Here is a 72089-nt window from a genome sequence, read left to right on the forward strand (position 1 = left end):
GCTTTACAAAAGAGGTGGCGGGGACAGGTATTTGGCACGACTTACTCGGCATTCGCCAGAGGGGTATTAATTTGGATACAGGCGGGCACGCCATTTCCAGTCACGAGTCAGCGGGTGGATCCCGAGGGTAGATATGTAGCGGTGGAGGGACGTCTCTGTGGTAGGGAGGTGGTGTTATGTAACATATATGCCCCCAACTCCGACCAAGCTCACTTTTTTGAGGGTTTATCGCGCTCGCTGGCCTCTTTTTTAGCGGGCCCTGTTTTACTGGCAGGGGATTTTAACTCTATCACTGATGTGCTGTTGGATAGGTCACACCCACCACTGGTCGACTCCCCGGTGCGCCGACTGGCGACCCACAGGAGGGAATGGCAGGACAGGTGGGGTTTGATGGATGTGTGGAGGGCGCAACATCCTGAAATCAGGGATTATTCGTATTTTTCCACGTTGCACGACCTCCATGTTAGGCTAGACTCGGTGCTGTGTAGTGGCTCCCTGGCGAGTGTGGTGATTCATTCTGAATATCTATCTAGGACCATTTCGGATCATAATCCCCTATTGGTTTCAATGCAGTGGCAACAGGTGAGATCGGCAGTCCCATCATGGCGACTGCGCCCGGATACGCTGGAAGACCTGGTGTTTAGTGACACGATTCGTCAGGGCATTGACTGCTATTTTTCAGACAATGGAGGTTCAGCCACAACGAGATCGATTGAATGGGATGCGATGAAAGTGGTGATTAGAGGGGTGTGCATGGGTAGGTTCTCAAATGTGAGGAGGACTGTTTTAAATGACCTTGCGAAAGCGGAAGCGGCGTTGAGAGGGTTGGAACAGCGAAGACCCGAGCGATCGGAGTTACAGGAGCGACTGATGCAGGCTAAAGAGGTGGTGGCGACTGAGACGGAAAGACTGCGGTGCTATGATTACAAGTTGTATGCTGTCAAGGTGCATGAGGAGCGAGATAAAGTGGGCACGCTCCTTGCCAAGCTGGCTGACCCGGAACCTAGGGGGTGCCCGGTCATGAGTATCAGACGCGAGGATGGAGAAGTAGTTTATTCCCAATCTGCAGTATTAGAGCGCTTCAGGGCTTACTACGCGGGACTCTATGAATGCCACCTGGAGGCGGAGGCCTCGGAGATAGGTGACTACCTGGATCCGATCCCTCTACCGGTAGTGGATACTGAGGAGGCGAAGGAACTGGGAGGCCCCATAACTTTGGCAGAGATAAGAGGAGCGATTAAACACATGGCTCGGAACAAAACTCCGGGGGTAGATGGGTTACCGATTGAGTTCTACGCCAAATTCGTGGATATATTGGCACCTAGACTGTTGACGGTATACGCGGAGGCAAAACAGGTGGGGTGGTTGCCTGAGTCTTTGAGGGAGGCACTGGTGGTGCCGCTGTTGAAACCGGGCAGGGATGGGTTAGACGTGACCTCTTATCGCCCGTTGTCTATGTTAACGGTGGACTACAAGATCTTGAGTCGCATCCTGGCTACCAGGCTCCTGCCGCAGATGACTGCCCTGGTGCATAGGGATCAAGCGGGGTTCATCCCGACCAGGAGTACCTCGATGAATATTCGTCGTCTGGTCCGAGTCATTGCTGGTGCTGATACATCGGCCCTGGCTCCTGTGGTGCTGGCAGTAGATATCGAAAAGGCGTTTGATAGCCTCGAATGGGACTACCTGGATGGAGTACTGTTGAAATTTGGTGTCGGGGAGGGGTTTCGGAGTTGGACGAGGGTGCTCTATTCGTCAGCGAAGGCGCGAGTACGGCTGGGGCCTCTTGTGTCTCCGGCCTATCCGGTCTGTAGAGGAACGCGGCAGGGGTGCTCGCTGTCTCCTTTGCTATTTGCCTTGGCGATGGAGCCGCTGGCGGCTCAAGCACGATCGGGCGCCGTGTATGACGGGATAGCGCAGGGGCCTGAGTTGCACCACATATCACTGTATGCCGATGATCTGTTGCTATACCTGGCTGACCCTGGGCGAGCTCTGGAAGAGGCGGTGGACATGCTGAGTCAATTCGGGAGGCTGTCAGGCCTCAGAGTGAATTGGTCCAAGACCTGTGTGTTCCCGTTACGGAAGACTACGCTTTGCCCACGGCTTACAAGACAGGTGGTCTGGGAACCCTCCTGTTTCATCTACCTGGGGGTGCGCATTTACCATGAAGCGGCTGACCTCCTAGAGGGGAACGTGGAGCGCTGTATTCGTGCGCTAAAGGGTTGCATGGACTTCTGGGCTTCCCTCCCTCTATCCGTGCTGGGTCGGGTGGCTCTCTTAAAGATGGTAGCACTCCCGCGGCTACTCTATTATTTTCGAACTTTGCCGGTGTGGATCCCACAGCGGATTTTTAGCGGGCTGAAGACTTTGGTGACCGGCTTCCTTTGGGGCCACGGACGGCGCAGGGTGGCGTTGTCTACTCTGACACGGCCTAAGGCCGAGGGGGGGATGGCCCTCCCCGACTTTGAGTTATATTATCTGGCAGCGCAACTCCAGGTTTTAACACAGAATGTAGCCAGGGAATTCAGGGGTCCTGATCGCGACCGGGGGATTGGCATCCAGAGACATGTCTTGTCTTATATTGTAATGCAACAGAAACTGGATGCGACGGGTCTTACGATTGAGGAGAGGACGCTCCAACTGTGTTGGAATAGGAGCCTGAAGAGGGCAAGGAAGAACCGGCCATATGCACCGGAGCTACCGCTAGGAATGTTGACTGCGCTACCACACGGCGGCGACTGGTCCCAATTGTTGGCGTGGGAGGAGCTGGGCCTGCAGATGGTGGGTGATCTTTATATGGATGGGACGTTAGTCCCGTTCCAGACGTTACAGGAGCAATTCGGGTTACCTGACGGTACATTCCTATTGCACACGGCAGTGGTGACTGCGATGCAGCGATATTGGGGGGGAGGGCTGACAGAGCCGGAGGTGACCATGGCATGCCAATATGTGGTAATGGCCGCGGGCACCGTCAAAGCTGTGACCTGCCTACATACAAGAATGTTGAATGAGGGACTGGCTCCCTTGTCGGCGTTAAAGTCACGCTGGGAGGTCAGCATAGGTAAGCCCATACCTGACGCCATCTGGGGACAAGTATTGCATCGGACCTGGAAGGGAACGAGGAACGCGCGGTTTCAGCAGGTGCATTTTTTCGTTGTCCATAGGGCGTACTTGACTCCGGACAGGTTGAGACGGCACTTCCAGGTGCTTGACGCCATGTGCCCGAGATGCTTGGCGCCGGAGGCAGATATAGATCACCTGCTGTGGGACTGCCCGAAGTTGGGGGAGTACTGGCTGGAAGTGGGGCAACTCCTGAATGCTGTCACGGACAGGGAGGTAGATTTTGATATGGCAGCGTGCCTGCTCCTCTGGTTCCCGCACACTAGGAAGACTAAAATAACGAGCAAATTTATTGACTTAGGGATCATGCTGGCACAACGTGAAATAACCAAGGAAGGCCCGTCATTGAGGAGATGGAGGAATGAGCTTTTGAAGTGGGCAGGCTGCGAGAGCGTGCTCAGGATGCGTCAGGCAACTAGGTCTGGCAATGAAAAATGTCTGGAGATAGCGAGGTCCTGGGAGTTAGTAGTACAAGCGTTGCGAGACTACATGACTGACGGTGTGGAAGAAGAATAGAGGTAGGATGGAATTCCATGTGGATCGAATGTTTATGAGTGGATCCTGATGGGTGGTGTGCATCGGTGCTGGAAGGTTTGTGTGTACCCGCATTAGCAGCAGTTGTGGGGGGGGGGGGAATGTTTGAGGGGTAGGTGGTTCAGCACCGCGTAGCAATTTATTAGACCTAGCAGGCCCGGGGTAGAGATGGACAGGACCTGCTGGGAGCGTACGGGCGTGCAGCCTGGGGTTTGACGGTGCAGGGAGGGGACTGGGTGTTGTGGGGTAAAAGCAGATTATACATGACGTTACCGACCTGTCGCCCGGACAGGGCATACACTGGGGCGTCTACCGGGGAAGGAAAATTTGAAGTGCCGCCCAGCCTCCGGGATGTGGGCTAACTGGCTGTGTACTGTACTCCTGCCATGTTACCGATGGGGATGCCACAAGTGTGTTGGTTGGTCTATTGCGTGATTTTGTTTAACTTCTGCAATAAAAATATATTTAAAAAAAAAAATATTAAAATAAATTGGTAATTACTTTAAAATAATTTGTTATAGATATTAATTTATATTTTTTTAAATAATGTATGAAGTATTTACTTTCCCTACTGTTGCACACTCTTGAGTGGGAATAGTAAATTTTACCCCTACGCTATCCAACGCTTTCCCTACTGTTGCACTTTTTGGAGTGGGAATAGTAATTTTTACCAATACGCTATCCAATGTTTTCCCTACTGTTGCACCCACTGGAGTGGGAATAGTAATTTTTACCTCTACGCTATCCAACGCTTTCCCTACTGTCGCTCCCACTGGAGTGGGAATAGTAATTTTTACCCCTACGCTATCCAACGCTTTCCCTACTGTTGCACTCATTGGAGTTGGAATAGTAATTTTTACCCCTACGCTATCCAACGCTTTCCCTACTGTTGCACTCTTTGGAGTGGGAATTGTAATTTTTACCCCTACGCTATCCAACGCTTTCCCTACTGTTGCCCTCACTGGAGTGGGAATAGTAATGTTTACCCCTACGCTATCCAACGCTTTCCCTACTGTTGCACTCTTTGGAGTGGGAATAGTAATTTTTACACTTACGCTATCCAATGTTTTCCCTACTGTTGCAATATTTGGAGTGGGAATAGTAATTTTAACCCCTACGCTATCCAACGCTCTCCCTACTGTTGCACTCTTTGGAGTGGGAATAGTAATTTTTACCCCTATGCTATCCAACTTTTTCCCTACTGTTGCACTCTTTGGAGTGGGAATAGTAATTTTTACCCCTACGCTATCCAACGCTTTCCCTACTGTTCCACTCACTGGAGTGGGAATAGTAATTTTACCCCCTACGCTATCCAACGCTTTCCCTACTGTTGCACTGTTTGGAGTGGGAATAGTAATTTTTACACTTACGCTGTCCTACGGTAATAATAATGATTATTATTTAATTATATTATGTTACTCTATATATATGTTTTAATAAATATGATTGTATTTTTTTTTTTTATAACTTTCATTAATTATTTAAATATTATAAGGTAATTTAAGTATTTTTAAGTATATTTTAGTAATTAATTTTTAATATTAATTTAACACTCTTTTTAATAAGGTCGATATTTTAATTAACTATATTTTTGTAAACGATATTTTGTACTCGATATTTTTATACTTACCTGTTTGTAGATATAAACTCGATATTTTGTCTGTCTATATTTTGTCAACGATATTTTTTCAACTCGATATTATGTCAGTGATCCGGCATACACTGCAGCTTCCACATTGGAAATGGCCTACGATGCTGAGAAGACCCCATGCCATTGTGATCGATTGTGTTTTCTCTTGGTTGGTGTTTTTAGGGCGTGTGTTCACCAGGGAGTCTCTAAGGCTGTGTGATTTCTTGAATGAGAACAGTGGTTTTTCCCAATGGAGATTTCCTGTGTTGAGGATAGACCAGTGTTTATTGATTGATCTTGTCATAATATTGGATGCTGTGTTGTAGGTTGTCACACAGGTAAGGGGTATTTCCTTCTCCTCACGTATCCTGTCTTCAAGGAGTGCTTCCCTGGGTTGGTTTCGCGCTCTCTTTTGGTATTTGTTGAGGATTCGTTTGGAGTATCCCCTGTTGATTAGTTTGTCAGTGAGAGTACCTGCTTGAGTGTGGTAGTCAGTGACTTTTCTGCAATTGCGGCGTAGCCTCAAATACTGGCCATAAGGTAGATTTTCCTTCAGTGGTCTAGGGTGGAAGCTTTCAAACCTAAGCAAGTTGTTTTTGGCACTGGGCTTGTGATAGGTCTTCATTTCTAGCTGGCTGTTCTATTTTGTGATGGTAATGTCCAGAAAATCATTCTCTCTTGATCCACGGTGTTTGTGAACCTCAGATTCTGATCACAGGTATTGATCCATCTGTTGAACTCTATCAGTGTATCGAGCGGTCCTTGCCAAATGGCAAGGACATCCTAAATGTACCTTTTCCATAAAACTATGTAGTTGGAAAAGGGATTTTGATCATTGAGTATGAATTTCTTTTCGAAACCGTACACGTAGAATCCTGTCACGATGGGGGCAAAAATACTCACCATAGATGTTCCCCTGATTTGGAGGTATAGTGATCCCTCAAATTCAAAATAGTTCTTTTTCAGTGCTAGTCTTGTGCAGTCTAGGATGAAGGTTTTGGGTGTATTGTAACACCATGGGATTTCGTTGAGGGTTTCAGCCAGGACTGTTAAAGTGTCGTCTTGGGGGACTCAGCATGGTCTACAAGATTCTTGATTTCTGATCTGAGTGAGCGAATTTTTTCAGGAAGCTTAGACTTAAAGCCTTTTTTGAAAAACAAGGGGAGCCATCAGCTTTAGAAAACAAGAACGAAACAGGACTGTGTGTAAAATCTACATTCTCACCTCCACCACACGCTATCCCTGTTGCAATAGCTACTTTTGAGCAAGCTGTCTTTAATGATATCGAGAACCTGACTGTGGAGAATCCTTTCCAGAATATGAGTAAAGAAGAAAACAACACTTTGGTGGCACTCAAATCCTGTGATATCATCATTATAAAGCCAGCTGATAAGGGTGGGGGAGTGGTCGTCCTAGACAAAGAGGACTATCGTGCAGAATGCCAAAGACTACTAACTGATATCAGAAACTACAAACCCCTACAATCTGATCCCACAAATGAACTCAGATCAGAAATCAAGAATCTTGTAGACCATGCTGAGTCGGTGGGTCACATCTCAAGACAAGAAGCCGACTTTCTCACGAACAGCGAGGGCAGGATTCCTTATTTTTATACATTACCCAAAATACACAAGGGCAAGCTTCCTCCACCGGGGAGGCCTATTGTATCCGGTATTGACTCTCTGCTCGAACCCTTGTCTCGCTTTTGCGACTTTTTCTTCAAGGCATTGGTACAAAAAACACTATCTACTTGCAGGATACTAAAAGTCTCCTCAGACTACTTACAGACATCACTGTGGATGAGAACACCTTTTTGGTTAGCTTCGATATAGAAAGCCAGTACACCAGCATCCCCCAAGACGACACTTTAACAGTCCTGTCCGAAACCCTCAACGAAATCCCATGGTGTTACAATACACCCAAAACCTTCATCCTAGAGTGCGCAAGACTGGCACTGAAAAAGAACTATTTTGAATTTGAGGGATCACTATTCCTCCAAATCGGGGGAACATCTATGGGGAGTATTTTTGCCCCCAGCGTGGCAGGACTTTACGTGTACGATTTCGAAAAGAAATTCATACTCAATGATCAAAATCCCTTTTCCAACTACATAGTTTTTTGGAAAAGGTACATTGATGATGTCCTTGCCATTTGGCAAGGACCGCTCGATATACTGATAGAGTTCACCAGATGGATCATAACCTGTGACCAGAATCTGAGGTTAACAAACACCGTGGATCAAGAGAGAATGATTTTCCTGGACATTACCATCACAAAAGAGAACGGCCAGCTAGAAACAAAGACCTATCAGAAGCCCAGTGCCAAAAACAACTTGCTTAGGTTTGAAAGCTTCCACCCTAGACCACTGAGGGAAAATCTACCTTATGGCCAGTATTTGAGGCTACGCCGCAATTGCAGCAAAGTCACTGACTACCACACTCAAGCAGGTACTCTCACTGACAAACTAATCAACAGGGGATACCCCAAACGAATCCTCAACAAATGCCAAAAGAGAGCGTGAAACCAACCCAGGGAAGCACTCCTTGAAGACAAGATACGTGAGGACAAGGAAATACCCCTTACCTGTGTGACAACCTACAACACAGCATCCAATAAAATGACAAGATCAATCAATAAACACTGATCTATCCTCAACACAGGAAATCTCCATTGGGAAAAACCACTGTTCTCATTCAAGAAATCACGCAGCCTTAGAGACTCCCTGGTGAACACACGCCCTAAAAACACCAACCAAGAGAAAACACAATTGATCACAATGGCATGGGGTCTTCCCAGCATCGTAGGCCATTTCCAATGTGGAAGCTGCAGTGTATGCCATCTTACCAGCAACACCAAAACATTGGCATTAGAACCAGGAAAGGTGTGGAACCAACTTGTCCACACTAATTGAAACAGTACAAATGTTATATATCTTATCAAATGTCCATGCGACCTTTCCTACGTGGGAATGACTAGCAGAAAAATCAAGCAAAGGATCTGCGAACATCGCAACACCATCAGGTGCAGAAAGAACGTGACCAAACTGACCGAACATTTCCTTGTGAGAAACCACAACACCAGCGATCTAAGATGGACTGTCATAGAACAGATCAAAAATGGCCCTAAGATGCAACAACGCCTTTTCGAATAAGAGCAACGTTGGATTTATAGGCTTGCCACCAATAAAACAGGACTGAATGACAACATACCCTGGAACTCAGTACTACAAAGATGAGACCACATCTCTTGCACAGAATACCATGAGTCAACTACCCTATTTTCTTTATCCTCTCCTCCCTCTGTGATATGTCCAGGCCATCTAGGACTCCTCATTAGATTGACAGGTTGTCCTACCACATTCACTATGGTACTTCCTATATTCCTCTCCTTTAATACAGAGAGTGCCCTTAAATGGCTTCACGCACCTTTTATAGCCACAATACTCATAGTGCGCTTACACAGTCTTCCATAGCGCCTATGATTATAGGGTCTCCCAGGCCTATGTAGTCTGTTTTTCCTTTCATTTCTTAACAGCCACCAGGGTGGTAAATTACACCTGCTTTTTACAATACAGACAGTGCCCTTAAATGGCTTCATGCACCCTTTATAGCCACAATACTCATAGTGCGCTTACACAGTCTTCCATTACACCTATGGTTATAGGGACAGCCTGTTCTTTACCCCTGCCAGACCCATGTAGTCTGTTTTTCCTTTATTTTTCAACAACAACCAGGGCGGTTAATTACACCTGTTTCTTTCCCCCTCTCCCTTACCCCACCCCTCAACACCCCCGCACCCCTGCCCGGTCCTTAATATCACCCATTATTTAATTCTTCGGTACCATCTGCACTGTTATCTCATTACGGGTGCCGCTCGTAGTGCACCAACAGCTCCTCAACACGTCTTTGGTTTCCATAGCACCACGACGTCACAATGTCACGTGACGGTGTGACCACACCCCCACCCGGAAGAGGCCGCCATTTAACACGGGTGCTTCCTCCCGAGTACAGCGGCGGGGAGCGGTGGACGGACATTAGGCACAAGAGCCGAGCAAACAAACCTGGCACAATGAGTACCCAGTAGAGACCCCCAGAGGGGGACTGTTCGTCTCCCGGCCCGACCACCTTGTTATCATTCCTTGAATAGGAGCTTACTTTAACGCTCCTCTTTTTCTTCGTTGCACCTTAATGCAGAGAGTGCTCTAGGATCTTCACCCTGACTCCCATGAGGCTGAATACACTCTAATTACGAGTAAGCATATTTGGCCACTTATCCTCACGCCACAACCTTCCTCGGCGTCCCTTCCCTCTCTCCCCCCTCCTGTTGTGCTAACAATGCCTTGTTTCAACAACGCCTATTCAGCAAGCTTGCATGCAAGATTATCGCGCTCACAAAGAAGCGGTTGAGCGCGTGTAACCACTTTTCTCAACTATGTGTAAAAGTGCTGTTTAAAAATGTATACTCACCAGCGCACATACTATTGATATCGTGTGAGTATGAGTGTCTCTGCAGAGTCACGGCTAATGAGCCCATCTAACAGAATCCATCTTTTGGAGTCTAAGACTCCTGTATATTATAATACTACAGGACTGTATATGCATACTTAGAGCACCTTGCAGGTCACGCCAGCACCATAGTCACCACATGAAAGTATGCATACCATCAGCGCGAATCTCACGCATGAAGGGGAGAGCATGAATTATACCACGGAGAGACCACATTACAGGCACGTATTTTATATGTTTGTGATATTACTTTTTTCTCCACAGGTTCCCATTTTTTCCTTCTCTTTATTTTTGATGTAAGGACAACCAACTGTAAGTACACAGTTAGTCACTGGGGCCGAGGGTTGGATACACTTTAGCGAGTGTATACCGCCCAGGTCTCCTTTCACTTGGTCCTGATGAAAACCTGGCATTTTCCACTACAGGTTGAAACATGTAGACCACTCACATAGATACTATCGGTTAACCTAACCAACGGAAGTATCGCAAGATTGTTTTTAATACTGTCCAGTAGCTACAGAATAAAGTTTTTTCTTTGAAGTCATACTTGGGCAATTTTTAATTCACTTTTTCACACCAATTTCACTCAAAAAACCCGCTCCAAGGTAATTCAGGTGTCGCAGCACACCCGGATGGCACTCGGCCGTCTGGGTGGGACCCCGATGATGAAGCATGTCACCAACCAGTTTGGTGAGTGAGGGGTCTTCTAACAAAAGAACAATTTTCTTCTGGACTTTTCCCTATTTCCGTTTCTCCCAATAGGACCTCCTTAGGTCCATTGGTGATACTCCTCTTTTTTGTTTGTATAGATTAAGGTGAAGGGGACCAGGAGTACCCCCTTCCACACATGTGGAAAAACTCTTGTTTTTTTCATATCGTGGCAGCGCACAGCTGAGAGAGTCTATTTTTGCAGCACTGATCATTGTTTTAGGTATCTGAAGCACCATGGGAGAGAACCAAGGACTTTCCTACTCAAGCGAGGAGGTGGATGCCATCATGGGCAACCTCTCTTGGTTTGCAGATGCAAGTATTGCACAAACCATCTCTCAAACTACCGACGGGGAGAAACTCTCTGAAATGAAAAGGAACCGGATAAGAACCATCTTGCATGGAACAATCCTAAAGGAGTATCTAATCAACAACATGGCGCCCAAAGGCCTTCTGGTCACCAATGCCCCACGCATCTTCCTGGACGACTCGTGTGAGAAGTTGGCCTGGTATATGATGTTCACTATTCTAGTGAGCACCTTGCACCAGTCCAAACAAACCTTATGGTGATAGTTGTAAAGTCAACCTTATAGACCAGCTATCCTAGTGGTAGCATGGACAAAAGCAGTCTTAGGCTTAACTCAAGAGGGCATGTGAAGCCAGCTGTTTTACCATAGGCAATCCTGGAATACCAAATGAAAGGACACCACACAGGTTATATATTGAAAATATATATGTATTTATTTCTAAATAAATCCCCTTAACTCTTTATGAGTACAGGAGCAAAAGCGTATAACAAATTACTTAATATAACATACAATAAGTTGCACAATATGGATAGGCCCTGGTGGCCCGCTAAACCATATACTAAAATAGTGGTATAAGAACCACGTCACGAACAATGGTAAGGCCTAGGGCCTTGGGAATCGCTGGGGCTACACTGGACTAACAGCAGTTAGGACGTAGGAGGCCCACAGGATGCGGGTGCAGTGTCTAAATGCACACGCGTGCACACATAAAAGTCAATGAGTGCGTAAAAGTTAGAAAGTTAACAGTTTGGGAGTCTTCCGACTGGACTATAACTTAATCACTAGAAACTAGGACACTAGAGGTGTAAACCTACACAGGAGCACCGCAGTACTCGCGTTACCTCACCCACAGGAAGCGGGTGCATAGGTGTCAAAGTGTGTCGGGTTTCGTCGTGAAGATCTATGGAGCCTTGGGGAAAAGATGCTGTAGGCGACCAGGAGAGAAGAGTTTGGTTGGATCCAAGGGTGGATCGAAGATGTAGAGTACCTGAAAGCAGAGAGGACAGAGTCTGGGTCACTAGCCAGTGACCAGGAAGGAACCAGGAAGGAACCAGGCGATGTCGGGAAGCAATCAGGTGATGTCGAGAAGCTTGTCTCTGCAGCCACGTGGACCAGGAGGTGTCGACAACAACCAGGAGCTGGATACAGACTGTCCCACAAAGGTTCTCGCTGTCGGCGGTGTCGGTTCTTGAATCGGAGTCAACAGGCCTTGGCAAATGCAACCCACGCAGGAATCGAAGATGGCTTCTTACTCAGACCAGCAAGGTCTGAGGGGCCGCTCCTTTTCAGGGGAGCGAGGACCAGTCTGGAGCAACCAGACCAGCAGTGTAGTTCAAAGGTTTTGTCGTCACAGAGGCCACTAGCCAATGGGCAAGTGACCGGACAGACGCGTCAAGCAGGAAAATGCAAAAGGGCCCCATGCAGCACTCGGTGATTGTGGAGAGGTGATCTATGGTGCAAAGAATGCTCGGGGCTGGGGCTTCTCAATCCCCAATGCAGAGCTTCGAGGGTGCCTCGGATGCTGCACGGAAAGCACTTTGCTGGCTTTCCAAGATGGCCGGTCCCACGTCTCTCGTAGCCTCCACGGGTCTCAGCTTTGCTGTGGCTGTGAATCAGGCTGTTGAATGTCTGGAAATCTGGTTCTTGTCAGGCTCTGTTGTTTGAGCTCCGGCGGGAGTGATAACAAAGCAAACCATTGAGCTCTTGATGGTGCCTGCTTGCACAGGGTGGTCACTCCTTGACCACAAGGGAGATTCTTCAGTCTTCTACGTCGAGTAGGATGTCGAAGGGTCCAGAGTTTTGTTTCAAAGTTTCAGTCAGGATTATCTAAAGTCTTGGGACACAGCTCCTACCTTTATTCCAAATCAAGGGGCTAGATTACCTGCTAGGTCCCTCCTATGGGTGGGACCCAGGAAGGGGGTGATTACACCCCTTTCCCTTTGTCCAGTTTCGCGCCAGAGCTGGGGCTGGAGTGCCCCAGCACCGGTTTGAACCGGGCTATGCATGGGAGACCTTGTGTGCCCCAGGCAGTGTCTAGTTTCATTCAGCCCTCCCTGCCCCAATCCACTATCTCCTGTCTGGGGTGGTGCTAGCACCTCCCTGTGACAGGAAACCTATTGTCCAGGCTTCCCCTGCCGGAGTTTCATCCAGCAGCAGGAGGCCAGACTTGTGTCTGTGGCAGCAGCATCCATTTTGTGATGCTGAGGCTCTGGTTAACTTTAACCGGGATTAAGGAAAGTAACATGTCTTCTCCCTCTAGAAGGGTGGAATGCTACCCCCGTCGCCAGGACTGGCGAGGGGGTAGTATTCCAAAGCGTATGACACCTTACACAACATGTTTTGATAAAGCCAAACCAAAGATAGCATTTAACCGTGAGGTTCATAAAGCACTTAAGAGTATATGGTATGGCAATATCCTAAGACAGCTATAAGGACATGGTTCCGAAAGCTGCAGACAGGCTCAGCTCATACTAGAGCACCATTTCACATAAAACTAAGCACTCTGCCTTCAGGATTGTTAAGGCCTGCCTTAGGAGTGACTTATAGGTGCATATGTGTCCAGATTATAAGGTTAGACATAGGTATACTATAGCTAAGCAAGGGGTGATTACACGACCTTGCCCCAGCTGAGTGATCAGCCAGTTGTGTCAGTTTGGATGGCCAGCCAGGGGTGGCAAAAGATATGCTGCAGCCCCTGGTAGGCCGTGGGTGCACCTCTGCCCTGGATACCTATAGTACTCTGTGCAGGGGCTCATAAGGTGACCCAATCCCAATTGGTGATGTACCTAAAGTACATGGTTGTGAATTTAGAGAGAGTACAGCAGGGCTGTGGGTCTGATTAGCAGACCCACGGCCAAATTAAGTCGAAAACCAGTGAAGCAAAAAGTAAAAAAATGGGGTGACCATAGGATAGCAGACCCTACTCTCCTACAACCCGGTATTCAGAAAAGATTGGGCCCTCATTGCATGGCACTGCACACACGGATTGTACTAATCCTTAAGACTGCACTACAGCTATTGGAGGCAGCGACCCTTGACCCTTGACCCTGTGACCAGGCAGGTCGCTCCCTCTGCTACCGCGCAGACCCCCTGTGTGCCTCTGCTGCTGCCCCGTGTCGTCTGCTGCCTTCCTGCAGACTGGTCAACTGTGTGCTGACCTCTTCCCTGGTGACTGTTTTCTCCGTGTTTTGCCTCCGTGTTTTGCCTCCCAATCTACTGTTACTGTGCCCCTTGTTGTTACTGTGCCCCTTGGTTCATTTCTGTGCCTGTCTCTCCCCTCGCCCCCTCTTGCCTTCTGTGCCACTTGTTTCCCGCCGCTCGCATCCCACGCGGCCCTGCCCCATCGCTACCCATTGGCCGCCCGCTCCCGCCTCCCAGCTGCTCCTCCCTCCCTATACCCCTCATATGGAAGCCGAGCGGTGGTGAGAGGAGCGACCCTTGACCTTGTGACCAGGCAGGTTGCTCCCACTGCCACCGCGCAGACCCCCTGTGTGCCTCTGCTGCTGCCCCGTGTCGTCTGCTGCCTCCCTGCAGACTGGTCAACTACGTGCTGACCGCTTCCCTGGTGACTGTTTTCTCCGTGTTTTGCCTCCATGTTTTGCCTCCCAATCTACTGTTACTGTGCTCCTTGTTGTTACTGTGACCCTTGGTTCATTTCTGTGCCCGCTGTGCCTGTCTCCCCCCCGCCCCCTCTTGCCTTCTGTGCCACTTGTTTCTCGCCGCTCGCATCCCACGTGGCCCCGCATCCCACGCGGCCCCACCCCATCGCTACCCATTGGCCGCCCCGCTCCCGCCTCCCAGCTGCTCCTCCCTCCCTCTCCCCCTCATATGGAAGCCGCGCGGTGGTGAGAGGAGTGAACCTTGACCCTGTGACCAGGCAGGTCCCTCCCTCTGCCACCGCGCAGACCCCCTGTGTGCCTCTGCTGCTGCCCCGTGTCGTCTGCTGCCTCCCTGCAGACTGGTCAACTACGTGCTGACCGCTTCCCTGGTGACTGTTTTCTCTGTGTTTTGCCTCCGTGTTTTGCCTCCCAATCTACTGTTACCGTGCCCTTTGTTGTTACTGTGACTCTTGGTTCATTTCTGTGCCCGCTGTGCCCGTCTCTCCCCCCTGCCTCCTCTTGCCTTCTGTGCCACTTGTTTCCCGCCGCTCGCATCCCACGCGGCCCCACCCCATCGCTACCCATTGGCCGCCCCGCTCCCGCCTCCCAGCTGCTCCTCCCTCCCTCTCCCCCTTATATGGAGGCCGCGTAGCGGGCACGCCGCTGGCGAGTCGAAGGCGCGCCAAAGGCAAACCCGTCTACGCCCGTCCGCACCTGGACCGCGCCCAGTGCAAGGACCCCTGGCCCTCGACGTTGCCAGCCCACCCGTCTGAGTTACGACGCAGCCACTCTCCACGCACTCAACACCGGCTGGACCCCCGCTTGCCACCGAGCCACCCCGAAACGCACCCACGGACCCTTCACCTGCCAAGCCTGCAAATTCACCTGTCCCCGGACCTGCACCACACCCGCCAGACCAAACACCAGCAACAACCACGTCAAGCGTATCCTGCTCAACACCCGCTCCGTCCACAAACACGCCATCGAACTCTGGAACCTCCTCGACACAACAGCACCGGACGTCGCCTTCCTCACAGAAACCTGGATGAACGCCTCCTCAGCCCCCGACATCGCCATAGCCATCCCAGACGGCTACAAGATCACCCGGAGGGACCGCATCAACCAAACCGGGGGAGGCATCGCCATCGTCCACAGAAACACCATCCGCATCACGACCAACTCCGACAACACCCTCAGCGCCGCCGAGCACCTTCACTTCCAGATACATACCGACCCCAAGACCACCCTCAGAGGTACTCTCATCTACAGACCCCCAGGACCACACACACAATTCAGCGAAGCCATTGCCGACTTCATCAGCCCGCTTGCCCTCACATCCTCAGACTACATCCTTCTAGGGGAACTCAACTTCCACCTGGAAAACAACAATGACAACAACACCACCACCCTGCTGGACAACCTCGCCAACCTCGGACTCAAGCAACTGGTAAACACCCCCACTCACTACGCCGGACACACGCTTTACCCCGTCTTCTCCTCCAGCAACCACATCTCCTTCAGCCACTCCACCGGACTACACTGGACAGACCACAGCTGCGTCCACTTCAACTTCATGAAAATCACGACCCACCACCACCCGCAACAGGCTCCCCGAAGATGCTGGAGCAAGATCACCACCGACCAGCTCACCACTTCCCTGAGCCAAAACCCTCCCACCAACACTACAGACTCCAACGAAGCAGCCCGCAACCTCACACAGTGGATCACCAACTGCGCCGATGCCCTCGCACCACTGAAGAAACCTCCCAGCAGACCCGGCAGCAAGAAAGCCTGGTGCTTCACCAATGACCTCACAGACTCCTAGAAATCCTGCCGTACCCTCGAGAAAGCATGGCGCTACGACCAGTCACCAGAGAACATGACAGCCCTCAAGAACGCCATCCGCAAACACCACCAGCTGATCCGCACCACCAAAAGAACAGCATTCAAAACATGACTAGACAACAACACCCACAACAGCAAGGAACTCTTCAGCATCGTTAAAGAGCTCTCCAACCCCAGCGCCAGCAACAACGACATCACGCCCTCACAAGACCTTTGTGACGCACTCGCCTCGTTCTTCCACCACAAGATCGCCAACATACACAACAGCTTCGGTGCCCAGACCACGCACCCACCACCGAACCTGCACCCCCCACCACCACCCTCTGCGCCTGGACCCCTTCAGCACTGAAGACACCACCCACGTGATAAACACCATCCACTCCAGCTCCCCATCCGACCCCTGTCCACATCACATCTTTAACAAAGCCGCCTCCATCATCGCACCCCAACTCCGGAACATCATTAGCAACTCCTTTGCATCCGCCACCTTCCCGGAGAGCTGGAAGCATGTGGAGATCAACGCCCTCCTGAAGAAACCCACCGCGGACCCCACGGACCTCAAGAACCTCTGCCCCATCTCGCTCCTCCCTTTCCCCGCTAAAGTCATCGAGAAGACCGTCAACAAACAGCTAACCACCTTCCTCGAGACAAACGGCTCCCTCGACCCATCGCAGTCCGGATTCCGAGCAAACCACAGCACCGAGACCGCCCTCATCGCAGCCACCGATGACATCAGGTCCCTGCTCGACAACGGAGAAACTGCTGCCCTCATCCTCCTCGACCTATCGGCCGCATTTGACACAGTCTGCCTCCGCACCCTAACAAACTGCCTCCACCACGCCGGGATCCAAGGAAACGCCCTTGAATGGATCACCTCCTTCCTCTCCGACAGAACTCAGAGAGTCCACCTCCCTCCCTTCCGCTCAGAGGCCACCAAGATCATCTGCGGCGTACCCCAAGGCTCCTCACTCAGCCCCACCCTCTTCAACGACTACATGAGCCCCCTCGCAGCCATCGCACGCCAACACAACCTAAACATCATTTTCTGCGCTGACGACACCCAGCTGATCCTCTCCCTCACCAACGACCCCGCCACCGCCAGAGCCAGTCTCCAGGAGGGAATGAAAGACGTAGTGGAATGGATGAAGTTCAGCCGTCTGAAACTCAACTCAGACAAGACGGAAGTCCTCATCCTCGGACCATCCCTCTCAGCCTGGGACGACTCCTGGTGGCCCCCTGCACTGGGCACCACCCCCAAGCCCACGGACCACGCACCTAACCTGGGCTTCATCCTGGACTCCTCCCTCACGATGACCAAGCAAGTCAACGCCATCTCGTCATCGTGTTTCAACACCCTGCGCATGCTCCGAAAGATCTTCTGGTGGATCCCCACCGAAACCAGAAAGACGGTCACCCAGGCCCTCGTCACCAGCTGACTGGACTACGGGAACACCCTCTACGCTGGTACCACAGCCAAACTACAGAAAAGACTCCAGCGCATACAGAACGCTTCTGCACGACTCATCCTGGACATCCCCCGACACAGCCACATCTCTGCCCACCTGCGAGACCTGCACTGGCTCCCTGTCAGCAAAAGGATCACGTTCAGTCTCCTCGCCCACGCTCACAAGGCCCTCCACGACACGGGCCCCAAATACCTCAACAACCGCATCACGTTCTACACACCCACCCGACAGCTCCGATCCGCCAGCCTCGCCCTCGCCACTGTCCCACAGATTCACAGAACCACCACCGGAGGAAGATCTTTCTCCTACCTGGCGGCCAAGACGTGGAACTCCCTCCCCACCCACCTTCGACTGACCCAGGACCATCTCTCCTTCAGGAGGCAACTCAAGACCTGGCTCTTTGAGCAGTAGCAGTACACCCCCCCTCCCAGCGCCTTGGGACCCTTGCGGGTGAGTAGAGCGCTTTATAAATATGTTGATTGATTGATTGAATAATGGTTGATATCCAACAGACTGAAAATCATATAAAAACCACACTAACAGGATTCAAAAAGAAGTTAGAGGAACTGAATAAAGAAATTAATGAATACAGGGATAACCTTACCCAACAAAAGATCCAAAAATTCCCCAAAGATCTGAAGCGTTTTTCTTTTGTGAAAGCATACCCCTAGTCCGATCCTGATTACACTCCCCCCAATAAACCAGACAATGACACAGATGTATCAAGTAATACCTCTAATGGGAGCAGTGGCTCAAGCACAGGTAGTGGACGTCAGAGACAGAAGGAAAGGAACAGGGCACAGAACAACTGGTCAATGTACAATCCACACCCACCACCAGGCTTTCAAGCACCTAACAACCCTCAACAACATTATGTCATGTATGGATGGCAGCCACCATTTTCACAGTCCCTTTTTCCACCTAACTCCTTCAGGCCCCCTTTTTTAGGCCGGGGCAGAAGAGTAAGAGGAAGAAAAACAGCAAATCAGGTACATTGGGAGGAGGAAGACCCCGTAGGCAGTTACACCCGGAGCAAAGCACAAGCAGGAACGAACAACAGCAGAACTTAGTCACCAACTTGTCCAAGAGGCCGCTCTTAACAATAGAAGAAAGAGTTCTCAACAAAGGTCTTGGTTTTGTGCCAACAGCTCCCCTGGATAAATTCCAACTCCACTGGGAACTGGCGAATTCTTTCAGGAAGCTTAGACTTAAAGCCTTTTTTGAAAAACAAGGGGAACCATCAGCTATAGAAAACCAGAACGAAACAGGACTGCGTGTAAAATCTACATTCTCACCTCCACCACACGCTATCCCTGTTGAAATAGCTACTTTTGAGCAAGCTGTCTTTAATGATATCGAGAACCTGACTGTGGAGACTCCTTTCCAGAATGTTATGTTATGTTATGTTATGTGCTTTTTATATAGCGCACGGCTACTCGATATGAGTGTCCCGGCGCTTTCCACCTGCAGCTCAGAGTAAAAATAACACAACACAGCAAAAATAAGAAAAAAACAAAGATGGAGAGCAATAAAAAGAATAAGCAGTAACAACAAACTACAAATTAAAAAGCCAGGTCTTCAGGCTTTTCCTGAACTGGAGCAGACTGGCAGTGCTACGAAGCGAAAGAGGGAGCGAATTCCACAGCTGGGGAGCTCTGCAGCTAAAAGAACGCCCTCCCACATGGGCCTTCCTCACCCGCGGTACCACCGCTTTATAGAGGGATTCCAAACGCAGGGAGCGGACCGGTCAATAGAAGGCCAGTCTCCGCCGCAGATATCCAGCCCCTGATCCAAACAGGGCTTTATGCATCAAAGTCAGGGATTTAAACTGGATCCGCTTCCGGATCGGCAGCCAGTGTAGTGCCTGTAGCAGCCCGGAAGCTCGAGCTCGTCTGCGCAGGCCAAAAATAGCCCGTGAGTGAATATGAGTGAAGAAGAAAACAACGCTTTGGTGGCACTCAAATCCTGTGATACCATCATTATAAAGCCAGCTGATAAGGGTGGGGGAGTGGTCGTCCAGGACAAAGAGGACTATCGTGCAGAATGCCAAAGACTACTAACTGATATCAGAAACTACAAACCCCTACAATCTGATCCCACGAATGAACTCAGATCAGAAATCAAGAATCTTGTAGACAATGCTAAGTCTGCGGGTCACATCTCAAGACAAGAAGCAGACTTTCTCATGAACAGCGAGGGCAGGATTCCGTATTTTTATACATTACCCAAAATGCACAAGGGCAAGCTTCCTCCACCGGGGAGGCCTATTGTATCTGGTATCGATTCTCTCTGCTCGAACCCTTGTCTCACTTTTGCGAATTTTTCTTCAAGGCATTGGTACAAAAAACCACTACCTACTTGCAAGATACTAAAAGTCTCCTCAGACTACTTACAGACATCACCGTGGATGACAACACCTTTTTGGTTAGCTTCGATATAGAAAGCCTGTACACCAGCATCCCCCAAGACGACACTTTAACAGTCCTAGCTGAAACCCTCAACGAAATCCCATGGTGTTACAATACACCCAAAACCTTCATCCTAGAGTGCGCAAGACTGGCACTGAAAGAGAACTATTTTGAATTAGAGGGATTACTATACCTCCAAATCGGGGGAACATCTATGGGGAGTATTTTTGCCCCCAGCGTGGCAGGACTCTACGTGTACGATTTCGAAAAGAAATTCATACTCAATGATCAAAATCCCTTTTCCAACTACATAGTTTTTTGGAAAAGGTACATTGATGATGTCCTTGCCATTTGGCAAGGACCGCTCGATACACTGATAGAGTTCACCAGATGGATCAATACCTGTGACTAGGGAGGAGGAGCTTGGCGGGCATCCGAGATGGCCGCGTGAGCACAGCGCTCCCCGGACCCCCGCCGCTCCCCGGCTTGATATCCTGATTTAATCCTGAATTTTTGCGAGGATTCATATAGAGGACGTTGGGCTGATCTACCTGGACTTTTCGTAAACGGATTTGGACATCGGGTGCCTGAATTATGTTCGCTTGAACTTTTGGGCTCCGCCCTCGAAGTGCGCCCGGGACTGGGTGAGGTTTGGTGGCCGTCTTGGAGTTGAACAACAACGGCAGGGGGATTGGTCTTGTGAGTCCCCCTCTTAAGTTTCGGTTTCGTTTCTGCCTCAGACTGGGACATTGGTGAGAGGGCTGGGCCAGAGCTGCGGCCGTGATACACGTAGGTTGTCTGGCCCTTGGCTGCACTGTTTCTGGAGTGGGCTGCCTCTATCCTGGTGCTACACCTCTTGTAGTCCTTTGGTCCAGGGGCCTCCATTTCTGGTGCCCGGTCTGTCGACCCTGGTGACATTGCTCGTGACGCATCTTCAAAATGGCGGGCAGAGGGGACCGAGAGACGCGCAAGACGAAGACACCTCTGCGCGGGGGTCCGGTTCAATCTAATGTCATGGATCGTTATACCCACTCTAAGGGGTCCCCCGGAGCGGCCCTGCCCGGTCCCACTGTGTCTGACCAAGTACTGGATGCGTCGCCGGAGCCCTCCTTGCAGGACATCATGGGCGCCATTTCGGGCATGAGGGAATCCATAGGCCACCAGTATGAAACTTTGGCCCACAAACTTGACACTGTGGCGATTGAGGTGAATTTGATTCGAGCCGATCTCTCCAAGACGAACGAAAAGGTGAAGTCGTTGGATATCAAATCTTCCAGCCTCACGACGGACGTCTCTGATATTCAGACGGAGATTGGCAATATCCGCAGGGTGAACGATTTCATGACCCGGCGCTTGGAGGATTTTGAGAACAGGGCACGTCGCTGTAATGTTCGCGTGGTTGGTGTGCCGGAAAATCCAGAACCCCACTCGGTTGATCTCCTGGTTGAAGATCTTATCCAGAATCACCTTTCACCGTCTGGCCTTAGTAAATTTTTCACAGTGGAGCGCGCACATCGTGTTCCGGGGGGCCAGGGCAAGCCAGGCGCCCCGCCGAGACCTATTGTTGCCAAGCTTTTCCACTACAGAGATCGGGACGCTATCCTGCAGGCCTCGCGGGTGAAGGGCCCAGTAGCTTTTGAAAATGCCACTGTGAACTTTTATCCGGACTTTTCCCAACAGGTCCAGAAGCAGCGGATGGGATTTCGTGGTGCCAAGAAACGTCTTAGGGACTTGGGGATGCGTTACGCAATGCTCTTTCCGACCAGGCTGCGGGTGGAGTATGATGATCGAACTTTCTTTTTTGATCGGCCAGAGGCTGTGAATGACTGGCTGGACTCCCTGCCTAATCGACCTCCTGAGACTGAGTCCGAAGCCCACCCGGGCGGTGCTGAAGGTGGTGTTGAGAGCTGAACGTTTCGTTTTTGACTGATGCCTTGTTTTGTCTGACTTTTCCAGGGATGTAAGCCTATGTTCCTCTACCTCATATGTGTTTTGATGTATGGTCTTATTCTCGTTATTTGTTGATCGGGGGGCGGGTGGAACGGAGCCTTTCCTCCTCCGGGGTCTTCGTGTAGAATAGGGGTTCTTGGGCGACAGGCACACTGCAGGTTGGGGTGGCTTTTTAGCTTTTTGCAGGGGTGCAGGGTGGGGGGTGTTTTCTTGTTATTTGGGGGGTGGGTGGTTGGGAAGTTCGTTGTTTGTTTGTTCTGTGTTCAAGGCGACTTTATTCTGTATTTGAATTGCTTTTTGTGGTCGTGCTCATTGATGGGGGGTTTGGGCTTTGTCGGGTGGGATGGGGGTAGCGGGTTGAGATTTGTTTCGTGGAACGTTAATGGTCTGGGTGATCGTATCAAACGCAGTGTGGTGTTGAAATGTATACAACGTTTATCTCCTGACATTGTTTTCCTGCAGGAGACTCATTTGATTGGCAATGTCTGTCATGCAATGAACAGGTGGGGCTATCGCCTCGTAGCACATTCGGGGTTTACCTCGGGTTCCAGGGGTGTGGGTATTCTCATTCGGGCTTCCCTCCCCCTGGCTATTGATGATGTTATACAGGATGACCGGGGACGGTATGCTGTCCTTGTGGGTCGGTATGAAGGCCGTACCCTCTCCTTATTAACTGTTTATGTGCCCCCCGGCTTGCAGACTTCCACCTTTTCAGATTTGGGCCGTGTCTTGTTGGACCTTCCTGATAGTACTCTCTTTCTGGCTGGTGACTTTAATTCGGTAGTCTCTGGCCTTCATGATCGCCACCCCCCTAGGGATACCCCGGCGGCTCAGCAGTGGTTGGGTGGCTTTTTGGATACCTTCGGCCTAGTGGACTGCTGGAGGCTTTTGCATCCTACGCAGCGGCAGTACACCTTTCACTCCGGGGCCCATGGGAGTTTGTCTCGGCTGGATTATTTCCTGATGCCTGCGACACAGTCCCCGGCTGTGCGTGAGATTGTGCACATGCCCAGGGGTATCTCAGACCACTCTCCGCTCTGGCTTCGTTTTGAGGTTGGGGTGGAAGCAGTGGGCAGGGTCGCTCCCATTAATCCGTGGTACCTTACCTCCCCTGCGACCCGCACCCTTTTACTTAAGTCCCTCGACTCGTATTTTCTGGATAACGAGGGGTCGGTTTCATCTGCTGTGTCCCTGTGGGAGGCCTTTAAGACTGTGATTCGTGGGCAGGCCCTCTCCCTTATTGTTGAGGCTAAGAGAGCGAGGAATAGGGAAGTGGTTGATCTTGAGGGGGAAATTTCTGTACTGGAGGAGGGCTTGGAATCTGGTGTCACGCCTGAGAAGCTCCATGCCCTGGGTCTGAAACAATTTGCTTATAAGTCCTTGGTCACGGATGCAGCCAAAGTGATGTTTCGGGAGCAACAGGGACGTTTGTATGATGTGGGTGACAAAGCGGGTAAATTGCTGGCGTGGCTGGATAAGAAGGAGAGAGCTAATCGTGTGGTACCCGTGATTCAGTCTGCATGTGGTGTGAGTGTAACGGACCCGATTGGGATAGTTGACCGGTTTGCCGAGTACTTCCGTGTGGTGTATACCCCTGTGTCTGTGAGGGATGTGGTTGACTCTCGCCTTCTGTTGCGTGATATAGCCCTGCCCATTGTTTCTGATTCGGACCGTGTGGCGTTAGACTCCCCCTTTACGGTTGATGAGATAGCTACTGCCATCCGTTCCCTCCGTTCGGGCAAAGCATTGGGCCCGAACGGGTTGCCAATCGAATTGTACAAGTTGCGTCCGGATAGGATTGCTCCGTATCTCCGCGCCATGTTTCTGGAGTCCCGGGAACGGGGTGTTCTCCCTTATGATCAGAGACTGGCCACGATAGTTGTCATCCCCAAGGAGGGCAAACCACGTGATCTTTGTTCCTCCTATAGGCCCATATCCCTACTGAATGTTGAGTCCAAGGTGTTGGCGAAACTCCTGGCCACCCGTCTCTTGACGGTCATAAGTGATTTGGTCCATCCGGATCAATCTGGATTTATCCCACATCGCAACACGGCTCTGAACTTACGTCGTCTTCATGGCGCGATCGCGAGGGCGGGGTTTCTGACGGAGCCGGCCATTTTGGCATCGTTGGATGCGTCCATGGCCTTCGACACGGTGGAGTGGCCCTATCTTTGGGCGGCTCTTGAGAAATTTGGTTTTGGGCCTGACTTTATTGGTTGGGTCCAGTTGCTGTACGCGGCACCTCTGGCGCAAGTAGTGGTAAATGGTAGGGTCTCGGCTCCTTTCACCCTCGGCAGGGGTACCCGTCAGGGATGCCCCTTGTCTCCATTACTGTTTGCTCTCGCCTTGGAACCGTTGGCTGCCTGGCTCCGGTGGGAACCGTCTCTCAAGGGGATTCGCTGGTCTCCGGACTTTGAGGACCGCGTTTCGCTTTACGCGGACGATATCCTTTTATACCTCACCTCCCCGCGTAAATCTCTGTCTGTTCTGTTTGATGTTCTTGCTTCTTTTGGAGCCAACTCGGGCCTCGTTATTAACTGGACCAAGTCCTGTGTATATGTTCTCTCGGGGGTTTTGCCCCCCTTGCCGAGTAGACTTCCTATTCAGGTGGTCCGGTCGGGCTTCAAGTACTTAGGGATTTTTATTACGTTGGACCCGACGCTCCGCTTTGAGCGTAATCTCTTACCACCGTTGCTTAGACTGCGCTTGGATGTGGCCCGTTGGCGCAAGCTTCCCTTATCTCCGCTGGGCAGGGCGGCCCTGTTTAAAATGATGTCCTTGCCGCGATTCCTTTACGCGCTTCACAACTCATATGACGCTATCCCTAAGACCTATTTCCAAGAGATTGAGAGTCTTCAACGGCAGTTGATATGGGATGGGCGACCCCGTATCGCACTCGCAAAGCTCACCATCCCCTGGTATGACGGGGGCATGGCGCTCCCCGATATCAAGCGATATTATTGGGCTTCCCAGTTGTCTGCCATTAATCATGTGATGTTTTCCCCGGGTCGTAATCCTGCATTCGAGATGGACAGACTCCAGCTTCCGGGTGGGGACTTTACTAGAGCGCTTTATTCCCGATCGGCCGGGCGCCATCTTGTGGGCCCATCCAGGATTGCAGTAACGGTGTGGCGGGCTGCGAGTGTGAGTTTGGGGTGGGAGGATCGATTGACGTTGGCGACGCCGCTTTATGCATCCGAACGTTTGGGCGGGCTCTGGTCTACCAAGGGTTTTGACCGCTGGGATGTGATTGGGATCTGTAAGGTGGGTGACGTGTACTCGAACGGTTGTGTGAAGTCGTTCCAGGCCCTCCAGGCGGAATATGGTTTGAGTGGTAGGGAATTTTTTCGCTACCTGCAGGTCCGGCATGCCCTCGCCTCAGTCTTGGTTCCTGATGAGGCCCTGCCTGAATCTTCCCCCCTCGAGGACCGTGTCCTTGATGGGCATCTTCCCGATAGCACTATTTCTCTTATTTACAAGAAATTGATTAATAATCGGGCGGACTTCCTGGTCCGACTTCGGGAGGCTTGGGTTTGCGATGGGTTGGAACTGGACGACGAAGATTGGCAATCGGCGCTCTCTTCTCCCAAGGAGGTGGCCATTCCTGCCCGTCTCCGCTTGGTTCAGCTTAAGATTCTTCATCGAGTCTATGTCACTGGTCCGCGTCTGGTTACGATGGGCTTTTCTTCGGATGGGCTATGCAAGCGTGGATGTGGCTTGAGTGCGACCTTTTTTGCATATCCTTTGGGAGTGCCCGGTTGTAGCTGCTTATTGGACTGCTGTGCTTGAGGTGATGACTGCTGTTACGGGTGTGGCCCTGCGGCCGGAGCCTCGCAGATGTCTGTTGAATGTGTGGGAGCCCACTGACTACTCGGTGGCCCAGACCAGATGGGCTACCCTTGGTTACATGATTGCGAAGCGGGATGTCGCGCAACTCTGGGGCGCTTCCAGGCCCCCTGAGGTCTCAAAGTGGGAAGACAATATGGACTGGTCCATGTTTCGTGAGAAGACGGTTTATGTGGCCAGGGGCAGGCCCAGGGCGTGGACGAAGGTTTGGGGCCAGTGGAATGATTATCGTGGGGGTATTTGCACCCCTCCCCTTGACAACACAGCTGAGTTTGTCCTTTCTCCCTAGACTAGAGTTCCCGGAACCCTTCCGTAAGGTTTTTTATACTTCCGGTTCTCCCCGCTGCTCCCCTCCCCCCCCTCCCCGACTTGATTGGAGCCTCTGGGCTCTGGGTGTGTTCTCCTGATCGTGGAACCGTCCCCTCCGCTCTTTGGGCTGACCTTAAGTATCATTCATTCGCCTTTTAGTGTTTGTGTTTCTTTTTGTAAAAAATAAAAATACAAATTGTTTTGTGATGTCTATAGAGTAATGCTTTGTACTTGAGCTGTACCTATCCACGGGTGTACATTTTCTTACATGCACTGTGCCTTGTTATTAGCGGCCAGCCCGTGAGGTTGTAGGCCCATTCTTGTACTTTTCTATGCTTACTCCAATAAAGGTTTTGAAAAAAAAATAAAAAAAAATACCTGTGACTAGAATCTGAGGTTCACAAACACCGTGGATCAAGAGAGAATGATTTTCCTGGACATTACCATCACAAAAGAGAACGGCCAGCTAGAAACGAAGACCTATCACAAGCCCAGTGCCAAACACAACTTGCTTAGGTTTGAAAGCTTCCACCCTAGACCACTGAGGGAAAATCTACCTTATGGCCAGTATTTGAGGCTACGCCGCAATTGCAGCAACGTCACTGACTACCACACTCAAGCAGGTACTCTCACCTACAAACTAATCAACATGGGATACCCCAAACGAATCCTCAACAAATGCCAAAAGAGAGCGCGAAACTAGCCCAGGGAAGTACTCCTTGAAGACAAGATACGTGAGGACAAGGTAATACCCCTTACCTGTATGACAACCTACAACACAGCATCCAATAAAATGACAAGATCAATCAATAAACACTGGTCTATCCTCAACACAGAAAATCTCCATTGGGAAAAACCACTGTTCTCATTCAAGAAATCACGCAGCCTTAGAGACTCCCTGCTGAACACACGCCCTAAAAACTCCAACCAAGAGAAAACACAATCGATCACAATGGCATGGGGTCTTCCCAGCATCGTAGGCCATTTCCAATGTGGAAGCTGCAGTGGATGCCATCTTACCAGCAACACCAAAACATTGGCATTAGAACCAGGAAAGGTGTGGAACCAACTTGTCCACACTAATTGTAACAGTACAAATGTTATACGTCTTATCAAATGCCCATGCGACCTTTCCTACGTGGGAATGACTAGCAGAAAAATCAAACAAAGGATCTGCGAACATCACAGCACCATCAGGTGCAGAAAGAACGTGACCAAACTGACCGAACATTTCCTTGGGAGAAATCACACCACCAGCGATCTAAGATAGACGGCCATAGAACAGATCAAAAACGGCCCTAAGATGCAACAACGTCTTTTCGAAAAAGAGCAAAGTTGGGTTTATAGGCTTGCCACCAATAAAACAGGACTGAATGAACTCAGTACTAAAAAGATGAGACCACATCTCTTGCACAGAATACAATGAGTCAACTACCCTATCTTTTTTGATCCTCTCCTACCTCTGTGATATGTCCATGCCATCTAGGACTCCTCATTAGATTGACAGGTTGTCCTACCACATTCACTATGGTGAATTATATATATATAAATATAAATATTCGACCAGCACCTGGTCCGTGTGCCCAGCCGGGCAAGTGAATTACGGTACCGCTGGGAAGATAAGCAGCAACCAATGACTGCGGGATATGCGGGGAGCTCGACCGAGTCTCCTACGGGCCGTGGCAGGTTTTCCTTCCCTGACAGCGTAATAGCTGGGACAAGGCTGGGCACACGGACCAGGTGCTGGTGGAATCCTACCTTTCGCGGCCCCAAGGAGCCTTGATTGAGCTCCTTCATAATCTGGCAGCCATCGCTCGCTGTTCCTACCCCCAGTGATACCGTGACTCGATTGTCCGGCTGGGCACACAGACCATTCGTTGGTTGACTTCGACCAAGTAATTAACAGAAACTGTGCAGACCGACAAACCCTTAAGATTAACCGCACACAGAGCTGTCTCCAAGTGTAACGAGCCCGTATCAAGGCTAATTAACTAATCAGGCAATTGTAACTGTTAGTCCTGATGATGATCCCAATGTAATAGGAGCTAGGGATGGAAACGTCTGTCGACTTTATAACCAGTAGCACAATCTAGCCACTGCGTAAATTGTTGTGTTGATACTGTTTGGTTGCGCTTACTGAAGCTGATACTGTATTGTAAGCCACCACTTGCTCCAACGTTTTGCCTGAAACCTTATTTCACTCTCCACCTTTCTCTCTCACGTTTGGTACAGGACTGTGCCCTTTCTTTATCTGATTGTTACTCTCATTTTCTACTCATTTAATATTCATTTTGAATAAATGCTCCTCTGTCCGGCTGGACATTGGATTACTATTCACAGGTCTCATTGCAGTCTATGTGAAAATGTGTTTGTTATCATTTGTTAAGCCTAGGACCTTTGTTCTTGAAAATAAGTAATTACCCGAGGTCCATGGTTATCTTGTCAGGTTCCCCTTGTGTAATATATTGTGCCTCTTTTTCTTCGTTGCACCTTAATGCAGAGAGTGCTCCAGGATCTTCACCCTGACTCCCATGAGGCTGAATACACTCTAATTATGAGTAAGCATATTTGGACACTTATCCTCACGCCACAACCTTCCTCGGCGTCCTTTCCCTCTCCCCCCCTTTTCTCCCGCCCGTTGTGCTAACGATGCCTTGTTTCAACAACGCCTATTCAGCAAGCTTGCATGCAAGATTATCACGCTCACAAAGAAACGGGTGAGCGTGTGTAACCACTTTTCTCAACTATGTGTAAAATTGCTGTTTAAAAATGTATACTCACCAGCGCACATACTATTGATAGCGTGTGAGTATGAGTGTCTCTGCAGAGTCACGGATAATGAGCCCATCTAACAGAATCCATCTTTTGGATTCTAAGACTCCTGTATATTATAATACTACAGGACTGTATATGCATACTTGGAGCACCTTGCTAGCTCACGCCAGCACCATAGTCACCACATGAAAGTATGCATACCATCAGCGCGAATCTCACGCATGAAGGGGAGAGCATGAATCATACCACGGAGAGACCACATTACATGCACGTATTTTATATGTTTGTGATATTACTTTTTTCTCCTCAGGTTCCCAGTTTTTACTTCTTTTTATTTGTGATGTAAGGACAACCAACTATAAGTACACAGTTAGGTTACTGGGGCCGAGGGTTGGATACACCTTAGCGAGTGTATACCGCCCAGGTCTCCTTTCACTTGGTCCTGACGAAAACCTGGCATTTTCCACTACAGGTTGAAACATGTAGACCACTCACATAGATACTATCGGCTAACCTAACCAACGGAAGTATCGCAAGATTGTTTTTAATACTGTCCAGTAGCTTCAGAACAACGTTTTTTCTTTGAAGTCATACTTGGGCAGTTTTTAATTCTTTTTTTCACACCAATTTCACTCAAAATGACCTGCTCCACTGTAATTCAGGTGTTGCACCACACCCGGATGACACTCGACCGTCCGGGTGGGACCCCGATGATGAAGCATGTCACCAACCAGTTTGGTGAATGAGGAGTCTTCTAACAAAAGAAAAAATTTCTTTTGGACTTTCCCCTATTTCCATTTCTCCCAATAGGACCTCTTTAGGTCCATTGGTGATATTCCTCTATTTTGTTTATAAAGATTAAGGTCAAGGGGACCAGGAGTACCCCCTTCCACATATGTGGAAAAACCCTCACTCTCTTTGTTGTTTTTTTCATTTCACTTCGAATCTCATCAAAACCCACATCACTGATCAAAGAGAAAAAAGGAAAGCAACAGATGTCTACGTCATGGCAAAAGGCGCCACATTCTTCCAGTCCAAGACTTAATAAAGAAGGATCAAATGCTAACTACCAAATGCTCTCTAGTTTCTGTTAGCTTCTGCCGTTTGACTCAGCTGCTCCGTATAACAGGAGTGCACAGCTACCGGCTGAAACATAGACGAAAGACTAGGGAAACTGCCTTTAAGACTGTCATCAGATAGCAAATACGACGGCCATTTTCAGCTTCAGAGTAAAAAAAACACAGGCGCCTGAAACATGAAACATGGCATCCGTGAAGGGGCCGTCACGCTGATCAAGATAAACAAACATGCTGCGCTCATCGATAACAAGCGTGTAACAAATATGGTCTACCGGACCGGCCCTTTGCTGAAACATGAAGCGCGGTGTTCGTGAAGTAGGTGCCGCGCTGATCAAGATAATCACTCGGTGCTCATTGAAAATGGAGTGGCATATATTGGAGCACTGTACATTGCAGTGGTGCTGATCAGTATACTGTAGACTACAGTGGGGTACAGTAAAGTTCGCTAAAGTTCAATAGCCTATAGTGGAATAGCATAAACTACAAATTTAGCAGTGTTTAGTCTAAAAAAGTTGTTTATTGTGGCATTAACTGTTTAGACATACAGTGGAGTGCTATATAGTGGAGTAGCATACAGTACAGTGACATAAAACTCAACAGGCTTAATCATAGAGGTGTAGACTGTAGTCACATACAGGTAAGTATGGTTGAGGGGTCTTGCCCAGAATGTTCTCTTGCAATGCGAAATTGCATACAGTCGATTGTGGTACACTACAATGACGTACAGTGTATTTCAGTACAATGGAATGGCGACGAGTGTAGTTGAGTACACTGGAAAATCGGACACACCAGTAATGTACCATCAATGTGGGCCATAGTGGAATAACGTAAATTGAAGTAGGGTACAATGGAATAGTGTTGATTCACAGGCAATACAGTTTAGGGACGTCCAGTAAACTGACATACACGAAAGTGTAATACAATACATTAGGGAACAGTATAGTGGTGTGTAGAGTATAGTGGTTTACATTGCAATGGTGTGCAGTCCAGTTAGGTCGAGTGGAGTACAGTACAGTGGGTTAGCGCACAATGTAGTGGCGTATACTGTAGTGTCATAAAGTAGAGTAGCATAGTCTAAATTTTGTACAGTCAAGTGGTGTAAACTAAACAGTTAGAGTGGAGTGCCATAAAGTGGAGTGTGTAAATTAAAAGAAATGTAGTGTTAAAGTGTGTCCAATGATTGAAATGTTTTCTGCCAAAATATATAGTATAATATGTAAATGTTGCGGGGGTCCCAATAGGTGGTTAAATTCAATGCATTTTGCTTAATTTGTTTTACTGTGCATATTGTTATTGTCATTCGGATTTGGTTAAAACTTGGCTGGATTAGATATTACAGTAAGTAGATGCTTATTTTGGTTAGTGCAGCTAAGTAGTGTATCTATTTTATAGTTTTTAATTTATTTAAAGTTTGGGGGATCAGTTTGTGCGGCATGTTTGTGAAATATGAGTGTATTTCGCTGGACTACCACAGTACATAGTGATGCCAAATCATTAGCTGAATGGCTAATGACTGCCTTTACAAAAGCTCAAGGTGGGCATGTTGTTCTTCTGTACATTTTGCCTGTGTTCTGCGTTACACCTTTGAATACAGGTAATTGGTTTGGTATTTTTGCTCTACCTATGAACACTTTACTAAAGTGGTAATAGGTTTTGCAAAATATTTATAAATTGCTTTATATTTATTTGTATAATTAGGGAGTTGCACTGTACTACCGTGGTACCACAAAATTATTTTGTAGGGTTACCATTGCTATTTTGTAGCACTCTACGGGGAACAGCGTTTTATTTTAAGTAGAGCAGTAATGTTTAGCAATTACTGCACTACTCTGTACCCTTTTTTCTGCATAATTAAATATGTTAAAATTGGAAAATACACTTTAGCTCACTTTATGTACAAAATATTTGTCTTATACTGTTTTTTTCTGGTACTGCAGTAGTACCACGGTGCTCCATAGTTTGTTTTCAAAATATATATATATAAATGTATAAATATTTTTCACTTCTTATTACCACATTAATAAAGTGGTATTAGGTATTGGAGATATAACAAACCAATTAATTACCTACATTACAAGACGTAATACAGAACACAGGGAAACTCAAGGTGCAAACAAGATGGCTGCCTTTAACTTTTATGAAGGCACTCATTAGCCAACCAACTAATGACTTGTCATCGCTGTGTACCTCAGGAGTACTACAGCAGCCACAGATATACCTAAATCAAAACACTTATAATATATGAAATACCCTACTTATGTGCAGTACCCCACAGAATCCTCTGCACACCATAATATATAAACCTTTCAAATGTTGTCAATATCCATCTGAGAGTTTTCTCGTTACGCAAAATATAAAAGTCTTTGTAAATTGCATTGAATTTTACTCCCGTTTTTGGACTCCCCTTTTTCTTTGTACTCTCTTGACCAAACAGCAAAAAACTTCAACTACTCTGAGAATAAAAGGGGGGCAGTAGGGCTGCAATTTTTCATGGACATTCATCAAGTGGGTGCAACGTTATTAAGGGACAAAAATTTTAACAATCCCTATCTCTGGTGACACTATTACTACAGAGGGCTGACGCCACTCTGTAATATATACATGCATGTACATACATAGAGGGGCTCAGGGGCGCCTGGTGACATTTGAAAGTGGTGGGGTGTAAAATGATTGGCATACTGCACTGCAGCAAGCGAGCGGAGCGAGTGAGCCCGAACGAACAACCTAAGGGGAAACATTTTGAAAAAAGAGTGGACAAGTGGTGCATTTTCAAGCAAATTTGACAAAGCAGGAGAGTTAATAAAGCAATTGTGAAAGTGCAGTTAATACATTAATAAAGAGATGTCATATAACATAGGTAGCTGCTTATTCAATCTTTCTTTCACCCCATAGTCCAGCAGGGGCTTGATACAAGACAGATAAGAGAAAAAGCAGTGTGGTCCTCGACCAGGAAGACACTCAAATTTTTTTGGTAACAAGTCAAAAGATTGGTCAAATTGAAAACCTGAAATGCAATACGCAATCCAACAATTTGCAAGTACATCTCATCTATGTTCAACAAGCCATGTTTTACTCATGATTGGAATTGTGAATCACCAAATAAACTGAGCCACTGCAATCAAAAGCAGAAGACCTCCTCAAAAAGTATGCCCGTAAGAGAGTTCTTTCATCTCATGTCCTCTCTATATTTTCTCTGGAAGTTGAAAACTCATCACAGTCTCCTGCACAAACCTGAACCCTTCTGCAAATTCCAACACCAGAACTCATTCTTGGCCATTTCGTTTGGAGCCATTCATACCAAGAATACTGAAAATACCTTTAAATAGAGTAGAAGGTACTCCAAAACAAGGAGTGCTGAAATGTTGCTTAAGATAAGATGTACACACTAAGTACTATGGTCAAGAACACGTAATGTTCAGTCAACAATAGGCTTAGGAAAAACCAACCATTCTAAGAGCACCTACAGTCAAGATCCTTCACCTGAGACTATGTGTTCCCAAAGATGTAGTGACATGTTAACAGTTGTACATAGACTTTAGGCCTTCTAACTGATGTACAAGGTGAAGGATCTTGACTTTAGTGCAGTTTTCTATTTTCATGCACATAATACCTGTTGTTATTACTAGAATATCTTAGATCTCAGGTAGACTTCAGAGAACATTCTGGCTTCCTGGGGGCCGAGGAGAAAAGGTTGGTGGCATTTGTTTACTTAGGTGGTGTAATTACATTTATATATCACCTGACCCTTACTGAACATATGAACGATAGTATACCCAAGCAAAGCTAAGGATATATCCCTGCAAGGTTGGTCAGCAGAAAAAGTTAAAATATTAAACGTGAAACGTGATGTTCCACTGAAGCTGAAACAAAATATATAGTAAACAGTTTAGAAACCACTTTAAAAAGAGTAGTAAAATAAGGAATGTCCATACTGGAATCTAAACATCCTAGTTTTTGCACGTATTTAATTCACAATTTTTAGTACAGTACATTTAATGGAAATAGTACACTGAACTTTGTAATATACTTGTTCAAAATGTGCGTAAAGTTGTCAGTAGCACCAGGCGCCTCCATCTCTAACTCTTGTGAGGCTAATCTCATGTTACCCGCTGCACAAAGCGAGGAAGGGCAGTTGGTGAGTTTAAGCATTGGTTTACTGCTGCCTTTAAAGCGAAGTATTTGACAGCCTAGAAAGGTGCAAGGGTTTGCAGTGAGTGATGTTCGCCACTGGTCACTGTTGGCTTACCAGTCCTGTATTCATGTACTTATGGTGTGTTTTTTTTGTCTCGTTGACACACTGTATTTAACTTGAATTCATTGCTCCTTTGATGATGAGCCATTCTCTGGCATGTGGTGCATCTAACAGCATGTGCTTGCCACAAAGGATTAGCCTTTTTTCATCCAAATAATGGTGGCTTGGTGTGCCATTCCCCTCATATGCTACCAAAGCTTGTACTTTTCCCATGGATTTGAGATTCTCATTGACCATTAAAAATACATCTGCAGTATTTTGTTTTGGGGAGGTGGTAGGGTAAAAATACACCAGACTTTTCCAAACCCCTTGACACTTTTTCCCTTCTTACTTTTCATCAACAGTAACTTTTCAATTTTGCCCTGGCGAATTTTGATGAAGTGGAGCTATGCTTGCAAATTGGCAAGGTTAGAAAGACAGAAAACCCCATTTCAGTCGTGCTGTCATTCCGTGTACCATTCATATTCCTATTAAAAACGAGGCAGAAGCTACGAAAAGCCAAACGGATCTTACTTCTGTTTTGATTTATACACACTACAAGATTTTCTTAATCTATTTTGGTTACATTTTTTTTTTACATTTTTAGAACGTAGAAAATTTGATAATTCCTACCAAACAGTTAAGTAAGATGCAAGAGAATCCCACTTGCAGTGCTGTAGATTAATAGTTATTTTAAGGGAGTGCAACAGACTTTATTTGCATTCTAAGGGGCTTATTAGGATAACGGATTTTCCTCATCCTTTGGGCCGGCGGAAGCCACCGCCGGCCCGGAGGATGGGGAAAATCCGCTGCGGACCCACCAAAGACCCACCGCCACATTAGGATGGCTGGTGGGTCCTGGTTTCCGTCCGCTGCTTTTCCGCCGCGGTTGGCTTACAACCGCGGCGGAAAAGCTCTAATATGGTGACGGTGTCTCTCAGACACCGTCAGCCAGATTAGGATGGGATATGAAACATGCTTTTCCGCGGCGGCTTTTCCGCCGTGGAAAAGCATGTGTAACTTCACTCCGTTGCGGGCCCCCTAGGTGAAGGGGGGTTGGGGGGTGCACATGGGGGGTACCTATGGTACCCCCCTGCATTTGTATGCGGAAAGCGGCAGGCACCGCGCGGTGCCTGCCTCTTTCTGCATACAAATGCAACACCTGCATTTTTGACATTGCTGTGGGTGCAGCTTGAAGCCACACCCGTCGCAATGTTAGTAATAGAGGATGTGACCGCCAGGGTGGCGGTCACATCCTAATTGCACAGGAGGGAACGCCGCTGCCCATGCAGACGTTCCCTCCTCCTCAGTGATCGCGGACGGACAAAAGTCCGTCCGCGATCATAATCGGCCCCTTAGTCTCTAACAGATTGTACCATGGAAATCAAGAAATGGCCAGCTTTGGAGACCACGCTACATGTAAGGATTTAAACTTGTTTTTTTATTTTTTATCGGCGTTTAATACTGCAGTTTTGTTGTTTCCATGTACTGTAATAGGTTTGACAATGAACTAATTCAACAGTACCTAATTCATTGACTTCATAGGGATGAAAGGCTGAGTTGGATCTGTCAAGATTGGTCTGGATCATTTTACTAGCTTGCTTTTCCCATAAAACAATATTCACGTCAGAGGCACACAGAAATTTGCAGAGTGGCACACGTCATAACATTATGATCAGCATTTCTGTTTTAAGTTGAGGTCCATTCGTCCATCTGTTCATCTAGCATTCATTTCTCCTTCATTTGAAAACTATTTGCATCCTGTTGCATTGAGGTGCAGCTTGTTAAAAATTACAAGCACCAGGCAGTTTATAACACTTCGAATTTCATCACTTCAAAATTGAAGGTTTTATTCGATTACAATTCTATGTCAGGAGCGGAGGCTTCTGATTAGGCTGTCACTTTCTCCATTTATTTGTACTCCAGCAGCCATTAAAACATTAAACATTCACATTCCAACTACATTTCCCATGAACAACGGGAAATTAACTCCCGCTGCTCCGGCTCCCCATCCCCGTCTGAGGGGACTCATCCGGGTCTACAGTGGCCACCTCATCCGGATCCCCCAGTCGGGGCCTCTTCCGATCTTTTAGGGGGTACAGAGGTCTTAGCATCCAAGAACGCCTTCTTTAAACGCGAAAAGGCATCTGAATCGACCCCCTCAGAGCGCTTTCGTTTAGAATCTACCGCGCTCGTCGATGGTTGGTCTGGAGGTAGGGGTTTCACTGGCCCCGAAAGGTCTTCCCTCTGACCGGGGGGTTGGCATTGTGCTTGAAGCAAATCAATTTTCTTCTCCAGCGGCTCAACCACCCGGGACACAGCCTTCCATATGGAGGAATCCATAACCTGGCAAAAATGGTCATCGACCGGTAGGTACATGACCTGTTCCTCCTCCTCCTCCTCATAATATTCCTGATACTCCATAATAATAACCAGCAGCTAGCTGCTCAGAACTAATAAAGGGGAATACTGTAGGGCAGAACCCTTATAATCGCCGGCCCACACTTAGCAGGGTATAAAAAAACACACAGGGACCCAACAGCCTCCCAACTATGAGGCACAATGGTGTAACTCTGCCTGGGCCGGTCCCGTCACTGTCACCAGCGTCTTACCCGCAGCGTGGGTGTTCAGGCTCCAGACAGGGGCTCTGAAATCCTAAACGTCTGCCCAACGCTTCTGTTTTAAATTGAATAAAGAGTGCAAACGCTGCAAACGCGCATTTAATATCTTCCCCCGTGGCGCTCCTGTAAATGCGAGTCGCTTCAACCACCAAAGACCCAGAAGCAGAACTCGACGACTTGCGCCCACCGGGGGGTAAGCTCCAAGGAGCGGCAGCGAAAGGCATGTGGTCCCCTAGCGGCGGGAGGCTGCCCGCGCACAGAGCCTCACAACATCGAGACCGCAAAAGGAGCGGAGAAAGCGCTCCCGCGGTGAAAGTAAAAAAGGTCAAGCCTTCAATGAAAGGAAACACACACGCTAGCAAGCGCGATACCCAAGCCGTGCGATTAAACCAAAGATCGCATCAACATATTTCAGTCAAAAAGTAAGAAGAGAAAAGCACTCATCTGTTTGCTGCTGGAGCAGCGAAGAAAGAGGAGGATAGAGTGCCCACGAAGGAAGATATGAGGAGTCCTGGCTCGGGATTGGACAGATGCTGTTGGGACATCTTTTGTTTTTAATTTCCCGTTGTTCATGGGAAATGTAGTTGGAATGTGAATGTTTAATGTTTTAATGGCTGCTGGAGTACAAATAAATGGAGAAAGTGACAGCCTAATCCTCGCCTCCGCCTCCTTAATAGAATTGAAACTTTCCTGCACGTTAGCTAGGAAATTTTGCATTAAGTCTAATATTTTTTTTTAACATGTTTATTGGTATTTTATAATAAAACTATACACTTGAGTCATGACATGTCAGAATATAAGCATCATTACAAAGAACATGGAATGTTCAAGATACCCAACCAGCGTACAAACAATGGTCATCCAAACCCAACCAGCGGAGGCTGCCATGTGTAACCAGTGCAAATCATTTAGGTGCAAACGCAGTCGTGGCTCGCGGGGGGGTGAGGTGACGCTGGGGGAAGGGTCGCAGAGGGGTGAGGGCCGGGGTGGAGGGGGGAGTTTAAAAATAAAATAAAAATCCTACCTGAGCAGGTCTGCGTCGCCATGGGTCCATTGGCGCCTACAGGAAAGGAACAGTCACATCAATGCTTGCAAGTGAGTGGTAACCCCTCTCAGCCAATCCTGGTGTTGCCAGCAGCGCCAGGATTTACTGAGGGCAGGGTTACTCTCTGCCCACCTGCACATTAGGAGACCGAGGTTTGAGCCTTTGCTCAACCCTCGCTCTCCTAATCGGCATGTGCCAGCCTGTGCAGCCACTAGTGCGCATGACTGGGCACGGGGAAAAAAATTGCCGACCTTCCCCACTCATGCGCACTTGTGCATTGTGCTGCTACATGCCCCTGGTGACGGTCTGACTGACAATGCCTGTCAGTCAACATGACGCCGGAACGCCCAACCCCTTCAGACTCTAAAGGAAGGGGGTGGGCGGTCCGACGTCATGCTGACTGACATGATTATCAGTTCTCCCTCGGCCGGCGTCTCTGAACTTAAGTAAACTGAGAGTTTACTTAAGTTCAGAGATGCCAAGGGAGCTGCGGGCGGGGGGGGGGGGGAGGCAACGCCCCAGTTGACGCACCCGGGGCTTTCAGTCAGCTCTCTTTATCCATTGGTCTATTCCTCAGTCATTCAGATTTTGTTTCAGCACCTCCAGCATGCATCATAGGGCAGAAAAGCACCTCCCTTCAGCCATTGACTCTGTTCCACTGAGAGTGACGGAATTTGGCTTGTGCACAATTTACACATCTACAAAAAATGATTCCTCTTTAGTGTCAGGTACTGGTGGGAAAGTTCATAATTTATAAAAAAATGTTTTAAACTTTTATACATATTTTCTTCTTTAGCGCGAGCCAGGCAGCTTCCCAGACACTAATACAAGGCTCTCTGTTGATTGCTCTCACTTACAGCTAGATTCATCATTGTCCCGTTTTGCGAGTCCTTAATAGCGATTATTAAGGAATCGCTATTAAGGACTTGCAAAACGGGATTCATGTAGGAATTGCAAAAAATATTGCGATTCCTACATCTTCCTTATTTGTGATTAGCAAATTGCTAATCGCAAATAAGGAATAACTCCCCATTCATTCCTATGGGCCTAAAGGCCCATAGCAATTTGCTAGTCGCAAATAAGGATGCGATTTCAAGGGTGCCAGGGGTGTCCAAAGGACACCCTGTAGCACCCCTGAAAAGCAAATGTAGCCAGATGTTGCGCACACATATGTCCAAAGGACATGTGTGTGTGTGTAACATACCACTCAGAAAAATGCACTAAAGTGCATTTTTCTGAGTTTTCGCTATTTACCACGAAGTCTGACTTCGTGGTAAATAGCGGCCAGAAATAGCGAATTCGCAAATAGAAAATGGTTAATGAATTGCATTTAAGGAATCTCAAATAAAGATTCCTTAAATGCAATTCCTCGCAAATATGCGATTTTGCAATTAGCGATTTTTGCATTTGGGATGATGAATTCCAAATTTAAAAATTTCACTCGCAAAGGGCCAGATTCTCAGAATCTGGCCCTTTGCAAGCCGTTTTCGGATTGATGAATCTAGCTGACAGTCTTTTATGAGCAGATACATCTGAGGAGTGCTCCTGCACCGAGTGCCTTCTAAAAGAGAAACACCAGTACACGTGCACACTAAGATTGCTGTTTCATATTAGTGTCATCTCTTCTGCATATTACTGTCATGCATTAATATCCCCTGGCACCTCCTGTCCAAACTCGAGGACCAGCCACCTCCATTTCTCTACTTTGCAATATTGTTTAAGGTGCTGGGCACAGAACGGCTTTAGAGGCACACTCTTGCATGCTACCATCCGGGCCATGCATGACACTGTAAAACACTAGCATCAGCTCTGGCCTTTGGTGCATGTGTTCCCAGAAACTGTGCATCGGAATCGGAACTTCCGATATTGAGAAGAACTATTAACTTTAGGGGGAATGAAGTGGGGTATAGTGCTGTGGATATACTAATGTGGGAGGAAAAGGAAAAAATTCGAATCTGGGTAAGTGGCGTGGACTGTGGTTGGTGCGTTATGGGTGGTAGTTGCAGAAGGTGGCAGCTGTGTATCTCGCGGGGGAGGTTGGGCTGGCGTCAAGCTGTCTTATTTCCTAGGGACCAGTACTTACTTGTGAGACATCTCCTATCTGTCTCTGTGTGGAGCCCAATGTGGACTGTGCCTGAGAGGTGGGTGGGGAGGGTGGCTGTGTTGTTATGTGGATAAATAGGTGCATCAGTTGCGCCCATTCAAGGGAGATTGGGTGTTTTCGTATGCCTTTCACCTCCTCATCCCGTAATGCCTCCTCTTCTGCCGCCCCCCCATTTCCTCATTGCTCCTGTCCATGCTGCCTCTGGGGGTCCATCCGGGGCTCGCCAGTGCATGGCTATCCCCCGCTTGGCTAGGAGAATGGGATTCAAAAGTTTTTTCGCACCTATAGCACAAACAGACTGTAACTTGATTTCTGTGGGGTATACTGAGCCTTTTATATGAACTGGTTTTAGAAATAAAATAATGCAAAGAATTTTTTTCTGGCTATGCATTTCACTCTTTAATCCTCTAGATTGTATGTGCTTTTTGTGGTTTCGTTCCTAGTAAATGTACTCCCAGTGCTGAATGACTGATAAGTATGTGGTGATAACTCTATATATCTGGTTGTACTTATCCTAGCGAGTGAGGACCTCAGTGTAATCTGATAATTATTAAAAACCAAGGTACCATTTGTTTTTACATACACATTATGCCCGGCCACTTCCTATGTAGCCGGGTCACTTCCTGTGCTAACAAGTGAGTCTCTTGTAAAAGCGCTATCTGCGCCTGTTGTCGTTTGATGTATGCGTAGACAGCATAACGTTTGCTAGCCATATGTATACCTCTGACATTTATGGTAATGATCTTTATATCCGTGTTAGGGACTCTATGTGTCATGGTATGTCTAGAGCTCGGGCCTACCGTTCTCGTGTGTCATCCCTGCACTTTCCTCCTGTACCCCACTCCTTCTTTCACCCACAGTCCATTGGTTACATATTGTCCCACTAGATTGATCCGCAGGGGGTATAGGGTGAGCTTGCAAAACGGGGAAACTAAACTTGGATGTCCGGGAAACTTCCCAACTAGAGGGACATAGCGTCGTAAACGGAATGTCCAAACTATACTTCATGTACTGTCTTTAAATCGTTCTGTGAAAGGGGGTGGTTGCTCGGTTGCGGGTGTCTCCAGCTGTCCGGCCGCCTGCTGCATAATGACCAGTTCATGTTGCTGGGGAAACAGTCTCTCTTGGCGTAGCGCATGCTTCAGTTCGTGCTGTGACAAGCCCAGGTGGGTCGCTCTCTCGGTTGTTTAGCCTTGCCAATTATATTTGCTGTGTGTACACTGGCAGTCTAGGGGACAGACATCGGCCAAGGCGCTGCAGTTTGGCATGACCTGTCCTTCTCGTTGCTGTCTATATCGATGTGTCTGCCATTTGCGGGGTGACTAGTGGTGGTGTGCCAGATCCGTCGCGAGATGTATGTGTATCGCTGGCTTCGTCGTCCAACGTGAAGATGTGGAGAGCTTCTTCCATATCAGAGTTGTTCTCAACTACCCTTCTCGCCGCTGTTGCCTGCTGGGCCTTCCTGCACTGTGCTATAATTTATTCTAGATTGGGGGAGCGATGCGTGAGTGACTCTGAGTGGGAGTTGAGCTTTGTTCGGGTACGTTTTTTCTGTTGCCGTCTGGGGCGGTTCGACTGCCGGTGGCGTTGCGAGTCCTCATTGGCTTCTGGCCGGGTAGCTGCTGGTCTATCCAGTTACTTGCCTCCGCTGGGTCGGTGAAAAAATGTGTAGAGCCTTTATGGATAATTTTTAAACGGGCTGTAAAGAGGAGAGCGTATTGCACCTGTTTCTGTTGTAGGGCTCGCTTGACCGCCAGGAAGGTAGCTCTCTGTTGCTGGATGGCTCGTGAATAGTCCGGGAACAGCATGACACGCTTATCTTCTAAGTGAAACGCACCCTTCTTCCGGGCCGCCCTAAGAATAGTGTCTCTGTCCTGGAAGTGGAGTAGCTTCAGGAGAAACGGTCGAGGTGGTGAGCCTGGTATTGGCTTACGAGCAGGCACTCGGTGCGCCCTTTCTATCGAGAAGAACGGAGTCAGATCTTCTGGTCGGGTAAATGACTTTATCCAGACTTCCATATGTTTGACTGGGTGAGACACTTCTGAGCCTTCCGGCAGGTTCAAGATGCGGATAATACTCTTCCGAGAGCGTCCTTCCAAATTGTCTGTTTTATTTTCAAGGAGTTGTATTCTGTGCTGAAGGTCTTTCAGCGCATCCTGGTGTGCTCGTACCTGTGGTTCTATTACTTGAAGCGTAGTTTCGGTATGCTTAACTTTGTCCGCCAATTTCCGGTGGTCATCTCTCAGGATATTGATGTCCGCTGCCAATTCTCCAAACTTAGGTCTCCATCGTCACCCGGGAGTGTTCAATGGCGGCGAGTACTCTATCCAGTTTGTCTGATGTGGATGTCTCGTGAGAGGGCCCCTCGCCTGCAGAGGAATTTGTGGGTTTCGGGGAATCCTGCTTGCGATTCCGCGCCTGTGTGGTCTCCGTTATGCGTTGACGTCCCATGATGTCGTAGGTAATAATCCCGATCTGGGTCCCCGACTCGCGCCTCGAGTCCCAGCGCCGGGAGCAGGGGAGGCACCGGGGTCGCCGTCCGATTATAGCCTGCAAGGTGTGACAAGTTGCGGGTGGTTGTCGAGGCACTGTAGCTGCGGTGTCAGGGTGCTGAAATGGTCCAGAATCCGTCCTCTTTGGCGCCTAATGCTGCGTGTTGGGCCAAGCATGTGTCAGCCTCGTCTGTGTCGCCCCCGCTGCTGAAGGTCGTTGTGGCTGCCTTGTTTATGTGGGGCACTCTTCCGTGCCGGTCGGTACCGTGTGGCGTCCGCGGCCCGCATCGGGGGCCCCGTCCGCACACCGCGAATCCCAGTGCCGGATGGGAGGGGAGGACCAGGGGCACTGTTGAGAGCCAGCACGTTGTTGAGGCGGTGTGTAGGGCGTGCAAGGGCTGTGGGCTGTTTGGTTGTTGTGCACTGTAGTCCTCGTCGCGTGCACTCAGGGCCTGGGCGTGTTGGTGTGGCCCTGGTGAGATTTGGTACTCCACCCTCGGGACCCGGCTGCTTCCTGGTATGCGGTTGATTGCAGGGTCCCTGAGTACTGAGTTGTAGCCTGCACAGGGGGCTCCGCTGTCCCTGCGCGATGGCGTTGCGTGAGGGGCCCTCCGTACTGTCCCCCTGCCGGTTTTTGCAGAGTCAGGTCCTGTTTCCCCCCTCGTGCTCCGAATCCTAGCGCCGATCGGGTGGGGAGGGGGGGTTTTGTAGTGCCGCCGGAGCTGCGCTGGCCTAGTACGGCCTGTGTCTGTGGGTGATGGTGTGCTGCGCGCTGGATTGGCGGGCTTCAACGGGGGCCGCGGTGATGGACTCTGGTGTCAATGCAGCGCAGAGGGCGCCAGGCAGAGGAAGGTCCCTGCACCACAGCCACCGATCTATCGCCTGGAACCCGGCCCGTACCTTGGTCCCCCCCGCAGCAGGCAGATGGGTGGGGAGACTTTGCAGGGCGGCGGGGGCTCCCACGACGATCCCGGCACGCGGCACAGATGTCGGGTACCCTGAGCGAGTCGCTCACCGCCAGCAGGGCCCGGAGCACCGCCGAAGCATCCGCTCTCACCTGCTGTTTGGGGACATCGGGGGGGCTCCGATCAAGCCGCTGCTCCCTCCGCTCGGGACACTCCGATAGACGGGGGCTACTCCCGTTCACTTGTGGGAGGCCTGACTCCGCCGCCGTTAGGCTCTGCCGCTCGTCTTTTTCAAAGGCTCTGCCATTTTTTTTTCCACCGCAGATCGGCCGTCTTGCTTCTGTGGAAACCCCGCGTTACATCGGAGTTCAGTGGTGCTGGGGGGTATCCTGGGGCGCTTAGCTCAGCGGCATTATGTCCGGAAGGTCGGGAGAGGATCCCCACTGCATTTGGCGTGTTTTTCACGGGCAGCCGGGACAGAGCTTTAGAGAAGCACCTTAGGCTGCCAGGCCACGCCTCCTCATCAGCTCTGGCTTTTTATGCCTGTTGTCAGCGCTCATGAGCTGTATACAGACAGGCGCTTCTCTTCATGGCTTCAGACTGTGCTCTGTTACTGGCCTCTTGCTCGAGCTTCTCCACCCTTCCTTCTGTATGAGACAGCCTCAGACAGCTATGAGTGGGTTTTGAACTTGCTTGTTTGTTGGTATGCCGCCAATGTTTGTTTTCCTTTGGTCAAGTGCTCACTTTGAGGAAAATAGCATCTGTTATACTGGGGAGCACTGTTCAGAGAGTGAAAATAACCCATAATATTTTTTTAGCTTAGTCTGTTGTGTTTCACAAATTAACAGAATCACACAGACAAAAATTGAGATCCTCATTCCACAGCGGCCCAAGCTGACTATAACCTCTGTGTGCTAATGTTGACCCCCCCTTAGGTGCAGGTTCTTCAGTTTCTTAATTTCTAGGGTTTGGCTAGACAGCACTTGCGCTGTCTCTTCAAAACATTTTCTCTATCTTTTGTGGACTTCAGCCTACCGAAAGGCTTCCTATTCGCTGGCTCCATCCGCACTCTCCTATTCTTTCTCCCCATTTGTCCATGGCATGTATGAGTCATGCCTCTTCCACTGTTTCGCCCTTCCAGAGAACTGGGACCAATTACTATAGCAATGCATTGGTCACATTGTAGCATCTGCATTAATAAATACTTGTTTCTTTCTTGAAAAGCAATTCACACAATCGGTCCTGTTTTCACTCGCACGGAGCTCCTGCTCCGTTTTTGTAAATAGGCCTGTAAATCCTGTTCTTATCTCGTCACATTTACTGAGCATTCAAAGACCGAGATCGAATTTCAGATGCTGTTTTCAGTGGGTGCCTGTTCCGTACCCCCCCCCCCCCCCCCATCGCTTCTTGTTCTACTTTTGTCCCAGCACTCCAAAGGTATTGTTGTATAGCTCCTATATATCCTTATATCGTGTTAAGTTAGCATAGGTACATTTCGGATTTAAACGCCATTTTTCCTTTCTTGCAACTTCTGCACACGACCCTTAATTGTTGACTTAGCTTTCAACCTAGTGGTTTGCCGTGGTGTATGTGAGAATAATATGTTATTGCTCTGATATCAGTTTTGTTTAATAAACCATGTCTGCACGGAGAGTGCTGAAGTTTCAGGAGCAACACGATATGGAATTGTTATGAGGTCTGATCTCCACGCCTTCATAGTCATAACACAAGTGCAGCCTTTGCCAACTTGGGCTTGAGGCGGGATTGATATTGCTTTGCACGAGAATTGTTAACACACTTGATGCGGTGCACATGCAGAGAGAGCTGGTGTATGCTGATGTGATTCCTTCATGCTAGGACACTAAGGTATGGGCCCGCCCTAAAACAACCCAAAGAGACCTTCTTAGCTAATAATATAATATATGTGTCAGGGAGGGTGAGATATAAGTGTTGTTAACTCTTATTCATTACAGCATGTTAACATGCTGTCACCATTCGCTTTTTATGTCTTAGTAACTATGCTGATAATTTTGCTACTAATAATAAGTGTACTTGTATTATCTAAGATACTGCGCCTGAGAAGACGGCATTAGTAAATAAACATTTCAAATGCACATGTGTCTTCTTTACTCCATGTTCTGGTTTGTAATGATAATATAACGAAAGAGTGTTCATGAGTCCCACGTACCCTGAGGTACTGTAAGTTCATGTTCTGGTTTGTCTAAACATTGGGTGTTTGATATGTCCGATGAGACACTGTAGCTAGCTCGGTAAGGGGTGAGTTGGTTGCTAAGGTAAGTTTTGGTACATCCTAATTTGCCGAGGTTCCACTCCTCTGTGCACAGTTCTGTGTGAGTACAGAAACCCTGCAACATGGCGCCCAACGGTTTCGGTGGTCTTATATCATGACACTCGAGTAGTTTATCGTTCATGCCTTAACCCCTTCACGTCCGTTTCCGGAAAACGGGGTGTCGGTGAAACCTACCTATTTTTTGAAATAGGTCTTTATTCAAGCTTGATTCTTTCTTAAACGGTTTCTTTGGATTACTACCCAGTTGTGCTACAAAGTATTCTTTGTTTTTTCTTGTTTCCAGTTCTGTAATGGCGGCAGCGGTGGCTATTGCGCAGCATAGTCGCGTAGCGGTACGCAACCATCTTCAGACGTACCAGGTCCCAGTAGATGGGATGGCTGTGATTTTCGTGGTATGTGCAGATCCGGCGTTTCCTTACGAGTTGTTTTACTCTTGGGTTACGTTTCCGGCTGTGGACGCTAATTCTGGTTTGTTCCACTCCTACACCGCCTCAGATGTCCCAGCTGAATATACGCCGTACAGGGCATTGGAAATACCTATTGATCATTGGCAGCATCGAGTTTGGTTTGATGGCGCCCTCCCCCACTCTATGTCCCCTGCGAGGTTAGGTCCACTCTCAATTCCAGGTACTAATTGGCCTGCGTTGGGTGGCTTTACCCCGCACCCGAATCACGGGGCTTGCACCCTGGCTGAAATTCGCAGGCTGCATGTAGTTTCCATTTCCGTGATTCGTGCTTTAGTGCAATACATCGGTCGACATCTTCCTGGTGGTCCCCAGGGGGGTGCGGCCGCTCCCATGGAACGAGGCGGTATGCGTCTCAATCCAGTGATGGTAAATTCGGTTTTTGGTGCGCGTCCTGTTGACAACGATGACTTCCCATTCTGGCTAGCAGAGAAGTTTGATCAACTGGAGGCGGTTTTTCCGAATTCTACTCCTGCTGATAAACATAGAATGTTAACGATTACTCTACCGAAGGATATTACTCCTGAACTTGCTGACTGTGACAGCTGGGGAAAAACATTTGCGGCAGTTTATACAAGGTGTTTCGGCACCCCGTCTATGACTGCCCTGCCTGAAATCGTTAGACGTGTTCAGAATGATCACGGTCCAGAGGCAGCGGTTGAATTGGGTATGCGCCTGTGTGGTTCTTTTGAGATTGTAAGTGATCTCATTCTCTCCAATGTTAAAGGAGATGCAGTTAACTTTCAGGTGTCGAATGCTTTGGCTGCTCTGCCCGATGCCGACAAACCCCGCCAGTTAGCAAAAATTGTGGTGGCCGCTTATAAAACGATTGGCCGCACAAGTAGGGGTCTGAAATATTTTCCAGTGAAGGAGAAAAAACAACCACAGGGACAATCTGCAGTGACAGATGCCCAGCCCAAGTCCAAGAAACAAAATTGGCCTAAAAAACAGACACAGGGGAAGCAGACAACGCAGACTCAGGGTACTTTTCCTGCAATACAAGCTCCTGCGCCACCCGAAAAAGTTTATGATTTGCGCGACCGCGCGATGATTAAATCGCCTGATCGTTTTCAGGGTTCTGATCAACGCTCTCCTCGTTCCTTTCAGGACACATCGGCCCCGAAGACCGGTGGAGGAGGAGGGGGTGGACGTGGACGTGGTGGCCAACAAGGACGTGGCCAGTCCCGCCAGACGGACGGCGCAGTGAAGCAGGAGGATTCTACGCCTAGGCGTCCGCAGTTTGCGAAAAAGAAAGTCGCAGCCTTAACAGCGCATCGATATGCCACAGATAGTGAGAACGCGGCTTCGGAATCTGACGTGGGCTCTGACCTTGCTGGACAGCGCGGCGGAGATAACCATAGTCAGAGAGGCGCTGCGTCCACTACTGAGGGTGACAGCGACTGATGTCTACGTTGTGATAGAAACAGCGGATACGAGACTTGCTCCCCCTGAAAGACTATATGAAATTGTCCTGTTAATTGAAGGTGACATACAGCGTACCGTTAAAGGTGTATTTTGGGAGAATCTGTCTTCTACATATGATATTTTACTTTCGGAGGCTGACTGGCCCCCACCTTTTGTGCTCGCGGCGCCGCGAGGGGAGGAGGTAATCCTACCCAGTTTCGCGAACACTGTCTCGAAAGAGCATGCGCAGCATTTTGCAGAAGAGTGGGCTCGGGCTCTCGCGCCGGCTCTGTACCGTAACCAATGTGGTTGGGATAAATTGTCGCCTTGCCACGAAATTCCGTTGCGGTCTCAGCCGCAGCCTCAACCTCAATATCCCATTCGGCGTGAAGCAAAATCTTCCGTCGCGGAAATCCTTGAACAATTGGAATATCAGGGAGTTATTGAAACGTGTGTGTCACCGATGAATAATCCCCTTTTTACTGTGAATAAACCTGACGGATCATATCGTTTGGTTTTGGATTACCGGCATTTAAACTCGCATTGCCGTAACTGTGCAGTACAGAATACCCACGGCTCTGCCCTAGTGGATAGTCTCGTGCGTAAGCGTTTCAAGACAACGCTTGACATATCCAATGGTTTTTATGCCCACAGATTGGACAGCTTTAGCTCCCAATGGACCAGTTTTACAAGCGCTGGAGTCCAAAAGCAATTCCGGCGTCTTCCAATGGGCTACAAGAATAGTCCTGGTGTATTTACCGCTCGAATTGTCTCTATTCTGGAGGCACTCGACCCTGATGCTTTTTCGTATGTGGATGACATATATCTCACAGACGACGATATTTGGGAGCATCTGTGTCGTGTAAATTCTCTTGTTTGCAACTTCGCAGACATGGGTTACAAATTCAACTTTGCAAAATCGCACATTGCTGAACACACAGTGTTGTTTTTGGGCTATGAGCTCAACAATGAAGGTAGAGGTTTGGCTCCTCACTTCTTGGAGAAGTGCGCACAATTGCGCGCACCAACAAATCTGAAAAAATTACAATCCTTACTGGGCTTTTTGAATTTCGGCAGAACTTACATTCCGGAATATGCCCAGCGTATCAAGCCTTTGTATGCTTTGATACAACCAACTTTCTCAAAATCATGCTGGCTGCCTGAGCATTCAGCCATTTTGCAATCCTTGCAGGCTGATCTGCTCGCTTCTAAATATTTACTGACTCGTGATAACCACACCAACCTGGTCATAAGAATAATTCCTGGGACGGTGGGTTTCACTTACCTCACTTTTAATGAAGGTGACACAGTACCTATTGCTTACAAGTCACACTTGTACACCTCGGCTGAGATGCGGTTTCCCACCATAGAAAAGGTTTTAACTGCTGTACAGATGGCTATTCTAAAGGAACGAGCTCTGTCACAGGGGAAACGCATGCTAGTGGTAACACCCTGTCCTCATTTGGAGGCAGTCACGAAAGCCAGTGTACCAAATTCAAAAGCTTTGCACCCTCGGTGGATTCAGTGGGCTGCGTCATTGTCATCCTCGGATGTCATGTTTATTTTTGACGCTTCCTTACGGTCGCAGGAGTTCTTGCAGTATGAATTCGTTCACCCTGCTCCTCTGGCGATGCGACCTTTGGAGGACTTCCATTGCATCATTTACACTGATGGGTCGGCGCAGGTTGCGCATGGCTCTAAACATGCCTACGTTTCCGCTTGCGCCATTGTGGTCGGTGCTATGTTGAATGATGAGTTCATTTCCAGGGAGGTACACACGTTGCCCCTGGGCGATTGCACTGCACAATTGGCAGAGCTTCGTGCTCTCTTACTAGCTTTGAAGTACGCAGATCCAAGTGTTACTACTCTAATTGTAAGTGATTCTTACTACTGTGTCCAGTCTTACAATGAAAACTTGTTCTTTTGGATTCAAAATGATTTTCATGATTCCAAGGGTAGCACAATAAAACATAAAATGATCTGGGTTCGAGTGGCAGAGCTTAAGGCTATGTTGCCACTCGTTTATGTGATTCATACTCTCGGTCATCAGCGCGTGGGAGTTCACGCTGTTGGCAACTCGCTTGCTGATGAAGCAGCGAAATCAGCAGTATCTACATACTTAGTTGCAGCAGTTACTAGGTCGAAAACCAAGATTGATAGCGACATCTTGGCAGCGATTGCTGCCTCTGAGAAGGGAAGTAAACATCCTTCGGGATTCCCTTCGAAGTATACATACCACTTAAGTCCCGAAAAGGTTCCTTTTGTGACAATTCCTGATGTTGGGGAACGGCTGATTCCCAACTCTGATCGCAGAACAGACTTGATTACAGCGGCTCATGAAGGTGTGGCGTCTGCGCATGCGGGCGTCTCAGCCACTGTAACGCAACTACAACAACGTTTCTGGTGGCGGGGACTGTACAAACAGACGCGTGATTATGTCCTTCTTTGTGACATATGCCAGCAGATTAAACCTTCAACTGCTACGCGTCCGCCTCAGACTCAGTTGTACATTTCTAATAAACCACTAGGCTGTGTTTATTTAGATCACTGCGGTCCATTTTCATCTGATACTGCGTATAAATACATCTTAGTAGCAGTTGACTCATGCACACGCTTTGTGTGGTTATGGCCACATCGCAGCGCTGATTCCCGGACTGTCATCAGAGATTTGCGTATCTTTATAGGGATTTTTGCCTGTGGTACCTTCCATTCGGATCAGGGTCCGGCTTTCGCCTCTAAGGCGTATAAGGATGCCATGACTTCGATGGGGGTCCAAGTCAAGTTTTCGTCACCCTACAGACCCGAGGGTAATAGTGTAGTTGAACGAATGAACCGTGATTTAAAGCAATCTTTGACAGCCCGAGTTATAGGCACTGGCAGAAATTGGCTGGCTCACCTCTATGGCGTGCAGCGTGCTCTTAATAATCTCCCTAGGAGGTCTCTGGGTGGGCGGACCCCATACGAAATGCTCTTTGGCATCAAGATGTTCGTCCCTGACCTTGACGGTCTAGACTCGGTGGTTCGCGCCACTTCCTTTGACGCAGATGAACATTGCAATGTTTTACAGAATCTACAAAAGACGAGAGACACTCTTGCAAAGGAACATTTGCCCTCCACATCGGATGATGCGTTGCAGATCCCGGTAGTTGGCTGGCTACCCCAAGTTGGAGAACTGGTTCGAGAGAAGATCGACAACAAGAAAGAGTTTGGTCCCTCCTATCGAGCTCCGGTCCCAGTGCTTGGAGTGAAGGGCACAAGAACAGTCATTTTACCACCACTTCCAGGTCGTAAGGAAAACAGGTTTATTTCTATTGACAATGTCAAGATACACAGAGTGGCCGATTCTTCTTAGCATGACACCGGCTGTTTCCTGTCCTTCCATTGTGAGAAATTCAATTATGCCCACTGCTTCTAATAATGAACCAGAGGTGGCCATCGAATTACCTGCTGTTTCCACTCCATTATTGAATACTTTACCAGGAACAAACCTTGATGAGACAGACTATACATACCCCACTGATTTATCCATGCCTGACCTGCAAGCTCGTTTAGCCACGGAATCCAGGTTTTCATTTGACTCTGCTTCCCTTGCCTCGAAAAAACCCTCTAAAATTGCATTATATGCTAGCCTGTTTAAAAAACATTTTTTGATACCTCCTTGGATATACATTTGGCTGGTCCTTTTTTCAGTTTACCTTTTTATGTCAATTGGTTTTGTGTTTTATTTTTTTCGGATTATGAATGGACACTATGTCGAGGAGAGAACTTGCATTACTCATTTGAATGGAACTTTGGCCCCACTTTCCTCTTCACATTCTACACACAGATTAAAAAGAGACTTGACTTTGGTTAACATCACAGCGTGGCCTGTTCTGGATGGAATCGCGTGGGATGCAGTTCGTTTTCAGATTCATGGTCCAACGGAAGTCGTTAATGTCCCTAATGTACTAAGAGTTAATATGGGGGATGTGGTGAAACAAAACATTCGTTCTGATGATTGGGATGTTAATGCTGTGGAAAGTTTGTTTTCTGATTTGAAATATTATGCTGCTTTTGATGCTGAGGATTTATATTTAGAATCTGCTAATTATGGTGAATTGTTCTGTTACCAACATTATGGCAATCACTTCTTACACAAGACATCTTCCCGAAGGGATGCGGTTAATTTTACTCAGTGGGAACATTGCCCAGCACCAACACAAGGGAGTTCAGAAACGTTTCTTAAAAAGTATACTTATTTCACTGACTTTAATCAGTCCAATCCGGAGTCCTTTTATTTTAAATTTCACAAACAGCCACTGTCCAAGGTTCGACTTACAAATACAAAATTGTTATATTCAAAGGCCTTCCTGGATCAATTAGTTACTGGAGGGTATGAGTTATGGAAGGATACCATAGACCTTAAATCAGTTTGGGGCTCAAGGGCCTGGCAGGTACAAGGCACTGAGGCTTTGCACCGTGCATGTCTCATCCCAAATCATATGTGGTTTTTAAATGAAACCATTTCCCAGACCACGTGCTTTGGATTGGCTACATCTAAAAGGTTAAACACCCCGTCTTTCCCGGAGTTGGAGGAATATGAGAATTGGAGTAATTTTACTAAATTGTCCATTAGGGATATACAGGCTCTGCTTCTGAATTCCTCCTTTAACATTTCCAGTATGAATCCCAAGGGTTGGCTGCTTTGGCACCGTAGTGCTGATTCTTGCCAAAAAAGATTTTTAAATATAACTGACGGGTTTAAGACTGTTAGATCTGATCCCCGTTTTGATTTGAGTCATACTGTCACCTCTTACTCTGTTGGCAAGTTGTGTCAAGCTTGGCTGAAACATTCAACTTTACCTGCGGTTAAGTATCACCTTTCCAAACTGAATGCAGACGTGGATTTGAATGATTTCATTAAGGGCCCAGCTAGTGGCAGGTCGAAAAGGTGGTTATATGGTGTTTACAATGAAATTTGGAAACTCTCACAGATTGAGGCTGCTTCACGCCTTAGGGCTATTGATCAGGCAAATCTTGAGAAAGTGCTTGCAGTGGTTGACAATAGCATTAACGTGCTTTCCTCTAGAATTTACACATTAGATAATATTGTGTCGTCTGTTGTTGATATTGTGCATGATGAAGTGTCTGTATTATACCATGGTCAAAATCAATTACGTTCAATCATGCAGTTTGCATGGACACTACAGACTCTAAAAATGGGTAAAGTTCCCTGGGGATACGTGAACGTTTCCTCTTTATTTGCACCATTTAATTTGACAGACAAACAACGCTTGCTTTCAATGCGTGATGCTTCCTTTTCTATGCTCCATATTGAAAGATTGGAATCTTTACCTTTTTCTGTGGCAGAGACCACTGCTGCTACGTGGCTTATCCACGGTTTAATAACGCTGCCTTTTGCTTTATATAAGTTTTCAAATTGTATGAAATATGTGCCAATAGGTCGTTTTGAACCCTTAGGTAGCGGTTTTCTTCATGAGGTCTGGTCACTCCCATACACATACAGATGTTTCAAGGATGAACAAGAGGTTTATCTAACAGGGGATGAGTGTACTGAGACGCCAGATCATTCTTTAATGTGCAGACACATACAGTTACACGGTTCATGTAACAAGGACCGACCGAATATGGCTTGCGTTTTACAGGGCACGCCAGTTCCTGCTATCATCCCCACGTTTAAATTGTTAGAGAATGGTAGTTATTTAATGCTCAATAATGAAAACTGCTGTGGTTTAATTAAAGGTATAGCTTTCATAGTAACGGTTAGTGAGCGAGTTATTTGCTGCAGAAATGTTCTTTATCCTCCCACACGTGAACATAGGGAGTCTTCCATTTGGCCACAGATACCGACCTTGGGAGCAGAATTCAGCGGCATGGCTAGAATAAGAGCTCTATTGTCCCAGAAAGAGGTGGCCTTGAGCTCGGCCCGTGAAACTTTCGTGCTTCACATTGCTAACACCCGCACGGAGGTTCAGGCTCTTTTAAACACTGATTTGCCCTTGCATTTCGGAGCCATGGTCCGTTCTATCTTTAACGCATCCTCCACAACGGGCCTAGCACATTTTTTTAAAGTTGTTAGCGGTGGTCTCGTGACTTCCTTTGAGAAGATTTTTGGAGTCATCCCTGCTTTCTTCCATTCTATTTTTTCATCCTTGTTTGGAGGGTTCCCGTTTTTGCTTGCATTAGCGGCTGGCGCATTGGTGGTTTTCTGCCTTTTTAAATATGGATGCCCTTCCTGTGCAAGTCCACGCACAGTTACTACTGACGCGGTTTCGCAACCGCATGCTTGATTATTATGGCACATTGCCGTTGGCGACTCTAAGCACGGCGTTTGGATTATCTTTTCGGTTCTCCTATTTCACCTGTGTCCAGCCTGTATTTCACTGCCTGACCTGTGATTTCCTTTGGGCCATTGATTTGTGTCTCTGCGGACCAATATCTTCTGACGTCGATTTTGATCAACTGATGAGTCCTATCATTGCTCACGAGTTGGTTTGTTCTGACGAAAGGATTATGGCCTTGGCGGTGGCACATGGACTAATGGGTCCCTGGGATGTGTTGTCGGCAGCGCAAAATTTCTTGGAACAGAGTTTTCTTGACAACCCACCGAGCTGTCCTCTGATGGTTATAGAGGATGCGGTGCTGGAAGATCACGTATGTTCCTTTCATCTTTTAAATTGGATGGCTGAACTGTTTTCGGATGAGGACAATGACTTCCTCCTGGAGGCTGTTGCAGCTTACTTTTCATATACAGTCTTATCATAGACACTGCCTCAAATTGACATGCTGATTGATAGCATTTCCTTGATTTTATTGACTTTTGGTCAAGACATTTTATTTTTTGCTTGCCTATTGGCTTGAGCCACATTATATTTGTGGGCTATTTTTTGGCATTAATTTTTATAATTGAATTTTTATTCATGCTCGTTTATACATGGATTCTGCTCTCATGTGATGGCACTTCTGTTACCTTATTTAGTCCGTTCTCGGATCATGGGGGGGTGTTGTATAGCTCCTATATATCCTTATATCGTGTTAAGTTAGCATAGGTACATTTCGGATTTAAACGCCATTTTTCCTTTCTTGCAACTTCTGCACACGACCCTTAATTGTTGACTTAGCTTTCAACCTAGTGGTTTGCCGTGGTGTATGTGAGAATAATATGTTATTGCTCTGATATCAGTTTTGTTTAATAAACCATGTCTGCACGGAGAGTGCTGAAGTTTCAGGAGCAACACGATATGGAATTGTTATGAGGTCTGATCTCCACGCCTTCATAGTCATAACACAAGTGCAGCCTTTGCCAACTTGGGCTTGAGGCGGGATTGATATTGCTTTGCACGAGAATTGTTAACACACTTGATGCGGTGCACATGCAGAGAGAGCTGGTGTATGCTGATGTGATTCCTTCATGCTAGGACACTAAGGTATGGGCCCGCCCTAAAACAACCCAAAGAGACCTTCTTAGCTAATAATATAATATATGTGTCAGGGAGGGTGAGATATAAGTGTTGTTAACTCTTATTCATTACAGCATGTTAACATGCTGTCACCATTCGCTTTTTATGTCTTAGTAACTATGCTGATAATTTTGCTACTAATAATAAGTGTACTTGTATTATCTAAGATACTGCGCCTGAGAAGACGGCATTAGTAAATAAACATTTCAAATGCACATGTGTCTTCTTTACTCCATGTTCTGGTTTGTAATGATAATATAACGAAAGAGTGTTCATGAGTCCCACGTACCCTGAGGTACTGTAAGTTCATGTTCTGGTTTGTCTAAACATTGGGTGTTTGATATGTCCGATGAGACACTGTAGCTAGCTCGGTAAGGGGTGAGTTGGTTGCTAAGGTAAGTTTTGGTACATCCTAATTTGCCGAGGTTCCACTCCTCTGTGCACAGTTCTGTGTGAGTACAGAAACCCTGCAACAGTATTAGATTGCTGTACATGAGCCAGCTGTATTACACACGGACTCATGCATTTTAGGCACAAGAGAAGAGATTACGCCATTTGTCCAGAACTACAGGATGTTGAGTCTCCTTCTGAGACTTGAACCCTGTTCCTCAGCTTCAATGCGTGCCCCATCTCCATTATTAGTACATCCCCCTGCTCAGTGCTGTGCTGTATATTACAATAACGTACATATTGGAAGAGTAAAGGGAGTCACTAATGCACACGTATTACTTAAATACTGCTGTATGCTTGCATCATATGTACATCTTGACAGAAAGCTAAGGAAATTTTCATGATAGAGTAAACATCGTTAACTATGCACATGCACAATTGTGCCTCACTCTTGCGTACTTCAAACATGCATTTATTACCGTTATGAATCAGCCCATATGTGTGTATATAGTCTGTGAGACAGCGTTAGTATTTTTAAAAAAAAAAATGTTTAAGACCTTTATTGCAAGTGATACAGTTACACAGCATTGTGCCCACAACCCATTGAGAGGGCCGGCTGCAATCAATTCGATAGCAAATAAAAGGAAGCATATAATCAATGGCATCTGGCAATATCGAGCAAAATAAGCAAAAGCCATTGCTATCTATTGTTCCAGGCTTCACCTAAATCTTGCAGTAGTATCATACATATTTAAATGCGGTCTCATTTTGTGATTTTTATAACCAACAATACAAAACCCCAACACCCCTCCACCCAAACATCCCCGGTTTCAGGTCGTAGCAATGTCTTGTAGTACTAAAGCGCAAAGGTCAAGCAATACACAACACGCATTAGTTCAATAAATCAGTTGGTCAGCTCTCGCAATCCTCGACCGTCCAACCCTGCATGTATTTCTAGTCATTGGCTAACACATGGAACAGCCACACACCGATATAGTCATTTCTCAAGAGACAACCTGTATAGATGGGAAAAGGCAGCACATAGCAGGCATCGCCGTGGTACAGTCGCACTCGCGTGCAGTCACATAGACCCACCCTCACCTGTCGATGGATCCCCACTCCCACTACCAGCGCTATCGTCATCAGCCAGGGAAAGCATATATGCTGTATATGGGCCCCTGATGTCACATGGTCGCGACCTTGCAGGAAGCCCCTCATAATAGCAAACCAGTTGATCCCTGCAATATGCCATGTCTGTCAACCACAGTTGGACATCAGGTGCCCGCCTCCCCCCCCTATCTGTAATGCCAGTACTATCAAGCGCCGCTCTCCTGCCGGCACTCCGGAGGCCACTCCCAACAAGCACAGGCGTATGTCCAGCACTACCTCAGTCGACGTCATTTTAGAGAGGGCCTCAGTCACGGCAACCCAGAAGGCATACATACGTGCACATCCCCAGGCCAGGTGTACAAAGTCCGCATCATCCACACCACACCGGACACAATGAGCCGTATCTCGGAGACCATACCTAACCAACTGCACTGGCGTATAGTACCATTGATGCAGAAATTTAAAATGAATGAGACGAAAATTGCCGTTGGCCACATAACCCCCGGTCATGGAGCAGCATTCAGTCCACTCATCATCAGTCAGCGGGTCTGGTAGACACCCATCCCATCTAGCCCTGGCCATCACCGCGCCTCCCCCCTCGTCCTCCTGCGAAGCTCGGTATAGTCTAGAGAGCAATTTGACTCTATCTGTCGTGGTATATAGCAACTGTAAAGCTCCTAGCGCCAATGGCTCCTCCGGATACGTAGGATATAAGGAATGTACGGCAGCCCGGAGTCTGACATATATAAACGTAGACATAACTGTGTTAGGGGAACGTTCCGTCATAGCCTGTAATTAGAGGAATGTGGCACCTGGGAATAGATTCCCTACAGTGTTGAGCCCCGCACCCTGTAGGACCTGTAAAGCCCCAATTTCACTTGAGACCGAAATCTCCGTGTGATACAGCAGTGGCATACTAGGGGCATACAACGGCAACCTGTTTGCTCGTCTACCCAACTCTCGCCAGGCGTTAGCGGTTGATCGCACTGTGTCCACTTACCCCTTATCAAACACCGAGTGAGTGTTGACTATCATTGTCTTTAGAGGAATGGGTATGACTGCACTGGCCTCAAGCGCCACGTGTGGGGTATACGGTGGGGCTGATAGCCAGTAGATGGCAAAGTGCGCCTGGGCGCACAGATAATACAGTTTCATGTCTGGAATGGCGAAGCCCCCTAATTCATACGGCTTAGTCAGCACATCCCATTTCACTCGTGGTTTCTTACCAGCCCAGGTTAAGGCAATCAGTAAAGACTGCAGTCTGGCGAAGAAATGTGACTTTAGCGGGAGAGGAATGTTAACAAAGAGATATAAAAATTTCGGAAGTACCACCATTTTAATCAGAGATACACGATCGGCGAGAGTGAGAGGGAGCCGAGTCCAACGTGCCACCTGGTCCTCAAGTTTGGAAATAGCCACCCCATAGTTAGCCCGAATAACTTCCTGGCTATCTCTATGCATCCAAATTCCGAGATAACGCACCGGTTCCGTCGCCCATTCCAACGGGAATTCCAATGGAAAGGGGAGGGTAACGCCAGTGAGAGGCAGCATAACAGATTTCTCCCAGTTTATGGAAAGACCCGAGTGACGACCAAATCGAATGAACTCCCGAAGTATGGATTCAAGATGTTGAGCTGGCTCCCGCACATATAGGACCATGTCATCGGCATACATGGACACCGCTGGAGACCGAAGAGGGAACTTCAGAGCAGTGTCCGCATATCTCTGCCTCAGAACACATGCCAGGGGTTCCATCACAAGAGCAAACAGTAAAGGCGAAAGAGGACAGCCCTGTCTAGTCCCCCTCTGCACAGTGAACGGATTCGAGACATGACCGTTCACCCTTACGCGTGCTATGGGATTCGGGTATAGCAGAGTAACTAGTGATGTGAAGAAACAGGGCACCCCCATACGATGCAATATTGCTATCATATACCGCCATGCAACTGAGTCGAAGGCTTTCGCGGCGTCGAGCATGACAGCCACTGCAGCCAAGTCCGGCTTTAGTAGATGCAGCACCGCAAACAGAGCTCTTAAATTGTGAGTGGTAGACCGGAGGGGAATAAATCACGTTTGATCCGGTAACACCATGACCGGGAGGAGCAGGCGCAGCCTAGTCGCCAGTACTTTAGCTATGATTTTAACATCGGTATTCATGAGGGACAAGGGGCGATACGACTCGCACTTATTTTGAGGTTTACCCGGTTTTGGCAGCGCAACCAGAAGCGCCTCTCTCATTGTAGTCGGGAACTGGCCCTGTTCCACCGCCTCCTCTAGAACCGTTGCCAGGTGTGGAAGTAAAAGATCCACATATTCTTTATAAAATTCGGATGGTAAACCATCAGTTCCAGCTGCCTTGCCGTTTGGGAGGGCCGCTATCGCATCCCTAAACTCCCCTTCCGTTATATTATGCATAAGAAATTCCTGTTGATCCCTCGAGAGCCAGACCAGCACTATGTCCTCAAAGTACTGTGCTATTTCCTCCTCCCCCGCCGTCTCTCTATACTCATACATATGTTCATAATAGTTCGCAAAACAATCGAGAATGCCAGTCGCGCTAGTCACAGTGGCCTCCCCGTCCTCTATCTCCTGCACAGCACAGTGTCTAGCCCAGGGGTCCTTTATACGATCCGCCAATCCTTTCCCCGGGCACCCCCCCTCACCATAATAACGCGCCCTAGTGTGTTTGGATAGGAATTTTACCTCCTGATCAGCTAGATCGTTATATTCGGTGATTTTCAATCTAATGCTGGCCAATAAGGACTCCTCAGGAAGCTCCTCCAGTTGGCGTTCGAGCGTCAACAATTCCCCTTCCAACTTAGTCATGGCATTCCTCAGTGACGTAAGCACACCTGATTGTAGGCCTACACATGCTCCCCGTATGGTCGCTTTAAAGGCTTCCCACACCGTGCACATACTGTCAACAGACCCAACATTCTTATCAAAGAACTCCTCAATTATCGTTCTGAGCCGCTCACGCAACACCAAGTCAGTCAAGGTTCCCGGCGGCAATCGCCAGGAGAAGGGAGCCGGGGCATGCGTCGGCAAGCACACTTCCATGCGAACGGGCGCATGATCTGAGATCGTACGAGGTAGGTGGCTAGCATCCATCACCCATCCACTGACATCCCGGGTCACTAACCAATAGTCCAGTCTCGACCACGTGTCATGTGCCGACGTGTAACAAGTGCCCTCTCTCCTCCCAGGGTGTCTTAATCGCCATGCATCCACCAGCCCAAGCCCACACATACCATCGCTTACTGCATCAGCCGCCTTCCTACGCATACAAGGCCTATCATTTTTCCTGTCCATCGCTCCATCAAGAGTGACATTAAAATCTCCACCACAAATTATGGCCGATGGAGGCAGCATGTAAATCTTATTCCAGAGAATGACATAAAAATCAGGGTCATCAACATTTGGACCATATACATTAATCGGCGTAACCAGGGTGCCACATAGTGTTCCATGTAATATAATATACCGTCCATCCTTGTCAATCTCCTCATGTAGGGTTACAAACGGTACAGTTTTTTTGATCAGAATCATAACTCCACGTGCATACGATGAATAATTCGATGCCAGTCTGGTGCCCGCCCACTGCTTACCCACAGTTTCAGCCGCCTTTCCCCTAAGGTGCGTCTCCTGAATAAAAGCAATTTGCACACCGTGCCTATTCATAAATGCCAACATTTGTCTAGTTTTCTGTGGACGATTCAATCTCCTAACATTCCAAGTGGTACAAGTAAGTTTACCCCCCCTGTCCATACGCCCAGATCTTAAGTATAACCCGGAAACAGTAGTACAATCTTAATATCCAACAAAAGATATAGAGCGTACAGCAATCAACCAATCGAGTAACTGCAAGAAGTGCCTCGTAAGTCAGACAACATACCGACCAACATCGCTTCAACCATTGTCCAGTCCATCCCAACCTCCCGCCATAGATAATGAAACATACCGACCCGCCCCGAAATCTCCAGAATTCCCCAATCCCCCCTCCACCCACTTCAGCACCCCCAACCTGCCAAAGCTGTCCCCAACCTCCCAATCCCCAAGACCCCAACAGTGCAAACATAAGTGTGTGGGGATCTCCCATATGAGGGGGCGTAGTGGCGCACAGCTCCCGCCAGTAAACGAATGAGAGAGCAGACCGTGCAAGCCATAGGGACATCCCAACCCTCCCACCCCACCTCCACAGCATCAAGGAGTACAACGATTCAAATTCGCACCACGTTTGGCAATTGGCATAGCAATGTCACTAATTTAGCCTCAGTGCAAATCTCACTATGCTTCGAACATCTCACAAATGGTCACGCCAGTAAATCAAGCACCCCCCCCGAACATCGCCAACAACCATGCAATTCCACCTTGGCACTTGGATGCATGATAGACCAATACAATAATCACCGAAACTGTGAGTTACCCAGTGTGTGAACCACATACAGTAGTCAAGATCGGCTGCCGCATAAATCTTGTAGATGGAGCAAGCGTTCCCATAATACAAAGCAAGGGATTCAAAGTCAGTAGGGAGTTGAGCAACCTGAAACTGAGCGGCAGCCCCTCTCATAGTATATGGATATCAGCAATGGGTCACCAGTACAAGAGCAAACACTTAGACCACCTCATCTTGTAGGCCCTCCTCCCCATCCTGCGCCACATTCGAGTCCCTTTTACGTTTTTTTTGCTTTTTCGCATAGTCCATGGCCGCCTTAGGGGAGGCAAAGATTTTGTTGTCCGATGGAGCCCCAATCCTAAGACGAGCTGGATACAGCATGGCATACGGGATATTTTCGGTGCGAAGCAGCTGCTTCACCAGGGCGAATTCCTTCCGCGCCGTTTGCACCGCCACGGTAAAATCGGGATAAAATTCAAGTTTATTTCCCTGATATTCAATAGTACCTTTCTCTCGTGCAAGATGACATCACGATCCTTATAGTTAAGAATGCGAGCAATAATAGGACGAGGCTGCGCCCCAGGTACTGGCCGTTTTGCCAAAGAACGATGTGCCCGCTCTACTATGAACACTCGTGACAGTTGGTCAGATCCAAAAATGTCTACCAGCATGCGCTCCATGAAGTCTTCCATCCGACCAACGTTCGTAGATTCCGGCAGGCCCGTAACGCATATGTTATTGCGTCTGGACCTCCCTTCCAACTCCTCGTTCTTCGCCTGGATTACCGCCACTACCCTCTCCATATTAAACACTTTAGTTGTTACCGTAGCCAGCCCGTCCTCCGTGGCAGACACTCTCTGCTCGACTTCGCCCATCCTTTCATTTTGCCGGTCAAATTGTGTCGCCATGTGGTCGAGTCTATGATTGACCGCTTCCATGGTGCCCTCTATGGATTGAAGCGTTTTTTGCATCGCCACAAGTGTGGCCTCCAGGCTCGGGGTACCGCCAACAGCCCCGGCAGACTCAGCGTCCGGCGGTACCTGCGAGGAAGACAACACCGTCTTCTTTGCCTCAAAAGTTATCTTGGGCTGATTTCTCTCTGGCCTGCCCATGGCGACTTCCAGGGCCTTTAGCCAAGCCCAACAGCGGTATCTTGTGGGCTGAAAGCAATCCAATCACCCCGCAGTATTATTCTGGTCAGTACCTGAGAGGTGGTAGGTCAAGAAAGCGCCCTGGCTCCTCGCCGACTCAGCAACTACTCCAGAGCAGGGATCAACACTGCCAACGCAGGGGCCAGGGATCCTCACATAGACCGCCCCCGAGCCTCTCCGCCACACTCCACTGCGGGCAGCGGCCCCTTGTATCTGCGTGGCCGATATCACACCACCAGCACTGCTCCGCCGCCGAGGTCCGCACCCCACCCGCGTCCCCGCCGGTCATAGCTCGCACGGTGCGGCCTAGTGCGGCCCAGCGCCGCCTCCGCAGCCCCGGACTCGCCTAGACCCCTACCCCACTCACCGCTTCCAGCAGGGCCGAGCTCCAGGCCGTAGGATCACCGATCTCCCTCGTTCCGGCGAGGCGTGCCCTCTCTGTCTCCAGCGCGTGCCTCCTGTCTCCCTTACAGCACCCTCGGTCAGGGAAAAGAGCCGCCGAGCCCCGAGGCAGCCGCTGGGCTCGACTTGCAGGGCCGCACACCACCAGGTCCGGCTCAGGCGCAGCACGCCTCCGCCTGGAAAACAGCTCCTGCATTCCGCTCGGCGACAAAAAAGCACCTCACTCGTCGCCTTGACACTTCAGCCTTTGATTGCCATCAAGGTGGCCGGTGTGGACGGCAGGATATGCAGGATATTTAAAGGATTTCAGACAGTCCCGGCAGAGCCTCACATGAGTGCGGCCATCTTGCCCGGCGCCCCCCCGAGACAGCGTTAGTAATACATAATCATTTGTAACAATTTTCATTAATAAAATAGTAAATTAAATGCAGTTACATTTAACCATCGAATTAAGCCTTTTACGAGCAATGTTCTGAATTCACATGGTGGTGTGATGTGGCGGAGCACAGCGCATTTCACCTATCACTATCCTGCTGGGATGGTAGAATAAACAGCAGCATGTTTTCCCATTCGTCATTCAGCTTTCATCTTTTTTAGTTTACACTGTAAGCACAATGGGATCTATAGTCCTCTCAATACATCATTCATACGTGCATTCTACCTCAATGTACAGACAGAGATGGGCTCTGTGAATATTGCTAATATAAAGACATTGGGCTTTGTTCAGTATTACTCTGTACAATAGATATCACACTATGGAAGTAATTTTCAAAAGAAGAATCAAAATGGTGGTACTTTTAGCCTTTGTTTTTTCTTATACCACACTGCATTCTCTGTCTCTAAATCAGCTGCTTCCATAATATAAATGCATTGAATAAACCACTCCATTCCAAAAGAGCTTGGCCGGGGAGGTCTTCATGTCACACTGCTGCACCAGGAACTTGAAATAAGTTCCGCGCAGTTCCGCTCAAGGCCAGTTTGGAGTTAACTTAATTCAACCAATGCTCAATCAATCAGGGAATTGTGGAGCGCGCCACATACCCGTGAGGGTCTCAAGGTGCTGGGGGTGAGGGGGTGAGGCTCTGAGTCAGCCGAAGAGCCAGGTCTTGAGGCTTTTCCTGAAGATGTGCAGAGTTGGGGAGTGTCTGATGTCGATCGGGAGGTCGTTCCAGGTCTTTGCTGCGGTGTAGGAGTAGGCTCTTCCACCCGCTCTGCTTCTGCAGATGCACGGGGTTTCGGCGAGGGCGAGGTCGGGGGAGCAGAGGTTTCTCTTGAGTATGTGGCAGGAGACTCTTTTGTTGAGGTATTGGGGTCCGGTGTTGTGGAGGGATTTGTAGGCATGGGTGAGTATTCTTGAGTATGTGACTCTTTTGTTGAGGTATTGGGGTCCGGTGTTGTGGAGGGATTTGAAGGCATGGGTGAGTAGCTTGAAGGTTACTATCTTCTCGACGGGAGCCAGTGGAAGTCTCGCAGGTGTTGGGTGATGTGTTTCTGTCGCGGAATGGTGAGGACGAGCCTGGCCGCGGTTTCTGGATGATCACTCACAAGAAAGGGGGCCCCTGAGGCGAATGTAAGGCAGAGAGAAAAGGGGAAAATTCAAAGAACAATCAGAAAAAAACATTCTGCCTAGAAATTTCTTTATAGAGTGCTATACGTCACTGATATAAGAAAAACAGTCCTAACAAGGTACCCTTCCCATTTATAGTACAAAATACCTGTGAGTTAAGGATATCATATTTATTTCTATTCTTTGATCAACATGGTAGAAAAAACATAAAAGACAATAACTGTCCACAAACTCTACAAACATCCTAAGTCGCACACACACAATCTTTCAGCCAAGCAGGCGGACACTGACTCAGACATACTCAGACATTCTATCAGGTAGCAATGCATTTGATAGTGCCAAAGATAGTCACATAATCCGAATGTAGTTCACATCAATAGAAAAGTCAGACAATATTGGGTGATATGGAAAATCCAAGGTCAGTTGGTCATCTTTTCAAGGCACTGATACAGTCCATAATCAGGTTTCTTCTCCAGGGAAGAGATGTAAACAAAGGAGGCACAGGGGCTCTAGCGCTGACGTGCGTTTCGGTGTCAGACCCACCTATGGGTCACACATTCTTCAGGGCAAAAAGTTTGTGTGAGACCAAGAGGAAAGAGATGCGCTTGGGTTAGATAGCCAGGACAGTGGCCCTAAGCCGAGTTTGTTGCAAAGGTCCTGGGAGAGTGTGATGTCCGTGGCTTCGCTGGGGGGTTTGGTGAATTTCTGAATGATGCTGAAGAGTTTCTTAGAGTCGCTGAAGTTAGCGAGGATTTTGTTCTGGATGAAGGTCCTTTTGGTGGATCTGATGAGTTGGTGGTATTCAGTCATGGCGTTCTTGTAGGTGGTCCGATCTTCCACGGTTTTGCTGTTTCTCCAAAGCGTTTCGAGACGTCTGCAGGTGCATCTGGATTCTTGGAGGTCGGTGGTGAACCAGGTGGCCTTCATGGGGAGCTGTCTGTGGGGGTTGCGGATGGAGGTGAGCTTGTCTGTTTGTCTATGCAGTTGGTGATGCTCAAAAAGAACTTTGATATTTGAGCTGATTAGTTGGCAAACGTATTTTACCACTCGAAGAAACTGAACAAGGAAGAAGGTGCTTGACTTAAGAACCTGTCTGGTAGGTGCGCTTTTATAGGAAAAAACAAAATACTTCTTCCGTCGCGGGGACTCTAGGAGATAGAATGTGGTAGTTGACAAGCAAATGGTGAACAGTCTCTTAGCTAAGACTCCCCACATGGAAACTGAGCATCAGATTTTATTTTGGACGAGGGTTATGTTTTGTCATGCGTTTTGTGTGGTTTTCATATATGTGAAGTTTATCACTTCTAGACATGTAGAGCCATTGCATGCTTGCAATTTGTATCGGTTGCTGGCAGGTCGAAGTTTGCTATTTAATTCTGCTGACTGGAAGTGGGGAAGACACGTGCTATAGTTTAAAATAAATAAATTCGGGCACCAGCAGCTCAGGGAGTGTCATACAAAAATATATCGAAGTAATTATCAAATAAAACACGGCTGAACAAAATATTTCTTGGTTCCCACACTCTTCTCTTTCCTGCAGAAGGCTTTTTTCGATGTAGAAAGGCACACATTGGCTGTCTCGGAGCAATGCACGTTTTTAGGTCTCGGATGGATAAAGCAGCGCGCATGCGCTGCTCTCTGCATCTAAGAGCTTCTTGGAATCAATACAAATTCCAAAGCTCTCGGAGGCAGAGTTGAAGCCCCGCCCATCCTTTTGATTGGTTTACGTCATTGGGCATGCAAAAGACTGGCATCTCATTGTAAAGGAGGCTTGTTAGTCCCTCCTCGTTGCCGCCTTGGCTCCTTTTGGCCCCACCCACCGGGATTGGATCATTTACTGGCGGAGTTATACGGTCTTGTTCAAAAGCCTGGAAGCACTCTTTTTATTTTTCATTGTTATTTATGTAATTGCACAAGCGCGGTCCGTTTCGGCCGCGCTTGTAACATTATGACTTGTATATTAAGCTCCATTACAATGGATGGGCGAGAGCAGAGTATTAGTCACGTTGTGGCTGTCTCAGCAGCGGCACGGCTTTCACATCATGTCTCGTCAGTGTTGTGAGGGGCCAATGGCTTGGACAGTCTAGCTGATCGGAGATAGAAATAAGATAAAAACATTTCTGTTACACTGCCTTTAAATTAAACTTGTGTCTTTCTAAAAGAGTTTATTTCTAAGTTGTGACTCACGTGTGTGGCTTCCAGTGGTTTGTGCGTGACAGCTCTGTCTTTTTCTCACACCCCTCTGTTGCTTGAGTTTATTTCCATGGGGCAGTGAGACATATGTTACGTTGTTGCCGTCTCAGCAGCGGCAAGGCTTTCACATCGTGTCTCGTCAGTGTTGTGAGGGGCCAATGGCTCGGACAGTCTAGCCAAACGGAGACAGAAATAAGATAAAAACATTTCTGTTACACTGCCTTTAAATTAAACTTGTGTCTTTTTAAAAGAGTTTATTTCTATGTTGTGACTCGCGTGTGTGGCTTCCAGTGGTTTGTGCGTGACAGGTCTGTCTGTTTATCACACCCCTCTGTTGCTTTCGTTTATTTCCATGGAGCAGTGAGACATATGTTGTTAAGCGAAGACACCGTATAATGTCTAGTAGGCGGAAATTTAAGCCTGTCCATTTTAGAGAGGCAATGCGTGTGCCCAGCATCAGCTGCATAGTTTTGGTACCGTCTCTCGGAATAGATCACGTTTCAGAACTAACTGTCCTTTCTTACTCGTGACAGCAAGCAAGCGCCTTGCAAGCCCCTGGTAAGCCGCCCAACCTTTCTGCATGGAGTTCTAGGATCTTCGCTGTACCTATTTGGACAGACAGACTCTTCGACTTCCATAATGCTCCCCAGGTAAGGTAATAATACTTCAAGTTTTGTGTAGGATTTCATACTGTCTGAAGTTCTGGCTGTACCCACCTGTTAGGAGAATTTACCACTTTAGAAAATGTGTTTTGCTCAGTTTGACCTTGTGACACACAGCAAGGAAAAATCATGAATTTAATCCTTTATAAATATTCTTGTGAATGCATGGAACTTGGAACTTGCCTGGTTGTTGCATGTTATATACATTTCCAGATGCTGGCAGAAGTTCTCAAAATGAGCGCTTCAGATTTCAACACAAATACGAACTGGTAAAATGGATGGTTTACATGTCTGAGGCATTTTCAGACATGAACTTACATTCATTATGTCCTCTCACATAAGCACTATATCCATGTTCCTGGTATTAGTGTGACATGCACAATATCAATAACGTAAGCTACGGAGAACAGGTATCATAATAAAAATGTTATTTATGTAATTGCACAAGCGCGGTCCGTTTCGGCCGCGCTTGTGTGTGTAAAAGCCTGCTTTATTGAAACAGGTGCATATGACAATTTTATTAACACTGCACTTGCCTTACAAAACTAAAACCTCGCTTTACATAAAATACCTGACCCCTTGTACCCCCCACCACTACGATCCCCACATCAGAACCCCCACCCTGCAAAATACAATAAATAAGATTCCATAACAATAATATACACTATCTTACACAATATAGCATTTACAAATCCTAACCTCCCATGACCCATAACCCCTACCTGCCTTTATGCAACTGTAACTAACGAACCTCTAATCTAAACTTATCCTACCTGGTTACCCTTTCCCTGTTCCTGTTCAGAAACTACAAAAACTCCAGCCAAACTTGGCCAACTTTAAAACAACCCCCCCACCCAGGAAAAAGCGGGAAGGTAGGCAGAAACACTGCCTCTCCGTTTTCCTGCCTCCATTGCCTCCTAGGTCTGAAATCATGCTCCCCCTGCCTCCTGGGTCTGAAACCCATTTCAACACCTGTGCACTCCCAACAATCTGGCCAAGACTTCCCTAAGTTCTAACAAGTATAAGTCCATACCCAGTCTAGATAAATGGACCCGTCACCTCTAAATATTTCTAGTATATCATATTTGATGTCCTTGTGACGAATCCTGGCAAACCCCAACTGCCAGCAAAAGCGCATCATCTCTACATTTAGCTTCCTCCTGGCTTTGTCCATTGCCCCTGGATTAACCGCACCCCTCCGGACCCTAAGCGGCACAAACTCCGTCCAAAGTACACCACACCCCGGCCATTGGCGCCTGATCCAGTCCAAATCACGTTTCATGCATCTCATCAACGCCAAACCCATCTCCCTCACCATGTCATTCTCACCGAGATGAATGACCAATACATCGGACCACCTACCTCAATACAGCCAAGTGCTGGGATGCTTTCACCCCCGGCCTGTCGGCATGCCTGAAAACTAACTCCAGCGTATCAGTGGACATGGACTTCCACCTCTTGCCCCGCCTGTATGGGCAAGTCAGCCACGGTACGGCCACCTGTAAAGAAACCCATCTTCCCCCGCCCCTCTGATCCGTCTTAGATTTCTGAAGCCATAACCTGACCCTATCCCCGCTAAGGGAGACCTCACTCCATAACAGCCCCTCTCCCCATTTCGAACCCAACAGTTCCAAAACCCGAAAGGCCCCAAAGAACATCCACGACATCAACGTGGACAGGTAACCTCGCATTACATTCTGCTAGCGCTGCTGTGCGTGCGTGTCTGTTTTTAAAACGTCCCGTTTTGTATCTGATTTATTATTTTATTTTATTTTCCCTGTTTTTAAGGTGTGTTTTCTCATGCCCACTCACCTGCACAGTAATTGGTGATTCCACCGCTGCTCGAGCGGGTCCGGTCCCGGGGTCTGATTTCACGCTCGCCATATTGGGAGCAAAGGGGACATTGCTGGGCGCCATTTCTGAGCATTCTAGCGCTCCTGCAACCTGAGATCCGCCTACTTAAGGCGTCGGTACTCGGGGGGTCAGCCTGGACAGGTAACCTCGCATTACATTCTGCTAGCGCTGCTGTGCATGCGTGTCTGTTTTTAAAACGTCCCGTTTTGTATCTGATTTATTATTTTATTTTATTTTCCCTGTTTTTAAGGTGTGTTTTCTCATGCCCACTTACCTGCACAGTAATTGGTGATTCCACCGCTGCTCGAGCGGGTCCGGTCCCGGGGGTCTGATTTCACGCTCGCCATATTGGGAGCGAAGGGGACATTGCTGGGCGCCATTTCTGAGCGTTCTAGCTCTCCTACAACCAGAGATCCGCCTACTTAAAGCGCACTACTCAGCGCGCAGCGGTGACGCGCAGCGGGTGCGCCTTCCCTGCGCCTGAGTCGTGACAGAGTCTTGCCCGTCTGCGTCCGTCCGCGTTAAGGCGGCGTTAGGCGTGGCGTTACTATGTCTGTTTCTTCTGATAATGCTGCCGAGGTTTGTTTACTCTCGGGCTGACCTGCTCGGCATCAGTAATCTTAGCCCTCGCTGCCACCATGAGTCGGTTAGTCCCCTTTGTGGCCCATATACCTGTACTTGCTCGACACTGTCTCTTACTGCCCCTACCCCCATTCGTGCTCTTAGAGAGCTCCTTCCGGCCAAATGCCTCCATAGCAGACCTTTGGCCCCACAAGGTATCACTGCTTGGAATCTGAACATTAGATCCCTACCGAAGCATCACGCTGAACTCCACGACCTTATTAGTGAGGAACTACCAGATGTATTTTTTATGACGGAAACATGGCTCCAAGAAGCTGATGCGGCTGCCATTAATCTTGCACTCCCCCCCGACTATTCCATCTTTACACATAATCGGTTATCTAGGGGTGGCGGCATTGCCGTAGCAGTAAAATCTTGCTATCCATGTGAATGGAGGGTAGTAGACCTAGCGGGGTGTGAAAGTGCTTTCTTTAAAATCTCTATTAGCCATCAGTTCACCCTGTCCGGTCTTTTAATCTACCGACCTCCTGGCTGCGACACTGCCTTTCGAAAGGCTCTCCCAGAATGTGTCAGCTCCCTGGCACTGGGCTGCGCTAACTTTTGCGTCCTTGGAGATCTTAATCTTCATTTTGATTGCGCCCATATGCCCAATATCAGCAGTACTCTGGCTGATTTGGAGGCCCTTCAGCTGAATCAACTGGTCACCTTCCCTACTCATCAGGGGGCCACATTCTTGACCCTTTCTTTACTAATTTAACTGGGGCCAAGGTAACCAGGCCTAGTCCTGTAGCTTGGACTGACCATTCTCTGGTGAAAATCTTTCTTGTGCTTAAAGAGCATCCGTTCAAGCCCCAAGATAGAGTAGTGATGAAACGTCACTGGAAGAAACTCAAACTGGACGACTTTCATCACCTCTTGGAGGTCAACCCATTAGGCTCGCACCTTAGTGTGGAAGCTGGGTATGACGCCTATTGTGATTGGGTTTCTCATGCTTTAGATGCTCTAATTCCTGCCGCCTGGACTAAATGCCGTTCCAGAGAACCCAGCCCATGGTACGACAGTTCCCTGGCTCTGTTAAAAAAAGCCTGCAAACAGGCAGAAAGGGAATGGCGAAAATCCTATGAGGCTGGGAAAAAAACTGCCTATCTTTCTAAAATTAAATCATACCACAGAGCAGTATCTAGAGCTCATGCGGCGTATTATGCTCAGGAATTTAGAAATAGCCCCAATCCTTCCAAGCTAATTTTCAAAGTCCTTAAGGACTTGATGGTTAAAAGAGTCATTGCAGCAGAAGTTTGTTCTGTGGATCACTGCGAAAACTTGGCTGCTTTTTTTAGGGAAAAGGTTCAGGCTATTTATCGCACCTTTCCCACCATTAATCTGGGAGATGAGCACTCTGGTTCCACACCTACCATAGGTGAGGCTTTATCCTCTTTACCTAGTCTGTCGATGGAGACATTTTATAAACTGGCTTCTAAAATTAAATCGGGCTCACCAGAGGACCCATTGAAGCCTGCTCAGTTTAAAGAATCTGCTGCTGTCTGTCTCCCTCCAATATGCCACCTCATTAATCTTTCTCTTACTTCGGGCATTGTCCCGATAAAGTGGAAACAGGCCGTTGTGACACCTATACTCAAAAAGGCCACCCTGGACCCCCTTAAACTTGAGAGCTATCGCCCTATTTCTCTCCTTCCTTGGGCCGCGAAAATTGCGGAAGCCCATATGAATGACGTGTTGACTAAACATCTTGCGAGGGAATGTATTCTGGATCCTTCCCAGAATGGGTTTCGTGCGGGCCACAGTACGGAAACTGCCCTGCTCTCCATGACGGAACATCTTCGTTCTGTGCTCGACTCCGGTCAGACGGCGGCACTGATACTTCTCGATCTAAGTGCCGCGTTTGACACGGTTTCGCACAAAATTCTACTTCAACGTCTACGAGAGGCAGGGGTTGAGGGCACTGCTCTCGATTGGTTCCGCTCCTACCTATCTGATCGGACCTTTAAGGTTGCCACTCCACCGTTTGAGTCCAAACTCTATCCCCTTGACCTGGGTGTGCCCCAGGGTTCGGCACTGAGCCCCACATTATTCAATCTTTATGTGAGGCCGCTGGCTGATGTCGTCAAGCATTGGGGCCTGACTATGGCCTCTTATGCTGACGACACGCAGCTGGCGGTCACCTTGAGTGGGGACTCCGACCGCGATGCCCCCAGATTTCGGGAAGGACTCTTGGCAGTGGCTAGCTGGATGAATACCAACTGTCTCCAGCTTAATGCCAAAAAAACAGAGGTCATGATAGTGGGTAAGCAAGTGGATCTTTGGGATGATAAGTGGTGGCCCCCTGAGCTGGGTGCAACTCCTACCCCTGTGACAGAGGTAAAGAACCTGGGGGTTTGGCTTGACCCTGCCCTTAGCTTCTGCAGCCATACGAAAAAAGTAGCGGCCACCTGTTTCGGCATATTACGAGGGCTGAGACCTACCCTTAGGTTCTTTGATGCCCCAACCAGGCAGCTGGTTATTCAAGCATTTATACTATCACGGCTTGATTATGCCAGCTCACTATTGTTGGGTGCCAACCAGGCCGAAATTGCGAGGATGCAACGTATCCAGAACGCTGCAGCCAGAGCCTTGGTGGGGCTACCAAGGTTTTGCTCTGCTGAGAG

The sequence above is a fragment of the Lissotriton helveticus genome, chromosome 7, assembly GCF_964261635.1.
Source record: "Lissotriton helveticus chromosome 7, aLisHel1.1, whole genome shotgun sequence".
In the NCBI taxonomy this organism is placed as follows: Eukaryota; Metazoa; Chordata; class Amphibia; order Caudata; family Salamandridae; genus Lissotriton; species Lissotriton helveticus.